This window comes from Dipodomys merriami, unplaced genomic scaffold, assembly GCF_024711535.1.
Source record: "Dipodomys merriami isolate MVZ:Mamm:240054 unplaced genomic scaffold, mDipMer1.0.p SCAF_3, whole genome shotgun sequence".
Lineage (NCBI taxonomy): Eukaryota > Metazoa > Chordata > Mammalia > Rodentia > Heteromyidae > Dipodomys > Dipodomys merriami.
The window spans coordinates 30,904,340-30,976,428 of NW_027204492.1; the positions used below are offsets into that span (position 1 = coordinate 30,904,340).

General features: G+C 35.4%; 2 protein-coding genes across 3 annotated transcripts; one reads left to right on the forward strand and one right to left on the reverse strand.

The window, feature by feature from the left end:
- The first annotated feature begins 24,101 nt into the window (after nucleotides 1-24,101).
- Nucleotides 24,102-25,512, forward strand: Ct83 (cancer/testis antigen 83). Its single transcript, XM_070039326.1, has 2 exons — nucleotides 24,102-24,312; nucleotides 25,228-25,512. The coding sequence occupies exons 1-2, from the start codon at nucleotides 24,238-24,240 to the stop codon at nucleotides 25,510-25,512; spliced, it is 360 nt and encodes a 119-aa protein (XP_069895427.1). The 5' UTR covers nucleotides 24,102-24,237.
- Nucleotides 25,513-25,540: 28 nt separating this feature from the next.
- On the reverse strand, nucleotides 25,541-58,052 carry Slc6a14 (solute carrier family 6 member 14). 2 transcript variants are annotated; one of them, XM_070039860.1, is made up of 14 exons: nucleotides 57,757-58,052; nucleotides 56,591-56,756; nucleotides 52,392-52,523; nucleotides 50,611-50,772; nucleotides 49,549-49,684; nucleotides 47,106-47,238; nucleotides 45,171-45,311; nucleotides 36,907-37,135; nucleotides 35,075-35,200; nucleotides 33,215-33,333; nucleotides 32,620-32,719; nucleotides 32,251-32,360; nucleotides 29,147-29,314; nucleotides 25,541-28,053 (listed from the first exon to the last, which is right to left on the reverse strand). In XM_070039860.1, exons 1-14 carry the CDS (start codon nucleotides 57,802-57,804, stop codon nucleotides 27,907-27,909), a joined length of 1,917 nt encoding a protein of 638 aa, XP_069895961.1. In that variant the 5' UTR covers nucleotides 57,805-58,052; the 3' UTR covers nucleotides 25,541-27,906. The 2 variants fall into 2 exon arrangements, with proteins under 2 accessions (XP_069895961.1, XP_069895960.1); XM_070039859.1 differs by lacking the exon at nucleotides 57,757-58,052 and adding an exon at nucleotides 56,843-56,986.
- Nucleotides 58,053-72,089: the final 14,037 nt, after the last annotated feature.

Below are 72,089 nucleotides of genomic sequence, written 5' to 3' on the forward strand. Positions count from 1 at the left end.
TTGTTGTTGTTCTTCAGTTTTCTAATCTTCAAATATCAATAGATATTCTCACAAATGAGTAAGTTCATTTGTAGTTTATAGTTACAAGATTGGTTTTTCTTATTCTGTGATAAAACCTGAATCCTGTCCTATAGAATGTTTTACAGAGTTTGATAAGCATGAAAATTCTTTGTTCTCTCCTTGGTAACATAACCATAAAATTTTCCAGACATATTGGTCACTAAGAATAAATGGAATATTTCTTAAGCTCACTTGCACCAAGCTTTGTCCATAGAACTACTTTCTGGTCAGTAAAATAAAAATAACTCCATGCAAAATTTTTAGAAGTATCTCTAAAAGAGTGAGAACTTATTTACTTCAACTTTTACCAGCTTGGTAGTTGAGGACAGTATAACAATCATCTTGGACCATGAGGTGAAAGATGCATGTTGAGAATGCTAAAAGCAACAAATGTAGATCCCCGAGGAACTTGTAACTTTCCCATCTCTATGCTGGAACACCTCCTTCTAATACACTATTTTTGGTTATTTGAATGTGTCATTTTTAATCTCTGCTAATTGTGCCCTCATAACTGGAAGACCACTAGCTTCCACCAACCCTACAGCTAAGAAACTTGAGAGAAAATATCTCAAATTTGTAGCATTTTCCTTGCTCTGCTACAACCTTCTTCCCTGATGCCCACACCAATGGATTTAGAAAATGCACTAATTTCTAACTTTCTATAATTGCTTGTGTGATCTCTTCCACAAAAGAACATAAAATTGAAGGCTTTCTTCTGGTTGTATGCCTATTTCCCTTATCTAATACATTCCTCAGTCTATATTGTATTGTATTCTTCATTTTTTAGCTTTGACTACTTCTATTAAATGTCACGTGTAATTACTAATGTAAGAAGCAAGGACGGAAAAGGAAAAACTCTGACCTAGAGCTTGATAATAATGTTAAATGACCCAGAGACTTCTCCCGTACTGGTTTCAACAATTATTTTTTTTCTCTTGTGGATTACCTTGCGTAGACTGCCTTGTGTTTATCAGATCCTAGAAATAAGCCTTCTTGTCATCACAGGACATAAAATAATCCTTAACATTCACACATAAAAAATCTATGCTTGGTCATCAGGAAAAACTGTGAACTAAATCATGTTCTCTGAGGAGGCCATACTTGTGTTGAAGATAATACATACCAGTTGATGAAAACTTTGTGGCTATAGTAAGATGGAATATTGCAGAATGAGAGCCAAAATTTGGAGGGGGGGTATTGTTAGTCTCCTTAATTTACTACATTTTATTTCTTTGTGACTAGGAGTTAACACTTTTGGAATGCATTGCTAATTTCAACAGATCACTAACTTCCACTAATCCCATAGCTAAGACTGTTATAACATAGCATCTAAAACTGATGAAAGAGATTCCTTGATGGTGCTGTAACCCATGAAACTGATGTCCTCATTAATGTATTTAAATTATTTATGACTTTCCTTTGTTTTGAAATATAAAAGATTATATAAGCTCATCTGCTGTGGACAATATCATTTAAGATGTCCAGGCAATGCTCACACATATTTGCCTCAAAATAAACTGTTTCTTATCCTCTTTGGAACAAGAGCCATGTTTCCAGCCACAGTTTTGATGCCCAAGAACAATATTCAGGCCCTGAGTTCAAGTCCCAGGACTGACACACAAAAATGTGTGTTCCTCATGCAAATAGTCCTCCAACTCAAAAATTAACTACACAAATCATTTAATATAATTCATCACATCAACAAAAGCAAGGATAAGAACCACAGGATTATCTAAATAGATGCAGAAAAAGCTTTTGACAAGATCCAAGATGCCTTTATGATGAAAGCTCTGTAAAAACTAGGAATCCATGGAACATTCTCAATATAATAAAGGCTATGTATGACAAACCTACTGCCAGCATTATACTTAATGGCGAAAAGTGAAAGGTATTTCCTCTAAATTCAGGAATTAGACAAGGATGTGCACTCTCTCCACTTCTCTTCAAACTAGTATTAGAATGTCTTGCTAGGGCAATAAGACAAGAAGAACACATAAAGGGGGTCCAAATTGGGAAAGATGAAGTAAAACCCTCCCTCTTTGCAGACATGATCTAGTTTTTAAAGAACTCCATGGATGTCACTCCCAAGTTACTCGAGCTGATCAGAAACTTTGGCAAAGTAGCAGGGTATTAAATTAACCTTCAGAAATCAATGGCTTTCCTGTATACCAATAAGAACAGCATGACTCAAACTAGGAAAGCAATCCCTTTTGAAATAGCCCTACAAAAAATAAAATGCACAGGAGTTAACAAAAGAGGTGAAGGAACCTGTATGATGAAAACTTTAAAAACCTAAAAAAGAAAATTAAAGTGGAACTAAAGAAGTGGAAAAACCTCCCATGCTCCTGGATGGGAAGTATTAACATCATGAAAATGGCAATGCCGCCAAAGGCTATCTACAAATTCAATGCAATACCTATCAATATCCCAAATTCATTCTTCAAGGAAATAGAAGAAGCACTCCAAAAATGCATATGGACCAATAAAAAAAATGGTTAACAAAAACAATCCTTAGTAGAAAGAACAGTGCTGGAAGAATATCAATACCAAATTTCAAACTCTACTACAAAGCCATAGTAATCAAAACAGCTTGGTACTGGCACAAGAAGAGACCTGAGGACCAATGGAATAGGACTGAAGACCCAGAAATGAACCCGCAATCCTATAGCCACTTAATCTTGAGAAGGGAGCCAAAAGAAGTAGAATGGAAGGACAACAGCTTCTTCAGCAAATGGTGATGGCAAAATTGGTTAAACACCTCTAGAAAATTAAAACCAGATCCTTATATATCACCCTGCACCAGAATCAACTCCAAATGGATCAAAGACCTTGAAATAAAAGCAGATTCCCTGAAAACATTAAAGGAAGGAATAGAAGAAACTCTAGGGCTCCTTGGCACAGGCAGAAATTTTATTAATAGATACCCAGAAGCACAATAAATCAAAAAAAGGTTGGATAAATGGGATTGCATGAAACTGCAGAACTTCTGCAAAGCAAAGGACATAGCTAGCAAGATCAATAGAAAGCCCATGGACTGGGAGAAGATCTTCACTAGCCATATAACAGATAAGGGTCTCATATCTAAAATATACCTGGAACTCAAAAAGTAAACCCCCAACAACAAATCCTGAAGGAAACAACTGCCCAATTAATAAGGGGGCTAAAGACTTAAAGAGAGACTTCTCTGAAGAGGAAATAAGAATGGTCAATAAACACATGAAGAAACGCTCGACTTCTCTGTACATAAAAGAAATGCAAATCAAAACAGCACTGACATTCCACCTCACCGCAGTTAGAATTACTATAACCAAGAACTCTAATAACAACAGATGCTGGAGGGGATGTGGACAAAAGGGAACCCTACTGCATTGTTGGTGGGACTGTAAACTTGTTCAACCACTTTGGAAAGCAGTATGTAGGTTCCTCAATATACAAGATGCAATATGGAGGTTCCTCAACATACAATAGATGCAGAAAAAGCATTTGACAAGATCCAACATCCCTTTATGAGGAAGGTCCTGGAAAAATTAGGAATCCATGGAACATTCCTCAATACAATAAAGGCTATATATGACAAACCTACAGGCAGTATTATACTTAACGGTGAAAAACTAAAGCCATTTCCTCTTAACTGAGGAACAAGACAAGGATGTCCACTCTCCCTGCTTCTCTTCAACTTAGTATTAGAATTCCAAGGTACAGCAATAAGACAAGATGCAAACATAAAAGGGATCCAAATAGGGAAAGATGAAGTAAAACTCTCCCTCTTTGTAGATGACATGATCTTTTACTTAAAGAATCCCATGGACTCCACTTCCAAATTACTCAAGCTGATTCAAAACTTTGGCAAAGCAGGGTATAAAATTAACCCTCAAAAATCAATGGCTTTTCTAGCCGGGCACCGGTGGCTCATGCCTATATCAGGAGGCTGAGATCTGAGGATCGTGGTTCAAAGCCAGCATGGGCAGAAAAGTCTCTGAGAAAGGGGAAACAATGGAGGGGGCTACATTGCTTGATAGGAAATGTACTCCTTATCTTGCCCATGTAAATGTAACCCCTCTGTACAGTATTTTCACAATAAAAAATAAATAAAAATTTTTTAAAAAGAAAAGTCTCTGAGACTCTTATCTCCGATAAGCCACTAGAAAACCAGAAGTGGTGCTGTGGCTCAAGCAGTAGAGCGCTTGCCTTGATCTGAAGAGCTGAGGGAAAGTGCCCAGGCCCAGAGTTCAAGCCCTAAAACCGACTGACTTTTCTGTATGCCAACAATGAGAAAAGAGTGGCTGAAATCAGGAAAGCAGCTTCATTTGTAATAGCCCCACAAAAAAAATACCTAGGAATTAACCAAAGAAGTGAAGGACCTTGAAAAAGGAAATCAAAACAGAATTTTGAGAGTGGAAAAACCTCCCATGCTCCTGGATTGGAAGGATCAACATTGTGAAAATGGCAATACTTCCCAAGGCTATCTACAAATCCAATGCAATACCTATCAATATTCCAACCTCATTCTTCAAGGAAATAGAAGAGACAATCCAAAAATTCATATGGAACAATAAAAGAACCTGAATAGCAAAAACGATCCTTAACAGAAAGAACAGTGCTGGAGGAATATCAATACCAAATTTCAAATTCTACTACAAAGCCATAGTAATCAAAACAGCTTGGTACTGGCACAAGAACAGACCTCAGGACCAATGGAATAGAATTGAAAACACAGAAATGAACCCACAGGCCTATAACCATCTAATCCTTGATAAGGTAGCTAAAAAATAGAATGGAAGAAAGACAGCCTCTTCAGTAAATGGCGCTGGCAAAATTGATTAATCACTTGTAGAAAACTAAAGCTAGATCCTTCTATATCACCTTGCACCAGAATCAACTCCAAATGGATCAAAGGCCTGGGAGTCAAAGCAGACACCCTGAAAACATTACAAGATGGAATAGGAGAAACCCTAGGTCTCCTTGGCACAGACAGAAATTTTCTTAATAGAGACCCATAAACACAACAAATCAAAGAAAGGTTGGACAAATGGGATTGCATGAAATTGCAGAGCTTCTGCAGAGCAAAGGACATAACTATTAAGATCAATGGAAAGCCCACGGATTGGGAGAAGATCTTTACTAGCCATAGAAAGGACAAGGGTCTCATATGTAATATATACCTGGATCTCAAAAAATTAAATCCCCCAACAACAAATCCTCAAAGAAACAACTGCCCAATAAGTAAGTGGGCTAAAGACTCACAGAGAAACTTCTCTGAAGAGGAAAGAAGGATGGCAAATGGACACATGAAGAAATGTTCAACCTCCCTAGCCATAAAAGAAATGCAAATCAAAACAACATTGAGATACCACCTCACCCCAGTTACAATGGCTAGAATCAAGAACTCTAGTAACAACAGATGCTGGAGGGGATGTGGACAGAAGGGAACCTTACTGCATTGTTGGTGGGAGTGTAAACTTGTTCAACCACTTTGGAAAGTAGTATGACGGTTCCTCAAAAGACTCCACATAAAGCTCCCCTATGATCCAGCAATCCCACTTTTGGGCACTTACCCAAACGATCACAAACAAGGTTATACTAAAACTACCAGCACAAATATGTTTATCTCAGCATTATTTCCCATAGCTAAGATATGGACCCAACCCAGATGCCCCTCAGTAGATAAATGGATCAAGAAAATGTGGTATATATACACAATGGAATTCTATGCCTCCATCAGAAAAAATGGCATTGCCCCATTTGTTAGGAAATGGAAAGACTTCAAAAATCTATATTAAGTGAAGTAAGCCAGGCCCAAAAAAACATAGGTCCCATGGTTTCCCTTGTTTGCATTGACTAGTACATGTCTAGGACAAGCAGAGAAGGTTATATTCATACAACCATTTGAGATAATGTTTAGCAAAATGTACCCGAAGACAGGGACACAAGAGGTTTGTTCTTTCTTGCTATTGTTTTTAATGTACTTACAATGCACTATATAATTCTTTTGTTTCTTTTGTATGTTCTTCCCCCACAGTATAACCCCTGTTTTCACTGAATTTGATGCAGGTGTTCTGCATCTTGTATATATATTTTTGTAATTTGGGGAGGGGAAAGGATATAGGAGAATGCTTAAATGGGAATGCAGGTTGGCCCATTGTTACAACGAGATGTATAGGACACTATGTTACAAACAAACTTTACAATGTGGGGGAGGGGGGCGGGAGGAATTAGGGATGTGGGGATGGAAGTGATGGTAGGGGGAAAACAAAGGAGGTAAAAATGCTCGCTTCGACATGTACTCATTACCCTACTCATGTAACTCTAACACCTTTGTACAATATTTTTACTATATATATATTTCTTTATCAAAGGAAAAGATTGTTATGATTTATTTTTAGAAAAATTCTCAAGGGAGAGGAGATCTTTATTCTCTATACTCCCCCGATTAAAAAAATATACTGAACTAAAAGCTTTGATTATAGAATATCTTGGTCTGTACCAGAACTCTGTAGGGTTGGTTTAAAAATATCTGATTGCCTTCTTGACATATGAACTACATTTTTTTACTTATATCAGTTAACTCAATTATTGTTTCAGAATATAAGGCAAATGAATTGTTTTGCTACCAGACTAGAGAAAGCCCCTTTAGGAGGTTGGAACTTGAATAAAAAATAAATTTCAATGCTAAACATGCTTAAGAGACTACTTCAGCATGTTACCAAAACATTTTCATGTTACTGATTGCACCAAACTACAGTGTAAATATCAGCAGGAGAAACTGTACCTGACTTCATTGTCACATTTCTTTAATGTTTGGACAATATTGAAATATGTTTAAACCACATAATATTTAAACAATACTCATTAATTCTGCATTTTCATATTTATGGAATCGTAGAAGAGGAATTAACCACTATGGTCAAAGGAAACACCACCATACAGGTCTCACTTTCCTCAGATGTCCTTGTCACCTTAGCATTCCTCCTTTCAGAAGCTATCAAAAAGCAAAAAGATATTTCTACCATCACTATGAACCTATAGTCATAACAACTAGGGTCTCAGACAAAGGGACTGATTTTTCCATCATCAGGAAAACAAGTTTATTTGTAACTATTGTCAAAGTGTATACATTTCAAGAGAGTATGAAAAATTCAAATGGATATTTTCTGAAAGTGGACAAAATATCCTCTGAGAGAAATTATTAGCAAAAAATCAAAGACAAGCTAGGGCTTCTCTGGGGTAATTGAGTGTGCTTGATTTTTTTTTAACAACTACCTTTAGAAGAATACAGGCTATTATAAAGCAATTTGAAACAAAGCTCCAAGAGATAAAGGTGCTACATATTCTATTTTGAACCCCATATCATGTTTATAAATTCCATTCTTCCAATAAAGGTAAAATTCAAGTAAAAATATCTAACCTATCTTTGAGAAAATCTTCATAAAATTTCAGTTAAGAAAAACTTTCAAGTGATAAACTTGCCCCTATATATTTATTAGGAAGCAATTTTTTTGAAGTAGAGAATTCTCTGATCTTTTCTCAAAAGGGAAGGATAATCTTGAATATAAGAGATTCTGAAAACCTCTAAATACCTGTCTTCTCTATGATTCTTACAAAGGAGGCAGAAAAGACCCTGACAGGGAGCAATTAAGAACCTTCTTTCACAAGTACCACATAAAGTGTGGACAAAATCCTCAACAATGCAGATAAGAACAGCCACTCAGCTGAGATGACAATAAACAAGACTCTTGCCAAATAGAAAACAAGAACCCTTTGCAGAAAAAAATGTTGCAGTGGAAATTAAGTTCATCCTGCAAGAATACCTGCAAAAGGTCTTATATCCCTTGCACTACTAGCCTTTGCAACTCTAATGTTACCCTTAAAGAAGTTAAATGAAAAATGATGATGTGTGCAAGAACTGTGAACCATAAATAGGACAGCTATTTCTCAGCATACCATGATGCTTAACCCCTACATATTGTTACATTCTATTCTCCCTAAATTCAGCATATTTTTCATTCTTGTTAATATTTGAGTTGCAACAAATAACTAGTGTTTCTTTGCCTTCATTTGGGAATGATTACAATATGATTGGATTGCAATGCCATAAGTATACACTGAAAATTTCACATATTTTCTCAAAAAATTCTAAAAAACTTAGAAGATTTATAACTTCTGTGAGTCTACCATAATATGTGGATAACCTACTCTTGTATGCTCCCTAATATAATTTTATTATTATAGAAACTAGCTAAGAGGGGCCATAAAATATCTAAAGATAAAATGTAATTTTGTTGTCAGGATGTTAAATACTAAGGTCATTATAATTACTCCTTAAGGATTACTTACAAATCCTGGCCGTACTTCTGTGATTAGAATTGCTCCCATCACTAAAACAAAACAAACATAAGTAAATAATAAAATAAGGGGATTCCGAGGTCCAATTGAGTATTATTGACATTGGACTCTCAAGGTGGTGTGATGGCTGCAGAATATAAATCACAACTACTTGGAAGACAGAGATAAATGAGGAAGATGTTGGCGGGGTAGCTGGGGGCTAACCAAGCTCTTGCAAAGAAACAAGTTTCAGTATTCCAGTGAAAAATCCAAGGCTAGAGATTCACACCAAGTGTGCCATCATAGTACAGAGAGTTTGGCCAGAGAGGGAAAATTCAATCAGCTTGTTTAAAGAGACAGATTCAAGCACTCACCCATGACTGTGGTGGCTGCGGTGGCAGCTACCGCTGCTGCCTTATCAACAGACAGACCCTGGGACAAAGGCACCAGAGACAGAGTGAGAGCAGCTTCTATTCAGCACCAGCACAAACTGACAAGGAGCAAAATCTTCATCCTGCTGACCACAGATGGACACAAAAACCATAAACCAAGGGAAAAGCATGAATAGCCCACAAGATATTCCCACTCTTCACAGAACAGCATTTAGAAGGTAGCCCATCCCCCACAACTGGAGAATGCCATCTTGGATATTGGCAAAGACTGGGCCAGAGCAGCTGGCAGATAACTCAGGCCTCAGAAGCAGACACTGATGAGCCCTTTTTGAACAGAATATAGGAACCTGACCAGTGAAGCTCAGCTCCACCCAGGGGAAAGTTGATTTTCCCAAACAGAGCAAGCTCCGCCCACAAGAGGGCCACTTTCTTCACTGGGGGTTGGAGGCAGCCCCACCCCTCTGAAGTTTGGGAAGCTCTCCCAGCTAACTGCAGGAGGTTAAAAGAAAAACAATTTGAAAGTGGATACAGCATAAATCCTTAGAGTGGCTCCAGGCTGGGCCACTAGCAAATTTTTAAAAATTTTTTCTACTTGTTTTACTATTTTTTTTAAATTTTTCCCCTTTTCCCTTTTGGTCCTTATTCCTTTTTCACTCTACATAATTGCTTTTCTGTTCGTCCCTAGATTCATACTAATCTTTGATATTTAGGCCTTATCCTTCATTGAGTGCATACATAATTCAGACATCAATTACATAAGTCACAGTTACTCAACTTTAGTTTCTTTAATTGTAGAATTATTTCTTTATACTTATGTAATTTTTAATTGTTTCATTTTAAATCTTTAATTTATATTTTTTTGTACTTTTTGTTACTTCTCCTTACTTTATTTTTCCTCTCTCTGAATTTAGGTCTTAGTTATTTTCCCTCTCTTCCTTTCCTTCCCTACATTCCCCAAATTTTATTTTCTCCTCACAATTCTCCCTGTACTTATTAATTTCTGGTCACCTGAGCCCTTCTTTGATTTTCTTAGTCCATTGATGTTTGTTGTTGAACTACATTGTATCTGAACTAATTTTGACTGTGTCAAAAAAATCGGTGCAACTACAGGGCTCTGGGTTGATGCTTGCCCTAAAATAGTGTTTTAGCATAGAATTGGTTTTGCTTTCATACCCAAATGGTCAGAACAAGACATAGAAACACAAGAAAAATGTCAAGTTGAGGTACCTTATGTCTAGCTCATGATAAACAGGAAACAAAGCAGTTAATGAATATTCCAGAGAAGAGGTCTCAAAATGCTTTACAAACACTATGGATAATCATGCTAAATGAAACATTGAAAGCCTCCAACAGGCACAATGTGAGTGCTATAGGGCAATGGGTGATTTTGATGAAGCTAACAAAAGATTAATAGAGGAATTGTGTGAGTGTGATGAGCCTAAACAAAAATTAGTAGAGGAGTAGGATGAGAATAACCAAAGATAAATAGAGGAATTCATAGAATCCACAAATAGAAAGCTGGAGGAATCCATGGAGTTCACAAATGCAAAGCTAAATGAATTCCAACAGATGGAATGGGAGTCCAGTGAAACTATAACCAGTCCACTAAGGGATTTGAGAGTGGACACTGAAAACCAAATCAAGGAGGTAACAAAGCTCCAACAAAGAAATTGAAGCCATCAAATCTGACCAATTAGAAGGAAAGGAAATAAAAACAAAGTACAAAGTCTTGAAAGTAGGTTAGACCTGTTTGTCCCCATTGGACCTGTCGCAACAATGAGAAGTACAAAATGTCATGTCAAAACCAACTTTACAATGTCGGTGTGGGGGGGGGAGGGGGGTATAATTGGGTGGGGGGAGGGGGGAGGCTGGGAAGGGAGGTGAAGGGTAAACAAAGGAGGAGGCTGCAATGCTTGGTAAGAAATGTATGCATTATCCTGCCCATGTAATTGTAGCCCCTCTGTACAGTATGTTCTCAAATAAAATAAAATAAAATTTAAAAAAAAAAAGAAAGTAGGTTAGACCATACAGAAGATTGAATCTCTGGGATTAAAGATGGCCAAGACATAACAGAAACAATAGACAATTATCCAAGACAAATTCAAGAAATATGATAGATCCATTCAGCAAAAAGAAGACGCCATCAGAAGGCCTAATTTAGGGCTAATGGTAGTAAAGGAGGGCCTACAGACAGAAGCTAAATGTCTAGGAAACTTATTTAACAGAATCTTAGCAGAGGACTTCCAAAACATGTAAAAAGATAGGCCCATTCAAATACAAGAAGCCTTTAGAACCCCAAATAGATCAGAACTGAACAGGACAACCACACAATCAATAGAGAAGAAAGAGAGGATCCTTAAAGCTGTCAGGGAAAAAAAGGTCAATCACCTATAAAGGGAAACCAATCAGAATAACTTCAGACTTCTCAGCAGGGACAATTAAAGCTAGAAGAGCCTCGAATAATGTATGCCATGCCCTAAACACAAACAAGACTGGACCCAGCTAAACTCTCCCTCATAGCAAGACAAATAAAAACCTTCCACAGCAAAGAAAAATTGAAACAATATATTTCTATAAAACCAGCCCTACAAAAAATACTTAAAGATGTCCTATACATAGAAAAACAAAAAGAGCACAATAAAGGCCACAAAACAGCCTCCAAACAGAGAATCCAAGAATCATAGGAAGAACCCACTTGGCATAGCCCCCAAGAAGGTAGATAACATGTCAGGAACTACCAAACACCTCTCAGTCCTAACTCTCAATATTAATGGACTGCTCTCCAATTAAGCTACACAGACTGTCTAGTTGGATCAAAAAGCAAGATCCTTCTATCTGCTGCCTTCAAGAGACACACCTTGCCCACAAAACAAACATATTCTGAAAGTGAAAGGCTGGAATAATATCTACAAAATTAATGGCCACCATGAACAAGCAGGAGTTGAAATCCTAATATGATAAAATAGACTTCAAATTAAAATTAACGAGAAGAGATAAAGAACATCATTACATTACTAATTGAGGGAACTCTCCTTCAGGAGGATATTACAATTCTAAACAGCTATTCACAAAATAACAGAGCACCCAAATTAATCAAAGAACTGTACTTTCCCTCAAATCACACATAGATCCAAAGACATTAATCGTTGGGGACTTTAACACACCACCATCCCCACTGGATAGATCAACCTGGAAAAAACTAAATGGAGAAACCTTGGACATAAATAACTGAATAGATCAATTAGATTTAACAGAGATCTATAGAATATTTCACTCAGCAGCATCAAAATACACATTCTTCTCAGCAGCACAAGGAATATTCTCCAAAATATACCATAGTTTAGGTCACAAAGCAAATTCATCCCAAATCAGAACCATTGAAATTATGCCCTGCATTCTGTCACACCTCAAGGGAATAAAATTAGAATTCAACATTAAAGCCACCAAAGAAAATCCTGTAACACATGGAGGCTGAACAAATACTGTTGGACCACCAGTGGGTCATAGAAGAGTTTAGGAAATAAATTCAAATTACATAATACTGAACAAAAATGAACACATAAAATACCAGCTCCTCTGGGACACAGCAGTTACTCAGGCAAGTTTATACCTCTGAGTTCCTACCTCAAAAAGTTGGAGAGGTCTGAAACCAGCAATTTGATGAGGCACTTGAAACTCCTTGAAAAAGAGCAGCAAGCTAAACCTCAATCCAGTAGACAGAAACAAATAATTGAATTTAAATAAGAATTAAATGAACTAGAGCCCAAAAATACCATAGGAAGAAACAACAAAACAAAGAGTTGGTTCTTCAAAAAACATTAACAAAATTGACAGAGCCTTAGCAAATCTTATCCGAAAAAGAAGAGAACACACCCAAGTAAACAAAGATGAGATGAGATGAGAATGGAAACATCACCACAGAAACAACCAAGATTCGGAACACTATAAGGGAATACTTCTCAAACCTTTATGCTAATAAGTTTGAGAATCTGAAATAAATAGATGAATTTCTAGAAAATATCGATATGCCAAAACTAAACAAAGATGATGTAAACCAACTTAACAGACCCATATCAAGCATCGAAATAGAAACAGCAATAAGAGACCTCCCACACAAGAAAAACCCAGGACCGGATGGATTTACAGCAGAATTCTACAAGGCTTTCAAAGCAGAACTCACACCAATACTCCTCCAACTCTTCAATGAAATTGAAAGTAAAAGTTCACTACCAAACTCTTTCTATGAAGTCATCATAGCCCTCATCCCAAAACCAGACAGGTACTCATCAAAGAAAGAGAACTGTAGCCCCATGTCTTTGATGAACATCAATGCAAAATTTCTCAGCAAATTTTTTCCCAATTTACTTCAACAACTCATCAAAAATATCATACATGATTAAACAGGATTAATTTCAGGAATGCAAAGCTAGATCAATACACATAAATCAATTGATATAATTCATCACATGATTATCTCAATAGATGCAGAAAAAGCATTTGACAAGATCCAATAGCCATTTATGATGAAAGCTCTGGAAAAAAGGAATACATGGAACACTCCTAAGTAAAACAAAGGTTGTGTATGACAAACCAACAGCCAGCATTATACTTAATGGCTAAAAGAAGCTAAAGCCATTTCCTCTAAATCAGAAATGGGACAAAGATGCCCACTCTCCTGATATCTCTTCAATTTAGTATTAGAATACCTAGATAGAGCAATAAGACAAGATGCAAACATAAAGGGGATCCAAATAAGGAAAGATGAAGCAAAACTTTCCCTCTTTGCAAATGACATGATCTTGTATTTAAAGAACCCCATGGACTTCACTCCCAGATTTCTCAAGCTGATCTGAAACTTTGGCAAGGCAACAGGTTATAAAATTAACCCTCAAAAATCAACAACTTTTCTGTATGCCAACAATGAGAAGAGCTCAGCTGAAATCAGGAAAGCAACTCCTTTTGTAAGAGCCCAGTAAAAAATGAAATAGCTAGGAGTTGAGCTAAGTAAAGAAGTGAAGGACCTCTATAATGAAAACTTCAAAAACCTATTAAAGCAGAATTAAGGAAGTGGAAAAACCTGCCATGCTCCTGGTTTGGAAGGATTTACATCGTAAAAATGGCAATACTGCCAAAGGCTATCTACAAATTCAATGTCATAGCTATCAATATTCAAACTTCATTCTTCAATGAAATAGAAGTAACCCAAAAACTCATGAAACCAAATAGTAAAAACAATCTTTAGCAGAAAGTATAGTGCTGGAAGAATATAATACCAAATTTCAAACTCTACTGCAAAGCCAAAGTAATCAAAACAGCTAGGTAATGGCTCATGAACAGACCTGAAGACCAATGGAATAGAAGTGAAGACCCAGAAATGAACCCGCAGTCCTATAGCCACCTAATCTTGATAAGGGAGCAAAAAAAAGTACAATGGATGGACGACAGCCTCTTCAGCAAATGGTGATGGAAAAATTTGTTAAACACCTGTAGAAAACTAAAGCAATATCCTTACATATCACCCTGTGCCAGAATCAACTTCAAATGGATCAAAGACCTCGAAGTCAAAGTAGACACCTTGAAAACATTACAGGAGGGAATCTAGGGTACCTTGGCACAGGCAGAAATTTTCCTAAAGAGACACAGAAGCACAATAAATCAAAGAAAGTTTGTACAAATGGGATTACTTGAAACTGCAGAGCTTCTGCAAGGCAGAAGGCAAAGGATATAGGTAGCAAGACTAGCCATACAATGGATAAAGGCCTCATATCTAAAATATACTTAGAAATCAAAACATTAAACCCCCCACTTCTGGATACTTACCCAAATGATCACAAACCAAGGCCAAACTAGTTACCAGCACAACTACATTCATCGCAGCAATATTTACCCTAGTTAAGATATAGAACCAATTCAGATGCCCCTGAGTAGATGACTGGATCAAGAAAATGTGATATGTGTGTGTGTGTGTATGTGTGTATATACATAGATATACATACATATATAATGGAATTCTATGCTTCCATCAATAGGAATTGTTAGGAAATTGAAATACTTGGAAAAAATCATATTAAGTGAAGTAAGCCAGACCCGAAGAAAAATTGATCCCATGGCTTCCTTTATTTGCAAAGATTAGTATACCTCTAGGATAAAATTATCAGATGAGCAGAAAAGGTCAATAGCTATGTACATATGACCATATAAGATGATGCTGAGGAAAATGAACCCCAAGATCTAGACACAAGAGGTTTTTCTTTGTTGTTGTTGTTTTTAATGTAGTATGTGATTTTTTTGGTTTCTTTAGTGTGTTCTTCCCCCAATTGTAAATCCCCTGTTGTCTTTGTGTTTGATTTTGTTACCCTGCATCTTGTATACACATTTATCTAATTTGGGGAGGAGAAGGAGAATAACAAAATGCTAAAAGAAGGACACAAAATGACACATTTAAGCAATGTTAATCATAAGACACTATGTTGGAAATGAACTTTACAATTTCAAGGGAGAGAGGAATGTGGGAGGTGGAGCATGGAAGGGATAGTGGGGAAAAAAAACGAAGGAGGAGGTAGCAATGTTTGACAAGAAATGTATTCATTACCTTATGTAACTTTAACCCCTCTGCACAGAAACTTTACAATAAAATGTTTTAAAAAAGGTAATTGCAGATGAGGGCAATGTAGACAAAATAAGTGAGACCGTATTTCATAAACTAGGCATGATGCTCTAGTGAAAGTTACACAATCTGGCAGGGCAGGGTGTCAGGAGGGAAAATCTGGGAGTAAATGAGGGAAAGGGTGACCCTGTTCAAAAAGAAATGTACTTATTACCCGAATTATGTAACTGTAACCCCTCTTGTGCATCACCTTTACAATAATATTTTTAAAATTAGTGAAATTCTATCTCATAAGCAAATAAGGACACATCAATAATACCAGGGATGCAGAAGACAGAAGCAAGAGAATTTTTGTCTGAGACCAAAACTTATTTCAAAATTCAAGTATTGTCTCCCCTCAAAAACAATGACATCATATTTCAAATTATTCTTCATTAACTGTCTAACTACTACATAAGAAACTAAACTACAATTTTGGTGCCGGTGTCTCTTGTCTGTAGTCCTAGTTATTTAAGGAGACTGAAATCTGAGAATTGCAGTTCAAATCCAGCTGGGTAGCAAAGTTGGTGAGACTCATTTTCATTTAATCACTAAGCCAGAAGTAGAGGTGTGGCCCAAGTGACAGAGCACTAACCTTAAGCACAAAAGATAGGGCCTGGCTCTGAATTCAAGCCTCAAGGCTGGCATCACCCCCACCAACACTGAAAGAAAGTAAAAATCACCACCTAGATTCCACACAATTAGGACTATAGGAAGATAATTAAGACCTTAAAGTTAGCAATAAACCATGTCTCTAAACAAAATTAAAAACTGTCTTTGGGTCTTTTGAGTCCATGAGGAAGAAGGAAATACATTTGGAATATTTACTCAAAATCATAGAGAAAGGCTCCTGAGTACTTCAGTTACTTCAGTTGGCAGTTAATCCCAATAGGCAGTGAATACCTTCCCTATATGAAGCCCATTTTTTCTTTCTTTCGTTCTCTTTCTTTCTTTCTTTCTTTCTTTCTTTCTTTCTTTCTTTCTTTCTTTCTTTCTTTCTTTCTTTCTTCTTCTTCCTCCTCCTCCTCCTCCTCCTCCTCCTCCTCCTCCTCCTCCTCCTCCTCCTCCTCCTCCTCCTCCTCCTCCTCCTCCTCTTCTTCTTCTTCTTCTTCTTCTTCTTCTTCTTCTTCTTCTTCTTCTTCTTCTTCTTCTTCTTCTTCTTCTTCTTCTTCCTCTTCTTCTTCCTCTTCTTCCTTCTTTTTTCTTCCTTCTTTTTCATCTTCTTTATGAAGGACAGTTGGTCACTCAAAAGTTTTTATATTCTACTCCATAGAAATTTATATATTCTATGCAACAGAAATTTTGGTAAATTTGAAGCATCTCTCTGTAACTTCTGACTTACTTTATTTTTCCACATCTCCAAATGTTTCCCTGGTGGGATGAAATACTCTTAGTCATTGACTTCTTTTAACAAATAAAATAGAAGAGCAAGAACATGACTAGTATTTTAAAAAGTAGATATCTGTGGCTCACCCCTGGAATCCTAGCTACTCAGGAGGCTGAGATCTAAGGATCTTGATTCAAAGCCAACTCAGACAGGAAAGTCCATGGGGCTTGTCTTCACATAACCATCCAAAAAAGCCAGGACTGGAGATGAGAATCAAGTGGTAGCTCACTAACCTTGAGCAAAGAAGCGATATGGACAGCACCCATGCTCTGATTTCAAGCCCTGAAACCTTCACAAAAAGTAAGAGAAAAAGAAAGAAAAATAGAAAGGAAGGAAGGAAGGAAGAGAGGGAGGGAGAGAAAGAAAGAAAAGAAGGAAAGAAAGAAAAACAAAGAAAGAAGAAAAGAAATGAGCAGGGACATTTTCATATAGGGCATACAGTTACATCCATTCAATATATTTGAAAATAGGCATCTGGGATTAAACATGTTTAAAAAACTGAAAACATATTGGAGAATTCCATTGAATAACATGAAAGAAAATAGAAGAAAAGAAAGAAGGAAGGAGGAAGAGGGAAGGAAAACAGGGAAACAAACAGAAGAAAGAATCAAGAGAGGGAAAGAGGTAGGAACAGGGTATGATGAAGAAAAAGGAATTATTTAAATGTTAGAATAATGAAGGAATTAGAGAATAAAAAGAAAGAGGGGAGAAAAGAAAGAAAGGAGGAAGGAAACAAGAAAGAAGAGGAACAAACAGCTAGGGAGAAGAAAAAAAGAGAAAGGTGAGAATAAAAAAGAAAAAGATGAAAGCAATGTACTAAAATAAATACAGGAAGAGAGATAGACAAAGTCTAAAAAGAAAGATTAAAGAAACCAACAAAAAAAGAAAAGAAGTAAGGAAGAAAGGCTGAAGGGAGGAAGAAATTAAGAAAAAGAAAAAAAAGAGAAAGGAGAATATAAAATAAAGACAATAAAGGAAGGAAGAAGGATGCATAGAGAAGAAAGAGGAAAGATAAAAGAAAGACAAAGAAAAGGCAGTCAGAGAAAAGGAAACAAAGGAAAAATCAAAAAAGAGTAGGGGGAGCCGGGCGCTGGTGGCTCACGCCTGTAATCCTAGCTACTCAGGAGGCTGAGATCTGAGGATCGCGGTTCAAAGCCAGCCCGGGCAGGAGAGACCATGAGACTCCTATCTCCAATAAACCACCAGAAAACCGGAAGTGGCGCTGTAGCTCAAGTGGTAGAGCGCTCGCCTTGAGCTGAAGAGCTGAGGGACAGCGCCCAGGCCTGGAGTTCAAGCCCCATGACCGACAAAAAAAAAAAAAAAAAAGAGTAGGGGGAAGAGGGAAGGAGAGAGAGGAATGCAGAAAGTAAGAAAGAAAAGAATAAATGGAGGGAAGGTAAAAAGGAAGAATATTAACGACAAGCAAAAAGCAAGAACTCAAGAGAAAAGAAAGGAAGGAAGAAAAGAAGGTAATGAGAGAGACAATGAGAAAGAGAAAGAAAAGAATGGAAGGAAAGGGAGGAAGGGAGAGACAAAGGGAAGGATGGAAATTAAGGAGAAACAGAGAAAGAAATAAGAAGTAAGGAAGGAAAAAGAAAACAACACTAGAAGAAAATAGGGAGGGAGAAAAAAATACAGGAAGGGAGAAGAGACAGAAAGAATAAAGATTGAAAGAAAATAATAAAGAGGAAGGAAGGTAAGGAAGGAAGAAAACAGGTAAGGAAGAATAGGAAAAAGAACAGAAGAAAGGAAGAAAAGAAAGGATAAACAGAAAAAGGGAGAAAGATGGAAGAATAAGGGAAGGAAAGAAATAAAGGAATGAAAGGAGAAAGACAGCAAGCAAACAAGAAAAAAGATATGGAGAGAGAGAAAGAATGGAAGAAAGGAGAGAAGGAAAAGAAAAAGGAAATGAAGGAAGAAAATAAAGGAAGAAACGAAAGAAAGACAAGAAAGGAAAAAGAAGGAAGAAAAGAAAGAAAGAGAAAGAAAAGAAAGTGTTGTATACAGACTCGGGACCCCCGAAAGACCACCAGAGACCACAACCAATGCAACAGCAAAAGACTCGTTTATTTGCAAGCTTGGTCCTCTGCACACTCGGTACACTAAAAGGCCCGAGCACAAAATCAGCACAGCTTTTATAGTATTGAGCAAACAAGTTTAGAAAATTTCCACACAAGCAGTTACATGATTGGTTAACATTTATAAAGATTGCATAGTCATTTTTTATTGGCCCATGTACTGAGGTTTGAGTCCACCCTAACCACACTGCCCTTTTTCTGAACTGTTGGTCCATGTTTGACGGTTGGATGGTTGCAAAACCGTTATGTTCTGTTCCTGGAACACTTGGGCAATTGTTCTGTTTCTTAAGGGTGGGCAGGGTTGGTGGCAACCTGCCGTTTTTCTGAGAACTGTTTTTCTCTCTCTTGGTTGCTCTGAGGGCAGCCTAGGACAAAGTGGTGGGGTTAATCTCAAAATGGAGTTACTTTGGCTCTTCAAAAGGAAGAAAAGGTGAAGAAGGAAGAACAGAAGGAAGGAAGGAGAGATACAATAAGCCAGAAAGGTGGGAAAAAACAAAATGAAAGAAGAAATGATAAAGAATGAGAGAGAAGAAAGAAGTAAGGAAGAAGAGGGGGAACGCAGAGGAAAAAAGAAGGAAGGAAAGAAAGGAAGGAGGGAGGGAGAGAAGGAGAAAGGATGAAGATAGTAAAAAGAACAAAGAAAAAAGGAGAAATAGAAGAAAGAAACATGGATAAGGAGAATAGAAACAAATAAAGGGAGAAATAAAAAAGAGGAGACAAGGAAGAAAGCAAAGGAAGAAATAAAAGAAGGGATGAAGATGAAAGGAGGAAACCAAGAGAAGGAGAAGAAGGATGGGAGGAAGAAAGAAGACAAGTAAAAGGAAAGTGGAAAGGTAGAAAACACAAGAAAAAAAAGTAAGAGGAAAGAAAGTGGAGGAAGACAAAAGAAGGAAATATAGAAGGAAAGAATATAGAAATAGAAAGGAACAGAAAAGACAGAAAGAAGGGAAGAAGGAAAGGAAGGAAAAGAGGAAGGAGACAGAAAGAAAGAAAGAAAGAAAGAAAGAAAGAAAGAAAGAAAGAAAGAAAGAAAGAAAGAAAGAAAGAAAGAAAGAAAGAAAGAAAGAAAGGAGAAGGAAGGAAATAAGGAAGAAGACAAGGAAGAAAGAAAGAATTGAAGGCATGTAGAAAAATAAGGAAGTAGAGAAAGTGAAATAAAATGAAAGAAGGAAGGGAAGGGAAGGAATAAGAGAAAGGAAAAAAAAGGAAGTAAGGAGACCGGAGGAAGCGTAGAGATAATAATAAGAAAAAAATAAATCATGCAATGGGGGGGACAAAAGAAAAGGAAAAAGAAGAATAAAAAATTTAAAAGAGGAAGAAAGGGGAGAAGGAGGGAGGGAAGAAGGAAAGAAAGAAAATGACAAAAACCAGAAAGGCAGAAAGAAAAGAAGGTAAAGAATAAAAAAGAAAGGAAGGAATGAAAGAAGGAAAAGAAAAAAGAAATGAAGAAAGAAAAATGGAGAACTAAGGAAGGATATAAGAAAAGGACTGTGAAAATAAAGGAAAAGAGGAAGGAAAAAGAAAAAAGGAAGGTCAAAGGAAGGAAGAGAGAAATGAGGATAGAGAAAAAGGGAGGAAGACATGGATGGATGCAAGAAAAGGAAATGAGAAAGTCAGAAAGCAAGAAAGAATAAAAAGAAGGAAAGAGAAAAAGAAGGATGGAAGGAAAGAAAAGAGGAACGAAGAAGAGAGAAAGAAAGAAAAACAGAGAAAGAAGGAAAGAATACTGACAGAAAAAATGTTTATAGGTCTCAAAAATAATAAATTGCTTAGAATATTATTTAATAAGAGATAAACCACTTGTACACTGAAAATGTCAAAACGTTCCTGAAAGATGAAACAAATAAATGGAAAGGCATTGGGGTGGATGATTTAACAGTTAACATGTCAGTCATATCCAAAGTGTTCTTTAGAGTTTATGTGATCCTATGAAAGTTCGAGGGAAGTTCTTGTCCAAATAGTAAAGTCCGTTTTCAATTAATTACTAAGATTGTTTTATAATGTCTAGAGGCTAGATAGCCAAAAACTATTCTGAGAATAACAACAAAGTCAGAGAACTTACATTTCCTTATTTCAAAACTTCAAAGTTAACTTCAAATCTATGGTCATCAAATAATGTAGTACTAACGTAAAGAAAGGCCAATAGAGTGGAAACATACAGAACAGAATGAACCCTTACATATATGCTTCAATCAAACCTCAAGGAGATTGCCAATCAATAAGAGAGTCTTTTTAGGAATAGTGCTGGAAAAACTAGGTATCTGTGTGGAATTAGACCCTTACCTCACACTTTGTATGAAAATTAACTCAACATGTTTCCACCTAACATAATTACAAAAGTATAACACTCTTAGAAGAAAAGCTATAGGAAAATATTTATGACCTTGAATTTGCCAATGATTTCTAGGATATAACACTAAAAGAAAGTCAGTCTTCATTAATAATTTAAAACAGTATATTAAATGACCATATCCAGAGAGAAAAGAGAACCTATATTCATGAAGAAAGTATCTTCAAATTATGTATCTGAGAGTGATTGATATCTTTAATATGTAAACAAACCTTACAACTCACTAACAAATGTCTCCAATGACTTTAATATTTGTACTTCCATGTTCACAGCTGATTACTTACAATAGCTAATATGCACATAACTCGTGTCAATAGATGAATGAGTGGATAAGCAAAATATGACATGAAGATATACACATTACTCATCCTTAAAAACACAGGAAATTCTGGCAAATGCTGCAACATGGAGCTATGGATTAACCTTGAACATATCATGCTTAATTGTATTAGCCTTCTGGATAGGACAAATATCTTTTAAAGTTGTACTTGTATGAGGAACCAATTGTAGTGAAACTGATAAAGTAAAATTAAGGTTGAGAGAGAGAGAGATAAGTTCTATTATTATAAAGATTACTGTGCTTTCCTCAACTTTATTTAGTAAAATGAGAAAATTTAGATATCAAGCCAGCCCCTAATATAGCAGTATAATTATCATCCCCTAGGTATTAAACATTGAAATCTGTCAAGATTTTATTCTAATTTCTCTTCTGTTTGTACATCCTACACTAATGTGAAAGAACTTCTTAGCTACAGTTTGGGATAGCATTCACAGGCAGAGAACTAATAAATTTATATGTTCAATTATCTCCCTATGATCTATTATTTCATGTTTGAAAGTCAATATGTTCAAGACCAAATTCATAATTAGCCAATTGAATGAACTATAAAGCCAGAGCTCCACTCTCTTTTGCATCCTATCCCTTAACATAAGATTTTGTGCCACTATGTTCATTGGCTCTCATTTACCTCCACAGTTTTACATTCATCTCTTGTGTGCATTTGACTAACATTTGTCTCTCAGAATACAGTACTCATTCCCTGTGGACTTTATTTTTGCACATAATCATATTCTCAGAATATAGTACAATGCCCAGTGTGTAAGTGTTGATTATTTGTTGGATGCATAAAACATTGAATTCATTGTTAGGCAATAGTATGATAAGAAAATATTAAAATCTGTTCCCCTATATGACCCAGCAATCCCACTTTGGGCATTTACCCAAAGGATCACAAACATGGCCATACTAAAGCTAGCAGCACAACTATGTTTATTGCAGCATTATTTACTGTAGCTAAGATACGGAACCAACCCAAATGCCCCTCAGTAGATGAGTGGATCAAGAAAGTAGTAAATATATACAATGCTTCCATTAGAAAGAATAATACCACCCAATTTGTTAGGAAATGGAAAGACTTGGAAAAAATCTTATTAAGTGAAGTTGCCCAGTCCCAAAGAAATTTAGGTCTCATGGTTTCCCTTATTTGCAGTAATTAATATCCATATAGGATAATCTTATCCGATGAGCTGAAAAGCTCAAAAACCATGTACAAATGACCATATAAATTGATGCTAAGTGAAATGAATCCCAAGCTTTGGAAACAAGAGGTCTGTCTTTATTGTTACTGTTTTAAATGTACCATGGGATTTTATTGTTTTTTGTTGTTGTTTCTTTTGTATGTTCTATCCCCTGCTGTCACTGTACTCGATTTTGATATACTGCATCTTGTATATACAAATGTCTAATCTGGGTAGAGGAAGAGGAATAACAAAATGCTGAAATAAGGACAGAGGATGACCCATTGCAACGAAGATACCTACTGGACAGTGTTTTGGAAATGAACTTTACAACTTCAGGTGGCAAGTGGGGAGGGAATAGGAGTGTGGGAGGTGGGGGAGGGAAGGGATAGTGGGACAACAATAAGGAAGGGAAAGGGTAAGAGTGATCAACAAGTAATGTACTCATTGCTTTACTCAAGTAACTGTAACCCCTCTGTACAATATCTTAACAATAAAATTTAAAAAATTAAATTAAATAAAATCTAACTGTTCCTATACATATGAATGTGAGAGTTGTTCCTCAGAGACAGTGGTTATAGTTTGAAATTCACTTTGAGTTACTTGAACATTTCTAACTTGTCCAGTGCAATGATTCCCATATTTCTTCCTTGGCTTTAATGCTAGTCCAAACACACTTCAGTTTCTTAGTTGTAAAATATTTAATATTTAATGCTCAAAAGGCAGATGATGGAGTTGGTATGGATGAGAGATTGAGACAGTTTTATCTTAGGGTTCAAATTCTATGCCTTTAACCTCTGATTTTCATATTAGTTTGAGTTTAACACCTGAATGTGTTTCTACATCACAAAAAATATGGATATTATTAAAAATATCAATTGTACAAGTTTGTGATAAGGATTATGAGGAAAGTTTGCAATATTACTTTTTAGAATGTGAAATTTCACAAATGTACATGATTAATCCTCAAATAGCAGTAGAACTGTGGTGGAAGTACTCTTTCTAGCAATAATTTATATTTTGTGGCTAACTACGCTGTATATTCTGTTTCTATTTTATATGTATCAAACATCGTTAAAGTGAGGAACAAGTTTGTAATCATGTATTTACAAGTCAATCTATTTAGAGTCTGTAATTCTAACATTTTAGCATCTTAAAAGTTCCAAATCTTATTCTCTATCCTAACGACCTAACATCACTACCAAGCTGGTGGTTACCAAGTGCTACTAGGCTTCTTGCAAGCCAGGTTTTACATCATCTGATTGTGACATAGAATCCTCAGATGCATCACCAATTATGACGTCTCACACCCTCTCCTGAAGCCGTGGGTACGGCACATTATCTCAGCTATACTAGGTGGTGAGAGACCGGTAGCGCACGCACTGGCCCTGGGCTCCCCAAGACAGGGCGAGTAATCGCCCCTGCTTTCCAAGTGCCAGCAGGGGTGCCTCTATCTCAAGAAGAGAAGAGGTCTAACACGAAACATGAGCATCTTTTTTCTCCTAATGACCTGCGTTGTGTTTACCCTGATGTATATCTTCTGGAAAAAGCAGTTCCAGGTAAAGGATATGAGAGGGGGAATGCGTGTGTTTGAAATATGTGGGTTGGGGAGTAAGGCAGAAAGTAAGGTAGAAAGACAGTAAAATAAGAACTGGTCTCCTGTAATGGTGTGTGTATGCATGTGATGGAAATTAGAAGAAACTGGATGAATATGTAGATTGGGAAGTAAGACAATAAAAGGAAAATAGAATTAACTTTTCAGGGACATACATGGGTATTTCCTGTGTGTGCACACAAAGATAAACACACACACACATGTTCATATATCCATTATTGGAATTAGATAAAGAAATGAAGCTAGATGTGTAAATAGATGGGGGTAGGGTTGGAAAAGAATAAATGGTAAAACAAGAATTAAAGGGAGATAACCTCATTCTTCTCAATCTAAAAAGAGCCAATCTGTACTTCCCCCTTTTCCACAAACCCTGGGTTTTGACCAGTGATTGGAGAGTTGTGGTCAGTTGTAAAATAATCCTGAGTTATCAAGAGAAATTGTAAACTTTTCATACACCTGGAGAAAAAAGGATTGATTCACCACATCTCATATTAAGAAGCTGTACCTTTTCTTCTCTCACTTTTACTTCTCCAAGTTCCTGTTGGCTTCTACCCTTTTGTCACCATCATTGTGGAGACTTTCCAGACATCCAAAATACCTCATGTCTAAATGTGCATATCCCAATATTTAAATTTGCAAAAAGGGTCAAAGATAGGGCCCATGTGTTGACTACTTCTCAAGAAATGTAAGAAAAATATGGCATTTGGTCTTATTAGGGTACTTTCATATTTTTTTCCTTAATCTGGGCAAAACATACTTTCAAATCAATGTTATTTCACCCGTTTCCAATCTCTAGCTTTTAAATGAGATAGCTCATTTTTTGTAAACTCAAACTATATGTGTATAATTTCCTCTACAGGGAAACACTGGTGAAATGGCAACTGATTTGGAATTCCCCAAATCTACATCATCACCTGAAAGCAGTACTGATACTCTGTCAGTCAACAGCCTCTCCCGGGATATCTTCAACAGTTTCCCACATTCAGTGGCTATACAGAAGCGTATACTGACAAACCTCAGGATGGTGGAATACAAACTAAATGAACTGGAACATTTCCTAAATGTCAAGGGTACAAATGGTACATTGACTCATCGGAAATCTTCAAAGATTTCCAACTGTAAGGAGAATAAAAACAATCATTAAATGCACTTTTGATTTTACATGCCTATGTGTTTATTCCAAATGAATTATTTAAAATGGAGAGGATGTAAAGTCAGATACCATTTTAAATATTTATGGGCTTGTTTATTTTAATGAATTGATTACAAATACTTGGTAATATATTTTAATGGTGAAGGAAAACAGTTTAAAAGGAAGCTTTTTCCTTTTTCTTGCAAGCTGCAGTAAAAGATAGTGATGATAATTTCTTTGAAATTTGATAAAACAGATTTCTTGAATTGTGTACAGTATAAAATCCCAGTCATTTTCAAGTTTGTATTAAGTTAGGTAAAGTTATCTGAAACTTCACAGAATATTGTTCTTTGCTATTGCTGAACCTGTGTAATGGGAATAGAGCTTACTAGACACCCTACAATATATCACACACTCTAACATATGCTGTTCACAATTTGAAGATAGTGACAATCCTTAACTATTCTTTGTGGTAAGCATTGGCATATTATTTCCTCTTTTTATCCCACTTTACTCAATCAGCTATTCTTTCATTAAACACATGCCCAAATCTTGGAATTGTAAGTCACAATAAGGAAAAACATGTTTGTTTTTTAATTTGGAGAAAATCTGACACTTAAAATAGCACCAAAATACAGTGATAGAATGAGTCTAACGTGTTTGAGTAAAATTAAAGTACTTGTGTGCCTGAACTGGGGCTTGAACTCAGGGCCTCACACTCTCCCTTGACATTTTAGCTCAGGACTGGCATTCTACCACTTGAGCCACATCTCCACTTGGATTAAAATTAAGAAAAAATTTCTACCCTGTACTCAGTCATAGAGGTCAATCAATAGTTTATAAAATCCAGTATGTCTATGGAATTATTCTCTTGAAGTTCACTAATAGCACTTGAAAACACTAAAACTATTAAATGAATTCCTAATATCTGTATATACATAACATCTGAGGTTGATCAAGAATACGTATTTACCATTCTTGACACCCTTGCCCCTCAAAATAAATTACAAGCATAAATTAAAGAAATACCTTAATTCCTTGCTCTAATATTCATTTACAAATAAGAGGAAATGGAATTGAAAGTGTTGCTGAAAAAATATTCTTGCTATTGTCATTGTTGTCACTTCTATTACCAAGTGCCAAAAGCTAAAGGTAGTTTATGTGATTGATTCTTACACTTTTGGAATCACAGATTCTTTTGCTATTTTGATTAAAACAATGGACTCTCCCTAAAAAAAATAATAAAAGGATATTCACCTGCACACAGGAAATATCACATATAATTATTCCAGAAGCCTTGCTGAAGAACCTAAAGAGTTGCTGAAATGTTCCTTATATATTTAGGTAATGTTTACTATCCCAAGCTGTGCTCTTTAAACCAATTTTCGATGACACATAATCAAGAAAATAAAACATAAAATCTTCATTCTTGACAAGTTTGACAACCTTACTTTCTATTAGTATGCAAATGTCATTCATATGCAATAACTTATTCACATGAGACAAAATCATTCTCCTTTATCTCTTAGGCATATATCACTATCATAAAATGCTAGATTTGATTAAAGTCATTTTATAATTAACATTTGAATCCACATCCTATGTGCAATTAAACCTTGTACTCTGAGAATACTCCTGAGAACTATTCATAATTTTCGTGAAACACAATAGAAATTATGAGCTATACTTTACTCCCAAATACAACCAAAGGATGAAAGGTAATATGCAAAAAAAAAGTATTCAAGCTTTGGTATTACATTTTCTAGGTTTAGCCCTTAGTAATCATAGGATAGTTACTTTTCTGTCTTATTTCACTATTTGTAAATTAAAAACATGGTGAGCAAGTTCACATAAAAAAGATTAGTCCTAATAAATTCACAAAGGTTTAAATATTTTTGCATTAAAACATTAGACTACAGTCTTCATACAGTATATTTCCACATATATTTCTAATTAAGTGAGGTCTTTAGTTTGAAACATTTTCTTTTTTACTGACTGATTTCCATCCCCATCTGATGAAAAGGTAAGTTTGTATATTAAGAAAGCAGAAGCAGGTACTATCCTTACATTTACAAAAATAGAAAATAATAGAACTTCTGTCAAATTGGTACAAAGTAAAGCTTTCAATGTATTACAAAAACATGGTGGTACTATTTACAAAACGTCATTGTAAAATAGTCTAGTAGGTATGTATTACACAGATAGGTAATCTTAAAACAAATATAAGCATATTGCTAAGCATTAATAGATTCACATTTTATATTACAGTCTTGTGTGAGAAAAATACACATCACTCTATTGTGAACATAGCACATATTTTTCTACTCAATTAACATACAAATAAATAAAAATTTCCCTCCTCTAAAAAAATCACATTATGCAACAATCACGTTTTAAAATGAGATCTCATTCTGGTTTTCTACTGCCACTAATAGTTGGTATTTCATGGTCAGTCTCTTTCTCAGGCTGTGCCATGTCTTTATATCTCTCTCCACGATGTTTTTCCAGGTATGGACCCCAGTTAGAAGCTGGTCTGCAGCAGCTTACAATACGCTGAAATTTAATAAAATTTTGAATGTAATTACTATCATCTGTATACAAATATTAAACTGAACTACTTTATGTTAAATAAGTTCATTGTTACCAACAATGAAATAGCAAGTCATAGAAAAGTAAAAAGTGAATCTTTATAATATACAATTTGCTAAGAAATTATAATCAAATAAGTTATTGTTAAGACTTATGTATATAAATTATGTAAAGTATGTAAATGATGTCAGGTAGAATGTGAGCCGTTAGAATAACTGTGTCATTACAGATATATTTGCTGAATTCTTTTTTATTTTCATAAATCTTTGATTATATCTTTTCTGTAGTTGTTCATCCTGGGGTTTGAACTCAGAGCCTTGGCCTGGTAGGCAAGCACTTGCCTACTTGAGAAATGACTCTACCCTACATTTACTGAATTATCATGCATTATCCATCCTGGCCTTAGACTGTGGATGAGGTGAACATCTAAGCTACTGTATACTATAATGTTCCAACAACAAGGAAAAGAAAGCTCCAAAGTCAACCCACTGATTGGATGACCTTGAGAATATAAATCTAAAATGCCTGAGTTCACCTTGTCATTGTTCTAGTAAAAAAAAGTAGTAACTCTATTTCCTAGACCTCTATGAAAGCATGTTTCAAGTTCTCCACAGGGTAGAAGAAGTTCTACTATGCTTAAACAGCATAAGCATACACATAATTCTTGTATTGTAACTGGATAGATCCTTAACAATTGAGACTAGAAAAGGCTAAGTAAGTAATTAAATAATTTGCTTTGTGAGATAATCTTCCAGTATAACTCTGGACAAGTACAGAGATCATAAATGTTAAAGTTGAGCACTATAATAGAGTCTGAGAATTCAGCAACAAAAATTAGACTCCCACCAGGATGCTATAGTCTAATACAGGGAAACACACAAATATATACAGAATATGATTCTATGGACCAGAAACATGATTGTTTCAGAGACAGAAGTGGAACAAATGATTCATTTGATATCATAAAAATCTTATATTAATGGCATGTAACTAAATTTTTCTTCCTTTTTCTCTTCATTTATACTTTACATAAAGTATAAAAACCCAATGTGCTTACTTGAAGGATGTTTCCTTTAGCCTGAACTACTTTGACAATAGCCACAATTGGAATCCAAATAATGCAGAAAATAATCATGCACCAGCCTAGAGCAACTCCCCAATCAGGGTAAGGAATTTGAGCGTATTCAGGTCTATGAAATTTCACCAGTGACCATATAAAAATTGCCTGTAAAAGTACAATATGGAAAGACAAAATAAAGATTAGACTTTATGGTAAAAATGATTAGTGTTTTGATTCCATTCCTTACTTATCAAAAATAATGAAAATAAAACTATAATTAAGGAACTAATACTCCAGTATATAAAATGAACCTAAATTCTTCCATAATTAATATTTCTATATATTTATCAATGATATGAATACTTGTTCAGCAAATATTGCAATAAAATGTTTTATTATCTGTGATACTCAAAGTAAAATAAATATAAAATTTATTACTGAAATTTTTAAAGTTTAAATTTATTTTAATTTTAATTGAAATATAGCATGAATATAGCATGTTATGTTTTGATACATATATAGGTTAAATAGTTATTTCCTCCAACATCATTTTATGGTGAAGAGTTTCAAAATCCTTTCTTCTTTTTCAAATGTACAGACATTATTTTATCTATTATATCTAACATAATTTATTGTCCAGTAACACATCAAACTTATTACTTGAACCTTACTATAACTAAGTACCCATTTATCAGTATGTCTTTGATCCCCAACACATATCCACATACTTCTAGCATTTGATAACTACCATTTTACTCCCAATTTTTACAACATCAACTTATTTAGATTGCTCATCTGAGTAAAATCATATGGTGCTTGTCTATCTGCACCGGAGTTAGTTCATTTAACCTCTCTAGTTCTCTCTATGTAGTCAAAAATGACAAAATATCACTATTCTTTAGGCCTAAGTAATATCCACGGTATGTATCACATTTTCTTTATCCATTCATCAGTTGATGGACATTTAGGTTATTTCCATTTCTCAACTATTCTGAATAGTGTTGCAATGACCATGGCAGTGTAGATGTTTCTTGAACATACCAATTTCCTTTTGTTTGGATGTGTACCCAAAAATGGGATTGTTGTTGAGGATGTGGAGATAGGAAATCTTTACACATTTAGTCAAATTGTACATCAGTGTAAATATTATGGAAAAGTGTGGAAGTGACTCACAACTTAAAAATAAAACTACCATATCATCCAGAAGTGCCAGTGCTAAGTATATACCCAAAGAAAATCAAATTATAGTAACATAGTTTGAGTTTGTCCTATCAGCTAGCCTGCATATATATTAATTCAATCACTGTGTAAAAGTACATTCTAGGCATACTTCTCTCCTTGATAAGCAATTGTTTCTGTTATTCTCCACTACACAGATTACCCTTTTATGCCTATCAAAACACATGTGAATTTAAATACACTCTACTGGTACATTTTTGCTAAAGTATATATCACTTGGAGACATTTACTGAAACAAAAAAGTTCAGCACAAATTCAGGGACTCTGGTAAAAATATGAACCCTAAAAGATAAAAATAATTCTTTTTTTAAACCAGTACAGGTGCTTAACCTTAGGGCCTCAAGTGTTTGCTCAACTTGCCTGCACCTCTTTCTTGATCGTAACATGATCTACCACTTAAGCCACATTTCCACTTTCAGCTTTTTGATGGTTCACTGGAGATGAGTTCCATGCACTTCTGTGTCTGTACTGATTTTGAACTGTGATCCTCAGATCTCACTTTCCTGAACAACTAAAAATACAAGTGTGAGTGACTAGGACCTGGATAGAGAATACAACTATTTTTTTGTCAGTTGTGGGATTTGAATTCAGGACCTGGATACTGTCTCTGAGTTCTTTTGCCCAAGACAAGGTTCTACCACTTTTATCCACAGCTCCATTTCTGGTTGTAGAGTGGTTAACTGGAAATAAGAATCTCACATGGAATTTTCTGCCCAGGCTGGCTTTGAATCAGGGTCCTCAGATCTCATCCTCCTGAGTAGCTAAGGTTACAGGCATGAGCCACCAGTGCCCAGCCATACAAATACTTTAATTCATCATATCGAGTCTCAAACTGCTCACTACTTGAAAGTGATAACACGATGTTAAAAATAAAACCTAACACCTTATAAAAGCAATCAAATATGGTACTTCAGATATAACACAAATCCTGAATCAAATTGCTTGATGTCTAATGAGAACTAAAACATATCTTCAACGTCTTTAGCACTGCTCCACTCCCATCATTAACTCAAGACTATAGAAGTTCTCCAGCTCATGAAATTAAAATTTCAGCACTCAGCTTTTTGCTTTCCTGGACTGTTATTTGACATTTTTAATGTTTTATGTATCACATCTCCTCAATCAGACATCATTTGTTTTCCTTCAGCTCCTAAATATTACCAATTGTTGGATTTATCAGCATAAAACTGCCTGCAGAAGTGTTGATGCACTGATGTCCTTAAAGTTTACCTGGCCTTTATTGTTTTTTTCTTCTCTACCTGGCAAAATTGTTAAGAACATTATTGATATATCAGCACCTCTCTGAGAAAATGAGAAAAATCATACATTTTGTGTGCGTGCCAGTCCTGTGGCTTGAACTGAAGGCCTGGGTGCCATCCTGAGATTCTTGTTTTCTCTCAAAGCTAATGCTCAACTTTCACTAATGAAGCCACAGCAACATTTCTGGCCTTTTTGATGGTTAAATTGAAGATAAGACTGTCAGGGATTTTGTTGCCTTATTAGCTTCATATCATGATCCTGAGCTCTCAGCATCCTGAATAGGTAGGGTTACAAGCATTTATTCTAATGATGTGTTTATCCTATTAATAGTATTAATAGTTTTGAGTTATTGATACCTTTTCAGTCAATAGGAAGCTCTTATTTTATCAAACGGTAGAGGTTTAAGCCCATGGCCTAAAAAATCATTAAATGGCAATGTAATTTAGGCAGTTGCAGGCATCACTCAGGAACAACATAAAACCCAAAAATCATTCATTTACAATAGTTATTTTCATTGTCTTTAATGTACATTATTCCCCAAGTTTCTCAGAAACAAAAGTATGGTTTTTAAAATATCAAGCCTATGCTCTATGAGTACTCACCGTCAACAGGATGGGCGTAATGACAAACCAGCAAGCTCTCCACCATAGCCAGAATATCCACCTCTTTGCTCCAAGCATCATTTCTATATCTTCAATGAATCTGTTCCCTCCTGAAGAAAACAATGTCAAAGAGTATATTGAGCCCTTACTCATTTCCTCAAATCATGTCACCTAAATTATCTTTCTATTATCTACAATTTTACTATATCACAGCAACAAATTCTATACCTTCAACTACATTTATAATACATTTTGATCAAGACATCATGCTTTACTAGTAATTATTAATAATATAATTACATAAACATAATGAAAATGAAAAATGAACTTTTAATGAAAGTCATAAATCATTTTAGAGTCTGTAGTTACCATAAATCCAGATGATTCCTATTATTTCCAGTATAGCTGCAATCAAAATGCCCCATCCAGCACAGAAGTGGTCAATTAGATGAACCCAGTAAATTCCAGCCTACCAAAAAACATCAATTACTTTCAGGTATATTTGAATTATTTTTACACTTGACATTTGAATTATTTTTACACATATATTTTACAAATAGAATCTATATTTTGTGCTTAATACTAATTACATGAGAACAAATCTTCCTTTCAAAAATACACAATTGTGTGTTTAACTAGTTCAAAAACCTTTCTACTTTTTTAAATTGGGAAAACATGAATATGTAGAATAGCTGATTTCCATTCTGTCTTTACATGCTCCAGACAGCCACCCAGAAATGAACATTGCATGCTTAAAGTCTCATTAATTTGTAAAATTGTCCTGATTAGCCTCTTCTTCTGCAAATATATACTCCCTAGTCAAGTTACAATAGAGGGAAATGGGCTAAAACTGGAAACACGCACACACTTGTCACTAAGCATCTCTAAGCCTCAGTATGTTTTATTTAGAATCTCAAGTTGCAACTAATATTTTGTCTATGAGAAGAGAAAAAGTGTACTTTACCTGAGTCACACAGACAAGACCCAGGAGAAACAAAACCAAGCAGCAACCCAAAGTTATTGGAACTCTCATTTTCTTCATTGCACTGGGAAATAGATCTTGAATTGTTGTTGTAATTGTTTCTTCAGAAGAAAAAAAAAACATGTTAAATTTGATCCAAAAGACTAATAAAAGAATTCAATTTGCATTAATCATATTTTCAAATATGTGTTGAGTGTATACTCTGAGCCCCACCTTAAAACAAAACACCATATGGTCTGTTGTTTTAGGAACCATCACTTGAGGATTCTGACCAAAAGAGAATGTGTTTCTTTCTTTATTCATGTGTGTGTGTGTGTCTGTGTGTGTGTGTGTGCATGTGTACGTGTGTGTACATGTGTGTGTGTGTATGTGTGTTTACTGGGTATGGAACTCAGGGTTACTTGCTCTTGCTCAGTGCTAGTGCTCTACCACTTGAGTCACACCTTCAATTTCAAACTTTTTGTTGATTAATTACATATAAGAATCTAAATCTTCTAAGGTTGGCTCTGAACTGTGATCCTCTTGAGTAGCTAATAGATATGAGCCACCAATGCCTCTTTTTTTATTAGTTTGTTTGTTTTTTATTTGTTTATGTGTTTTACAAGGTTTTTCATTGATATCAATCACAAAGTAACATATCTCTGGAGACTAAAGCAGTTTTTAAAAGAGTTAAAAGAAAAAAGGGGATTCAAATAGTATTTAAATCTAGGTAATATTTTAAAAGTATAGACACCGGCATGTCTTTAGATTTGAGAAATATATGTGTTTATTAAACAGAGAACTAGCTAAGAACACAAAGGTGCATGAAATCATTGTATGTTTGAGATGTTTTAGGGCTTCGGAACATAACCAGAGGAATCTAGACTTGCTCTTGAAAACAAAGTATCTAGAAAATTTTTGTGTAAGAGAATATGATGAAAACTATTGCATAGTTCCTAGCTGTGTACCTTAAGGGAAATTCCTATGTATACATAGAACAGTGTATAAGGATAGTTATTTCACCTGTGATTGTTACTTTTTAAAATAACGGTTTAACCAACTGAATACAAGAAACTGAAATTTATGGTGTGTTATGGGGATAGAAGGTCAAGGGGAGGATGGTAGAAAAATGGAGAGAGAAAAGGTAGATGAATACATCATAATATTCAATAATTATATGAAATAAAACTAGGAAAACTGGGACAGTGGGGTTGGGAGAGATGAGGGAGAATGACAAAAGTAGTGATGTTCATCAAGATGCATTGTATAATAAACTGACATATTGAATGGTAACCCCTTTCTAAAACTAAAGATAATTTTAAATTAAATAGGGAAATTTAAATTAAATAGGGCAACCCATAAGGCAATAGATTATTTGTTAAATAGCTCTATATGTCCATGTATTAATGTGGATTCATTTTATATGGCTTTGTATATCAAAATAGTATGTAAGCTATGAGACTTCACATTTATGTGAAGTATTGAATATTTGTGCTAATTATAGGTATATACAATGTATGCAGATATGGAATGAATATGGTAAAATCGAAGATGATGTTTCCTCTCAGGAAAAATGTGAACTGTGTAGTATGAGACTTCAAATTCACCTGTAACACCAAGCAATATTTGAAGAATATATGATAAATTATTAATGTTTATTTCTTCGGAGAGTCAGCTCCATGAATACTATTTATTTTTTCTATTTCTATTCTTTTAATTTACATTTTAGTTTGAAAATTAATTAAGAATGGTTATGCTTTGAATAACAGCTAGAGGGGGATGGTAGGAGTAAACAAAGGATACTTTTAGTAGAGAAAAAGTGAAGGAAATGTGGATTATGTTAGCACTGGGAGTATTCCTTACCAATTGTTGCAAACTGAGAATCGAGACCCAGAGTTAAAAGCATGAAGAAAAACAATATGGACCAAAATGGACCACCTGGAAGTTGGGCTAGAGCCTCTGGGTAGGCAATGAATGCCAAATCGAAGCCTAAGGGGAAAAATGTGTGATACTTTAAATTAGTCACCAAGAAAAACCAGATGTTTGGAAACTTTCAAAGATTTTACAGAAGTCTTATCTTAAATAGGCAATGCAACCTATGGCAATGTTTATCAACTATATGATTTCATCTCTTAAAATATGTGACGTAGTTGTTATAAAATATGCTAATGTGAACATATGACAAGAGTTAAGCTACTAGTGCAAATTTTACACTTGGAATATTTCTCATGTAAGAATATATATTCTTTATTTATTTTAAACACAGTCTCATTGTATAGCCCAGGCTGGCCTCAAATTCTAAATCCTCCTTCTCCTATTTCAAGCGCTGGGATTAACAAGCTTGTGATTTGGAAACAACTGTCTTTTTCTTTTTTTTTCTCCTTCTTCTTCTTTTCTCTTCTCCTTCTTTTTTTTTTTTGCCAGTCGTGGGGTTTGAACTCTAGGCCAGGGCACTATGCCTCAGCTCTTCAGCCCAAAGATAGTGCTCTACCACTTGAGCCACAGCACCACTTCCCTTTTTCTGAGTGGGTTATTGGAGATACGAGTCTCATGGACTTCCCTGCTCAGGCTGGCATTTAACCACGATCCTCAGAACTCAGCATCCTGAGTAGCTAGCATTAAAGGCCTGAGCTACCAGCATCTGGCTGGAAACAACTATCTTTAATGTTAAAAACCTAAATCAGTTCACTTTATCTTAGTCACAAATTCAAAAAGAGTACCATTATCTAGTAAGATACATATTAATATGGAACTACATTTTAACCTTCATTCCAAATGCTTACTCAGAATCCCTGAGCAATGCCATTTTAATTAGCTTATAGGTATCTGCAAAGTTGTATGTAGTAAACTATAAATTGAATCTTGTTTCCTATTTGATATTACCTTAATAGATGCTTTTAATTTTCTCCCAATTTAATTATGTGATCTTGCTTTAATTATTTTGTTTCTCTTACTTCCCAGAGGACTGACCTGGGATTCCTAAAAATCAACTTTGAGTATAAGCACTATCATTTCCTGGATGTCTGACCTTATGTAACACAAAGATAACATTTCTGTACATCAGTACACTATGAAGAACTCTACTTGAATCCCTTCTAGTCTTGACATTCTGTCATCATTCACCAATAATTCTATCAAATGACATAAAATAGAAGTAAGTTTAATAAGGAATTCCTGCTTTAAGAATCCTGGTGTTCACTTTCTAAGAATGTGTGTGTGTGTGTGTGTGTGTGTGTGTATGTGTGTGTGTGTGTGTGTGCAAGCGCTCACATGCACCAGTCCTGCGGCTTGAAGTCCAGGCCTGGTAACTGTTACTGAGCTTTTTTAATCAAGGCTTTGTACCACTTGAGCCAAAGTTTAACTTCTGCTTTTTGGTGATTAATTGGAGATAAGAGTCTTTCAGACATTTCCTGCCTGAGCTGGCTTCAAACAGTGATTTTCAGATCTCATCCTCTTGAGTAACTAGGATGACATGTGTGAGCCACCAGCACCTTGTGTCTTCTTAAACAGTGGTTTTCTACTAAACTATTGTCAACAAAGATCACCCATTATTACAATATTAAAGCTAACTATATAAAATGGAATCAGAAAATATACTCTAAATCACAAGCATTAATGAGTATATGCTGGATTAGAATTTCATAAGTTAGCTACATTGAATTAATCAAAGTTGATAAATGTATAATTTTATATACCTGATTTTACAACTTGAGAGACTTCTTGTCCAGATATATGAGCCATGTGTCCCAAAATAGAAAAAATAGCAAATCCAGCAAACACACTAGTGAGGCAATTTGTCAAACAAACTACAATGGCATCAGAATAGCAGTTGTTATTGAACTTATTGTATGATGACAGAGCAACTAAGCCACCCCAAGCCACTGATAGGGAATAAAATATCTGAGTTGCTGCATCTTTCCAAACCTGTAAGAGAAAATTTAGATTTTTTTAAAATGCATTTGTATTTGTTTATTTTGTCCCATTACTAGATACTATGTTAAATGAACTATACAACTTGGGGGAAAGAGAAATGGGAGGGAAAAAACTGGGAGAAAATGAGGGAGAGGAGACATTGTTCAAAAAGAAATGTACTCATTACTTGATTTATGTAATTGTAAGTCCTCCATACATCAATTGTACAGTAAAATTTTTTTAAAAACACATTTGTATAAAATGTTTTCAAACATAAAACAAAATAAGCAAACAAGAGTTCACTCCTCAGCTTAAGAAATACAATGCTATAGTCTTTCAAAGCCTCTTTGACCCCTCTAAGAAAAAAAATGCAAAGGCCAAACAAAGGAGGAGGCAACAATGCTTGAGAAGAAATGTACTCATTATCTTGCCCATGTAATTATAACCCCTTTGTATGGTATTTTCACAATAAAAAAAAGAAAAAATGCAAAATGTTGGAAGCCTAATCTTATAATATCAATTGCATAGTCATATTTATACTCATTTATAATTTCCAAACTACATTAATTCATTTTATCTTTTTAAATGATCTAACAGATAGAAGGTGATCAATTTGAACTTCAATTTTATTTCTATCTGTTTCCTCTAGAAATAGTCTTTGGATTGGAAAACTTGTCAAAGTTAGAAAGGGATAGACCTAAGGCAAATGAAGAAATATACTAATCTCACCTATAGACACATCAATGTAAATTAACCTCCAATACTAAAATAAGAAAGTCTTAAATAATTTAGACTTATTGTGGTTAATCATTGAATGAAAATTGTTGAGCACAATAATAAAAGGAACTCAAAACTAAAAATTTACATTTCAAGCTTTAAAATGTAAATGGCAGGTTTCCACAACTAAGATATGATCAATTTGAGAAAATTCCATAGAGAAATTCTACATCACATAATAAAATATTCAATTATAAATATTTAGAAAACACCACTGTGAATGCTGAGCCCCGAGGTCTGATAAAGAGAATTGGAATGCCATTCTTTGACTCTCATAAAGCTGGCAGCAACCTGAGAAAGATCAACCTGAGAAAGATCGATTGCTTCTAGCCTTACATATACCCAAGATTCTGCCCTAAATATGAGTTACTCAGAATCCAAACTTTCTTGGACCATGAAGTTAAAGGCTTATACAAATTGTGACGGTTTGCTACTTGCCTCCCCTTCCTAAGATAAGAAAGTGATTTATCCTTGGATTATTTCACATGCTGATGACTGTAATTTCACAAAGAGATTGAGATCTTAATTTCTGCATGTATTCCTCTGTCTGATAATCAATAAAGACCCTGTTAATGAGGGACCTTGGGAGAATAGATTAATTACCTATAAAGGGAAACCAATTAGAATCACCTCAGATTTCTCAGCAGAGACAATCAAAGCAAGAAGAGCATGGGATGATGTATGCCATGCCCTAAAAACAAACAACTATCAACCAAAATACTGTACCCAGCTAAACTCTCCTTCACAACTAAAGGTCAAAAAAAAAAACCATCCATAGCAAAGAAAAATTGAAACAATACATCTCCACCAAACCAGCCCTACAAAAGATTCTTAAAGATGTCCTACACATAGAAAACCAACAAGACCACAATAAAGGCCAAGAAACTGCAACCAAACTGAAAATCCAAGAACCATAGGAAGAAACCAGTTTTCGCAGCCCCAAGAAGGTGGAAAATATGGCAGGAACTCCCAAATACATCTCAGTCCTATCTCTCAACATTAACGGACTTAACTCTCCAATTAAGTGACATAGACTGTCTAGTTGGATTAAAAAACAAAATCCTTCTACCTGCTGCCTTCAGGAGTCACATCTTGCCCGTAAAAAAAAAAACAAAACAAAAAAAAACCACACATTTTCAATATTAAAGGCTGGAACAACTCTACCAAGCAAACGGCCCCCATAAACAGGCAGGAGTTGCAATCCTAATATCAGACAAAATAGACTTCAAATTAAAATTAGTGAGAAGAGATAAAGAAGGTCCCTACATACTAAGGGATCTCTTCTTCAGGAGGATATTACGATTCTAAATATCTATTCGTCAAACAAGAGAGCACCCAAATTTATCCAAGAAACACTACTTTCCCTCAAATCCCACATAGACCCAAAGACATTAATTGTAGGGGATTTTAACACACCACTCTCCCCACTACATAGATCAACTCGGCAAAAACTCAACAGAGAAACCGCAGATCTAAACAGCTGCATAGATCAACTAGATTTAACAGACATCTACCGAATATTTCACCCAGCAGCATCAGAATACACGTTTTTCTCAGCAGCACATGGAACATTTTCTAAAATAGACCACATTTTAGGCCACAAAGCAAACTTGTCCAAATTCAGAAACATTGAAGTTATACCTTACATTCTCTCTGACAACAAGGGAATAAAATTAGAACTCAACACCAAAAGCCACCAAAGAAAGTCCGGTAACAAATGGAGGCTGAACAACACACTGCTGAATCACAAGTGGGTCATGGAAGAGATTAGAAAGGAAATTCAAATGTTCATGCTATTCAACAAAAATGAGCACACAAATTACCAGCTCCTCTGGGACACAGCAAAGGCAGTACTCAGTGGCAAGTTTATAGCTCTGAGCTCCTACATCAACAAATTGGAGAGATCTGAAACCAACAATCTAATGATGCACCAAAACCTCCTGGAAAAAGAACAGCAAGATAAACCCCAATCCAGTAGACGGAAAGAAATAATTAAAATTAAATCAGAATTAAATGAATTAGAATCCAAAAAAACTATAGAAAGAATCAACAAAACAAAGAGTTGGTTCTTCGAAAAAATTAACAAAATTGACAGACCCTTAGCAAATCTTATCAGAAAAAGAGAACACACCTAAATAAATAAACTCAGAGATGAGAATGGAAACATCACCACAGAAACAACCAAGATTCAGAACACTATAAGGGAATACTTCTCAAAACTTAATGCTAATAAGTTTGAGAACTTGGCAGAAATGGAACTTTTCCTAGCAAATATTGACATGCCAAAACTAAACCAAGATGAGTGAAACCATCTTAACAGGCCCATATCAAGCACTGAAATCGAAACAGTAATAAGAGACCTCCCAGTTAAGAAAAGTCCAGGACCAGATGGTTTTACAGCGGAATTCTACAAGGCCTTCAAAGCAGAGCTCACACCAATACTCCTCCAACTCTTCAATGAAATTGAAAGAGAAAGTTCACTACCGAACACATTCTATGAAGCCATCATAACGCTCATCCCAAAACCAGGCAGGGACTCATCAAAGAAAGAGAACTATAGACCCATTTCTTTGATGAACATTGATGCAAAACTTCTCAACAAAATTTTAGCCAATCAACTTCAACAATTCATCCAAAAAATTATGTGCCACTATCAAACAGGATTCATTTCAGGGATGCAAAGCTGGTTCAATATATGCAAATCAATTAATATTATTCATCATATCAACAGGAGCAAGAATAAGAACCACATGGTTATCTCAATAGATGTAGAAAAAGCATTCGACAAGATCCAACACCCCTTTATGATGAAGGTTTTGGAAAAATTAGGAATCCATGGATCATTCCTCAATACAATAAGGGCTGTATACGACAAACCTACAGCCAGCATTAACAAGACAAGGATGTCCACTCTCTCCACTTCTCTTCAATCTAGTATTAGAATGCCTAGCTACAGCAATAAGACAAGATGCAAACATAAAGTGGATCCAAATAGGGAAGGAAGAAATAAAACTCTCCCTCTTTGAGGATGACATGATCTTGTATTTAAAGAATCCTATAGACTCCACTCCCAAATTATTCAAGATGATTCAAAACTTTGGCAAAGTAGCAGGGTATAAAATTAACCCCCCAAAATCAATGGTTTTTCTGTATGCCAACAATGAGAAAAGTGTGGTTGAAATTAGGAAAGCAACTCCATTTGTAATAGCCCCACAAAAAAATAAATAAAATACCTAGGAATTAACTTAACCAAAGAAGTGAAGGACCTCTATGATGAAAACTTTAAAAACTTGAAAAAGGAAATCAAAACAGAACTTAGAAAATGGCAAAACTTCCCATGCTCCTGGACTGAAAATGGCAATACTTCCCAAGGCTATCTACAAATTCAATGCATGGCAATCCAAAAATTCATATGGAACAATAAAAAACCCCGAATAGCAAAAACGCTCCTCAATGGAAAGAACACTGCTGGAGGAATATCAATACCAAATTTCAAACTCTACTATAAAGCCATAGTAATCAAAACAGCTTGGTACTGGCACAAGAACAGACCTCAGGACCAATGGAATAGAATTGAAAACCCAGAAATGAACGTACAGACCTATAGCCATCTAATCTTCAATAAGAGAGCTAAAAAAAAATAGAATGGAAGAAAGACAGCCTCTTCAGTAAATGGTACTGGCAAAATTGGTTAATTACTTGTAGAAAACTAACGCTAGGTCCTTCTATATCACCTTGCACCAGAATCAACTCCAAATGGATCAAAGACCTCAGAGTCATAGCAGACACTCTGAAAACATTACAGGATGGAATAGGAGAAACCCTAGGTCTCCTTGGCACAGGCCGAAATTTTCTTAATAGACCCGGAAACACAACAAATAAAAGAAAAGTTGGACAAATGGGATTGCATGACGTTGCAGAGCTTCTGCATGGCAAAGGACATAGCTAGCAAGACCAATAGAAAGCCTACGGATTGGGAGAAGATCTTCACTAGCCATACAACAGACAAGGGTCTCATATCTAAAATATACGTGGAACTCAAAAAATTAAATCCCCCAACAACAAATCCTCAAAGAAACAAGTGCCCAATAAATAAGAGGGATAAAGTCTTAAAGAGAAACTCTCTGAAGAAGAAAGAAGGACGGCCAATACACACATGAAGAAATGCTCAACCTCCCTACCATAAAAGAAATGCAAATCAAAACAACATTAAGATACCACCTCACCCCAGTTAGAATGGCAACCATCAAGAACTCTAATAACAACAGATGCTGGAGGAGATGTGGACAGAAGGGAACCTTACTGCATTGTTGGTGGGAGTGTAAACTTGTTCAACCACTTTGGAAAGCAGTATGAGGTTCCTCAAAAGACTCCACATAGAGCTGCCCTATGACCCAGCAATCTCACTTTTGGGCATTTACCCAAATGTTTACAAACAAGACCACACTAAAGCTACCAACACAACTATGTTTATTGCAGCATTATTTACTATAGCTAAGATATGGAACCAACCCAGATGCCCCTCAGTAGATGAATGGATTCAGAAAATGTGGTATATATACACAATGGAATTCTATGCCTCCATCAGAAAGAATGACATTGCCCCATTTGTTAGGAAATGGAAAGACTTGGAAAAAAATACATTAAGTGAAGTAAGCCAAGCCCAAAGGAATATAGGTCCCTTCGTTTCCCTCATTTGCAATAGTTAGTATATGTATGAGTCAAGTAGAAAAGGTCAGATAAGGTGATGTTAGGAAAATGAACCCTAACATATGTATTTAAATGTTTTTTGTCTTTCATGCATTTGTTTCTAACGCATTTATAAGATTATTTCTTTGTTGCTTTGTATGTCCCTCCCCCACAGTATAACCCCTGCTTTCACTGTATTTTATGTCGGTATAATTTGTGGAGGGGAAGGGGAAAAACATGTCATTTAAGTAAGGATACAGGTGGACCCGTTGCAACAATGAGAAGTACAAGTTGTCATGTGGAAAACGAACTTTACAAGTCTGGTGGAGGGGTGGGGGGAGTATTGGGTGGGGGGGAGTATTGGGTGCGGGGGTGGAGGCTTGGAAGTGATGGGAAGGGGAAACAAAGGAGGAGGCTACAATGCTTGATAAGAAATGTACTCATTATCTTGCCCATGTAATTGTAACCCCTCTGTACAGTTTTTTTTTTCACAATAAAAAAAAAAAGAGGGACCTTAGGGCATCTGTTGCTGGCAAGAGGCACAGGCCCCCTTGGTTCCCCAAAACCAGTTTCATGGTCCAGTTTCCATCGCTGCCTTGCTCTCTGTCATGTCAGGTTAAGGTGCTCGTGGTGGTTTACAACACCACTGGCTGGAAATTAACATGAATTCTATGTAGAACACTATATAGCTCTACTAGTTCTAGTTTGGCAGATAACATTATTGCTTGATTTTTTTTTTTTTTGGTCGGTCGTGGGGCTTGAAATCTGGGCCTGGGCACTATCCTTCAGCTCTTCAGCTCAAGGCGAGCGCTCTATCGCTTGAGTCACAGCTCCATTTCCTGTTTTCTAGTGGTTTATTGGAATGAGTTTCACAGCCTTTCTTGCCCGCGCTGGCTTTGTACTGCGATCCTCAGATCTCCTCCTGAGTAGCTAGGATTATAGGCGTGAGCCACAGGCGCCCGGCTTGCTTGATTTTAATATAAGAGTATGAGTTTCTAAATTACCAGAGGCTTAAAATGTACAGCTTGTAAATGTTGTCTACAAAAACAATGAAAACATTCTTAGCTTGTATCCATAGAATGTTAGTATCTACAGTACACTACTATTCTTGCTCTCTTCCTCCAAAAATTGTAAAATTATCATGTGCCATGACATAAGCCATTATCTACAGATATGCCAAAGTTAATACAGCTACCTGTCTCACATTCATTGCACATGTTTATGTAAAAATTTTACATATAGAATACTTAGTCTGTGTTAAATTTCTATTTTAGCTTTATAATACAGTAGACAAAAATTGATCTCACTTTTGTCATATTAATATTTGAAGATAATTAAATGTATAATAGGGGGCTGGGAAGGTGGCTAAGTGGTAGTGCTTGCCTTACATGCATGAGGCCCTGGGCTTGATTCCTCATCACCACATAAGCAGAAAAAGCCAGAAGTGGTGCTGTGGCTCTAGTGGTAGAGCACTAGCCTTGAGCTGAGGAGCTGAGGGACAGCACCCAGGCCAGAGCTCAGGCCCCACGACTGGCAAAAAAATAAGTAAAATAAAATGTATAATACGGCATGAAATTTTCAGCAAAGAAATATACTTTTGAAAATTAATAACCCTTCACTAGAGAATCAGTTATGTGAATAAAAGGACTTAATCTATTACTCAAAACTGAACATGAATATAATAAGGGAGAGTGAGGATACAAGTGGAGATAAAAGGAGAGAGTGATGGGGAGATACAAATTTTTTAAATGTTAGTATATATTTTTTATTTTAAAGATTATTATTATAAAGGGGTTACAGTTACATGAGTAAGGTAATGAGTACATATCCTATTGAGCAGTTACCTCCTCTTTTGTTTTTCCCATACCATCCCTTCCCTCCCGACCTCCCCAACTCATCCCCTACCCCCCTGCAAGTTGTAAAGTTTGTTTTCAAAATAGTGTCTTCTACATCTCATTGTTACAATGGGTCAACCTGTATCCTTTATTTCAGCAAATAACAAAATGCTGAAATAAAGATGCAATTTAAGTATACTGTAGACATATATGAAAACAGAGTAATGAAGCACATTCATATTATATTTTCAAATGGTGAGAAATGTTAAGAAAGAATAATGGGATGAATATGATCATATATGTCTATGTGTGGAACTATAACAATAAAACCCCTTTGTACAATTTTTACAATTAATAAATATTAAATTTGAATTTTTCTATTGATAAAAGTTATCTCATTCACAGGAGAGGACTACTGTCATATATACAGTAATATCAGACATCCTGGTGGTCAGAACTCTTAACATTCAACTACATGTTCTAAATATTTTAGAAGAATTGTTTAGGAGAAATCATTGTTATGTTTTATGATTTTAATTTTCAATGTTTATTTCATCACATTTTTTAAAAACAAGTTTAATTTATATTCATAACACAAATTAAATTTTATTTTCTAATCTTTAAAAAAAATAAACTGCATGTTCTTTTGCAAGCTACTGTATCATGGTATTTATATGAAACAAAAGGATTTCAATGTTTTCTATTAAGGTTTACATTCTCTGTTAATTTTAAATCCAAATTCTTACCTCAGCTTCCTTAAGTTTTGTGAAATTTGACTGTGTTCCAATATAGTATGAAATGCCTTTTGATGCACCCTCCAGAGTTGCACCTCGTATTAACAAGATAAGTAGGACAACATAAGGGAAAATGGCTGTAAAATATACCACCTAACAAATAAAAACAACCAAAAGTTAGTGTAATTCTAAAATCTTGGCACAGTTGAATGCAAGTTGAATGATTAGTCAATTGAGATTAGTAAAATAAAATACTGGAGATTTCATAAGGTTATTAATAAGTCTGATGATTCCTCTATCACAGTGAATAGAATTTCACATTTCTGTTCTCTCCACTCTCAGAGGATCTATTTGCAAAACACTGATGTATTAAGCAATATTTCTCAGGTTCATGCTGTAAACAGCAATACATCGGCAGTGATAACTTGAGATCTAGCTAAAATACTTACGTATGTCCTTGTAGAAACATTGAGGGGACAGAATGTCTTTCATCAAATTATTGCATTAAGATGAGAGAATTATTTAAAATCCTACAATAGTTAGTACAATGTCATGTCCCCCAAAGAAGGAAAATATCTGTGAGTGCATGTCCAAATTCCATGAAAGTTTTATTAAATAGTGAACAATTGTTACTTGAAGCTACTATTAAGAGCATTGATAGCACACATTCAAACATACTGCTGCGGTCCTACACCATACATAGTTCCAATTGAACAAACTGTCTTTGTAGCTGGCTTTTCATTAATGTAATTTCTTTGATCCATAGATGTCCTGTATTTGATAATATGCTCAGGGAGATTATTTAAACAAGTCATCCAATGGCCAATAAAAATTAATTGCCTGGGTAAATGGTATTTAATGGACTCTTCCAATGTTAATACCAAAAAAGAACCAAGAGTTTAAAAAAATGTGCAATTGAAACATGTTGGAAATTTCCACCTGGGTTGTGATACTCATGGTATTTTTACAATATAAGCATGTCTCATGAATTAAAGGTGCTAGATATCATAATAATAAAAAGATATTATCCTGCTATTACTGTTTACCTGCTTTCAATGAACTTTAATAGTAAAAAACACAATCATTTTCCTAAATACTGTATAACTCCTCAGAGGGAACTTTTCATATTGTTCTTTGAAATCATCATTACACTAATGAAAAGATTTGAGATATTTTACTTTTGACAATGTTGGAAGATTGAAATGAGGGCCTTGCACTTATTAGGCATGTGCTGTACCACTTAAGCCACTGTAAGTTCTGCAAAATAAAAATATCATACTGGGTGTATGGCTAAGTGGTAGAGTGCTAGCATTGAGCAGAAAGGCCAAGCAAGAAAGTGAAGCCCTGAGTTCAAGATCTAGTACTGGCACAAACCACAGACTAATACATGAACAAATAAAGAGGAAAAATATGACAGATTTTTTTAATTTAAAGAAGCCCTTTTGCTGAGAAAAGGTGAGTCCATTTGTAAAGGTTTAATTTAGGAAAATAAATACCAAGTTCTCTCTCTCTCTCTCTCTCTCTCTCTCTCTCTCTCTCTCTCTCTCTCTCTCTCTCTCTCTCTCTCTCTCTCTCTCTCTCTCTCTCTCTTATAAGAGTAGTCCCAATATTATTGCCCTATGCATAGTGAAATTCAATGTTTCACCTATGCATAGTGGAATTCAATGTTTCAAACCAAACACTAAAATACTATATAACATTCAAGATGCTTATTATTATAGTGGGACAAATTTTTTAATATAGTTAAGCTTCAATTCTGAAAAATTATACAACTCTTGCATTAGATTTTGCTTTCTTGTTAACAGTAGCAGTGATCTAATGTATTTACTTTAAATTAGAATGTCTACTTTAAAAGTTCTCATATATTTGAATGAAAACTATTATAGACAAAAATACAATGAAATTGGAAGGCCACAACATCATTATCTGAAGCACTTCCTATATTACCTTGCCAGAAGACTTAATTCCTTTAAATAGTGCTGCTCCAACTATGAGCCAAGCCAGAAGAAGACAAAGTGCTAGATACCACACAATTACTCCAGTTTCATCCATTCCACTAGACCGTTGAAGTGCCACTTTACTGAAACACAAAAGTCCTTTTATGTACACAGCATCATTTCTCTTTAAATTATTGAACTTTGGGGTTTGTTTCTTCTAAGGGAAAGTATCATGAGTAATGTATCTGATTAATACAGCAATGTCCTGGGACTCTTTCATTGATAGATTCTATTCCAGGAAGGCACAAAAATAATACCCTTAAAAAAATTAAGCTCTGAAGAGACCTGTATTCATCTATGGAATTGTCACTATCAAATCCTCTCATATTAATGTATGCTAATGTAAAAATAAAAAATAAATGTATTTATAAACTTAAAAGTCAGGCTAATCACAGCCAGTCTAAATTTCTAAAACCTATAATGAAAAAAATCTACTGGTTTCATGTATGATTTTTCCCTTAATATTTAAAAATTTTACTGTGAAGAAATTAATCATATATCCTCTGTCTTCAGTTGACTCATCATTATATTTTTTTCTCAGAATAATAAAGAAAACATGTTAAATTGTATTAGATAGTTCCTTCTTTCATACTTGTACATATTGCCAAATTCAAATCATCCCATTATTCATCTTTTTAAAAGGTTTCCTGATTTTTCCCTAACAATACACATGGATCTAGACCCTCAATTCTTGATGTTTATCATTTCAAGACTTAAGATTTTAGATTGACACTATAGAAGGTAGGATGAAGGTTCCTTAAACAATATAAATAGATCTACCATGTTCTAGCAATTTCTCTATTGGGTATATACTAAAAGGGAAGGGTTTTAGTGTATGGAAGAAACATCTGCATTCTGAAGCTTGGGAGCACCATTCACAACAGCCAAGAAATGGAAACAGCTTTGATGTCCATCATATGATTGGATAAAAAAGGTGGTACATATATACAATAGAATTCTATTCTGCCATATTCAATAATGAAATCATCTTCTTTGTACATCAATCTGGAAGTCACTGCATTACATGAAATGAGCCAGACAGAGAAGACAAGTACTTCATGATCTCACTCATTTATGGAATGTATAATGTTGATCTCATAGAAGATGAAAAAAGAACACTGCCACTAGAGGCCAATAGGTACTATGTTCACTAAGCTACAATTAGACAGGAACAAGACAATGTAGTATGCTGTGGCACAGCATGGTAACTATAACAATGCACCTCACATTCAAAAAGCTAAACAAAGAGATTTTGAGATTTTACCATAAAGAAATGGTGTTAGAGATGTTATTGAATATTTATTTAATCATCACACAGCATATTTATGTAGCAAAACATCACACAGTCTACCATTAATATGTATCTTTTAGGTTTAAATGTATCAGTTAAACATAAGGTTTAGGGTCTTAACATGAGGCTGAAGAGCTCATTAAACAATAGAGTCATGTATATTAACTAAGGGTAATTGATAGGTATAAAAGCAGTAAAAAGAGATGGTTCAAAGGGGAAGGAGTAGACAAATAAAGAGGAGAAAGGAGAAAAAAACAGTCAAAACCCAAGGTATATATTAAAAAATTTAAAAGAATGAGGGAAAGACTGGGTAGGTAAGGGATGGGAGTGAATTTTGAAAGGAGTGACATTGATCAAGATATATTGTATTCATAAACTTCTTTGACAAATTTGTACAACTACTTAAAGATAAAATGTTAAATTAAAAATAAACAAAAATAAGATTAATAAAAGTAAACATAACCCTAAGTATCTATTGTTACAGTGACAATTGTAAGTAAAATGGATAATGAAAAATTGCAACTTTAGAAGGAAAGTTGGGCCAGCTACCAGTGTTTCACAATGTAATCCTCATTACTCAAGAGTTTGAGAATGGAAGGATCATAGTTTGAGACCAGCTTAGGCAGAAAAGTTTATGAGACTATATAGAAAATAGCAAAAATCAAGGTTGGAAGCATGGCTCATGTGGTAGAGCATTTGCCTACCAAGAAAGAGGTCCTGAGTTCAAAACTTAGTAAAACAAAAAAAATGACTAGCAGTATTATCCACCAATTCATCATCAAAATTTCTTTATTATAGCCAAAAAAATTGGATATTTTTCCAAGTAATCTGTTAATTTTCTAGCTAGTAAGTACTAAATCATTACTTATAATACTGTACACGTTGAATAACTGATAAAATACATATTACTAATTATAAGCTGAAGTCTCAAGAAATAACTACTTTATGTAGGATAAGTAAATCTCTGAGTCAAATGAAGTCTAATCTGCTATGATTTCCTTTTTTTCTACTTATGACTTCTAGAAAAAGAACTGGTAAGGATTTTGTTTTTGTTTATAAAACCTTTCCATAACCTTTGTAATAAATCATCTAGTGTACTTACTCCCAATACTGTTCACTGGGAAGCTGTCCTGGCTGATAAATTTCACTGCCATTAATGCAAGTAAAGTTGTTGGCATCTACCCAGCTTATATTCACTTGGATGAACTCTCCTCCTGTACTCACATTACAGTGAGTTACTAAAAAGGATAAAAAAAAAAGTTCAGACATAGACATATTCTTAATTCTAAAAGAGTACTTTCCTATTGAAAAAGTTTTAATGATAAAATATATAAATTACTCTGTAAATTGTTATATGGTGATGGTAGAATTAAAAAAATTACAAAGCCAAGTGCTGGTGGCTTGTGCCTATAATCTTATCTACTCAGAGCTGAGGATTGCAGTTCGAAGCCAGCCCTGGCAGAAAAGTCCCCAGGAGACACTTATCTCCAATTAACCACTCAAAAATCAGAAGTGGCACTGTGGCTCAAGTGATAGAACACTAGCCTTGAGCACAAATAGGCTCAGGGACAGTGCCTAGGCCCTGAGTTCAAGCCCCACAACTGACAAAAATTAAAGAATAAACCATGTATAATCAACATGTGATTCTTCTCTAATACTATGTTGCAAAGAAGTATAATATCACCAGCCCTTTTAAACCATTTTAGTGTTTATGATAATTAACAACAATATTGTTTAAGTTGATATTTAGTACTTTAAGGAATTTTTAGGTGAACTTACTTATTTAACCTACATAGATAAACATGTCTTCCAATTAAAGATTAGCAACATATTGACAAAGACAATCCCTAGTGTTATCCAAAACCTACAGTACTACTATAGTGCAAAGCACTTTTCTCTTTATCACAGTCTCATTTCTATTCTGCTCAGTACATAGGCCTGCAAGAAATACTCCTAGGCATGATTTAGCATTCCTGGAAACATGTTACATTAATCATATTTTCAGGTGATTTGTGCTATATTCTGTTTTACCCAGTGACCCATGGAGCACATAAAATTTTACCTGAATTACTTAGAAAATATTTTAATCCTTTAAGTCTATTTTAGAAGATTTTTTAAAAGAAAAAGTTGATTATATCTTAAAAATTAAATCAATGAAATTTACCTATTGGGGATCTGCTACAGTTTCGGTCTGACCAAGAAGAACAATATTTCCATGGTAGTTCACTTTGAAAAGAAGCAAACATGTAGTAAAGACTATAGGCAATTATGACATTGTAATATATTGTCACAAAGATGGATATCAGGACCATTGTGATTCCCACACCTGGAAAAGAGAACAATTAAACTCATGAGACATTTGTCTTGTTAAATCACAAAAAGGCTTTCATCTCAACTTCTACAAAATCTATTTTAAATAAAAAGATTATTTCATATAACTCTGTCATCCTTTGAGAAGGGTTAGAGATGAAAAGGTGATACACTCAGAGTACCTTTTTTACAAGATTTAAAACTATTTTGATAATTAGCTTTTTTGGGCCATTCCTGGGGCTTGAACTCAGAGCCTGGACACTGTCCCTAAGCTTTTGTTCTCTGAGCTAGCATTCCACCGATTGTGCCACAGCTTCACGTCCACCTTTTTGCTCTTTAATTGGAAAGAATAGTCTCAGACTTTCTGGCCCAGGCTGGCTTTGAATCGTGATCCTCAGATCTCAGCCCCCAGAGTAGCTAAGATTATAGGCATGAGCTACCAACACTTGGATGATTGGGGTTTTGAGACAATTTTCTAGTTGTTTAGAAAATGTATTAAGTCAAACTCATAAAATTTACATAAACCCTGTGTTTATTACTTTTAATTTTTAAAATCCTTCTCACAATAGGCATATTTAACACTAAAAAATTTCAAAACTCAGGTTCTATTGACTCACTACAACTTATCTGTAAAGCAGCATTTGCCACACAAAAAAAGGAGGTCTCTGCATTAATGTCTTGAAAGGACCTAGTACTGAATTTTTAGAAGTATGTGTAAAGGAAATTCAGTGATTCAGTAACAATCTAAATTCAAATCTTGAAATTTTCTTCACCTCAAGTTTCAAAATGTATTTTAGCATACTGGATATAACTCCAATAATTGAGACTAGTTTTGAAATCAGCCCTTCAATCTTCCAACACAGTATTCTATTTACCTCACTAGGGATTTTTTTTTGTTAGTCGTGGGGTTTGAACTCTGGGCCTGGGCACTGTCTCTCAGATCTTCAGCTCAAGGCAAGCACTCTACCACTTGAGCCACAGCACCACTTCTGGTTTTCTGGTGGTTAATTGGAGATAAGATTCTCATGGACTTTCCTGCCTCGGCTGGCTTTGAACTGTGATCCTCAGATCTCAGCCTCCTGAGTAGTTAGAATTACAGGCATGAGCCACCAGCAACCAGCAGGATTTATTTTTGAAATTGCATTGAGCCTTTTACAAATAGTTTCCAGCAGCTAATACATACCAAAATGATATTTAATCTTCAGGAAGAAAGTCAGTTTGATGCTTAATAACAATCAAAGCATTTTTCCACTTTATTAGTGTTCTATTTTATTAGAAGCATACAAGAAATAGTACTGACTTGCTCTTCAACTTTTTTGAATGAGGCTTTGTAAAAGACATGCAAAGGCAGGAAGACAAGGACCTCATAAGAAGTATTAAGAAAAAGTCGTGAAGATAATACACAACAGGATTAAATAACAAAAGAATTCAAATAGTGAAAAAAATTAAATGCCATTCTAGTCACCTTCCTAATCATTCTCATGTCTGCATCAAGGTTAAACAAAAATAAAAATAAATATTTAATTTTCAAGGTTTATTGTAGAAAAATACACAGAAAACATGGTTTCTTTTCACAAAGTGAAGGGGGCACAATTAGACCAATAGTTATGATGATGAAAAGTCTTGAATACCAACCTTGGAATAATGGCAGAATCCTCCAAACTGAAACAGGACCTAAGCTAGCAAATTGCCCCAGTGAACACTCTAGGAAGAACAAAGGCAAACCAGCCAATGCTAGCATAATTGTATAAGGTATTAAGAAAGCACCTAGAAAAGACAAAAAAAGAACAGAAGTATCACTGCAGTTCAAAGACTTGATATTACTTTCACAACCAGTACAACATTTTTAAAGCCTCCTGTTACAGTGGAATCAATATACTAGATTTGGAATTCAAATTCACTACTTTCTATGAGAAAGGTGATTGATTCACTAAATATTGGGTTTCTCATCCAAGAAAATAGAATGTTACTATTAGTTAACAAAGTTGTTGCAATTATTAAAATGGATGGCCTATCAAAAGTAAGGCAGAGATGATATGTTCACAATCTGTGGAGCTAGATGGACTTGGATTAAATTGTTGGCTTTATAATTTACCACTTATGTCTACTAGGACAATATCCCTAACCTATAGACCTTTGTGTTCCTCATAAAAGAGGAGAACAAGGGCTGGGAATATGACTTAGTGGTACAGTGTTTGTCTAGCATGCATGAAGCCCTGGGTTTGATTCCTCAGTACCACATAAACAGAAAAGTCCAGAAGTAGTGTTGTTGCCCAAGTGGTTGAGTGCTAACCTTGAGCAAAAGAATTTCAGGGACAGTGCCCAGGCCCTGAGTTCAAGCCCCAGGATTGGCAAACAAAAGAAAAGAAAACAACACTAATTCATCAGTTTTTAGTAAGGGATTAAATACTAGGCCTATGTGAAAACACTTGACATGACAGGTGTATGTTCAATAATAGTTTCCCTCACCTCTTTTGTCCTTTAAAAATAAATGTCCTACTATAGCTAAGATATGGAACCAACCCAGATGCCCCTCAGTAGATGAATGGATCAAGAAAATGTGGTATATATATATATATACAATGGAATTCTATGCCTCCATCAGAAAGAATGACATTGCACCATTTGTTAGGAAATGGAAAGACTTGGAAAAAATTATATTAAGTGAAGTAAGCCAGGCCCAAAGAAACATAGGTCCCATGGTTTCCCTTAGTTACAATATCTAGTATATGTCTGAGTCAAGCAGAAAAGGTCAGATAAGGTGATGTTAGGGAAATGAACCCTAAGATATGTATTCAAATGTTTTTTTTTCTTTCATGCGATTGTTTCTAACACATTTATAAGATTATTTCTTTGTTGCTTTGTATGTCCCTCCTCCACAGTATAACCCCTGCTTTCACTGTATTTGATGTCGGTATAATTTGTGGAGAGGAAGGGGAAAAAAAAATCATTTAAATAGGGATACAGGTGGACCCATTGCAACAATGAGATGTACAAGTCGTTATGTCGAAAACAAACTTTACAATTTTGGTGGGGGGGAGGGGGAGCAGGGAGGATTGGGGGGCAGGGGGAGGATGGGAAGGGATGGGAAGGGATGGGAAGGGGAAACAAAGGAGGAGGCTACAATGCTTGATAAGAAATGTACTCATTATCTTGCCCATGTAATTGTAACCCCTCTGTACAGTATTTTCACAATAAAAATAAATAAATAAATAAAATAAACAATAAATGTCTTATTTATAAGACTTAGGGTAAAAATGCTAAATGTAGTTCACAGTGAAAATTACTGCAATTAAGTTTATTGCTCTCCAAATAGTCACAAGACTTTTTCAATGATAATAGGAAATGTATTGATTTAGTAGAAGAATTTCAACTTTTAAGATACTAATAGTTAACTTTCAATAATATATGAACTATTTTACCAGTGTTAGCTTATCCAGACCTACTCCTCTTTTTAAAGAAACTTTTATTATTTTATTTTTGTTTTATCCACTTTTGGGCATAATATGACCAATTAAAATCATTACCAAATTAAAATGTGAAGCAAAGATGGAACATTAAATTTATTGATCAAGCATTCTGGAAGTCTTGGTAAAGTGTGACAAAAGTAATATGGGTTCAGTGGATGCAAATAAGAAATTTCTTCTACTCATATTAAAGATTCACTCAAGTACTTTTCATCCTATGATATTATAACATCATACCTCAGAATTACATGTTTTACAACCTTAAAATAGATTATTTTCAAAATGAGACAATTATTTGTTCAAACTTATATTTAACTGGCTTTAATACTAGCCACAGAAGTCACCAGACCATAGGGAAAAATATGTTTGCATAGATGTTGCAATGTGGATACCATTACTACTATGACTAATTGAAGTCCAAACAGTACCAATGATAAATATGAAGAAAAAACAAACACAAAATAGGTTTACCTACTACAATGAACAAAGATATTGCCAGTCCATCACAGACAGACATTTTGGAAAAAAGGAAAAGATTCTTTCAGAGTTATATATGGCTTTTTACCCATTTTTTCATTATTAGTAGTAGGAATAATTAAGCAATTGTTTAGTATAGTGGCTACAAGATGTTCATATTGCTAATAGATAGCTTACATTAGGGTAACACTTCTATTTCATAAATTATTTAAAAACTCTGAAGATAAAACTATTTCCAGATTTAAACAGTTTATGTTAGCTTTGTTTTCCCATCCTGACAAAAAATTAAGCTATTAAGTTTAGATCTTTTAAAAATATATTTTAATAGATCACTTTTAACATTTGAGAAACTTGAATGTCATATGCATATTGAATTCTTAGTTAAAAAGAAACAGTTGAGCGAACCTAGATAATTACTCGAAATTATTTTTAAAAGTTGAGAGCTAAGCTTTAAATGCAGGTAGCTGATATCTGTAATCCTAGCTATACAGAAAGTTGAGATCTAAAGATCACAGTTTGAAGCCAACCTGGGCAGGTAAGTCCATGAGACTCTTATCTCCAATTAACCCATAGAAAACTGGAAGTGTTAGAGTGCCAGCCTTGAGCAAAAAAGTTCAGGAATGGTGCCCAGGTACTGAGTACAAGCCCCAAGACCAGCACAAAAACAAATAGAAATGTTAGAGCCCAAACAGTATATTAATTTTAGAGGAAATGGCAAAAAACAATAGTCTATAATAATATTATTTTCTTTAGACTGTATCTAAAAATTCTCTACTAAATCTAGTATGGTATAGTTCCTAGAAACTTACAGAAAATACTAGGGCATAGGTTATAATGTAAAATCACAGGGAATATCTTATACTCAACATAGCAAGGTCAAAAGGGTCCTTTTGACCCTAAATACTTGTCTTTACCACACTGAACTTATGGATGTTACAAAACATCATAATACCTGATTCATTTCCCAGCTAATAATATATCAAATCCACTATGGAGTGACCTAAGCCCTAGATAGGGAACACTTAAAGTGCTAAATGAACAGAACTCCTTTCTTAAATCTCTGAAAGCCAATGTAAATGTTTCTAATGAACTTAATTAACAAGACATAAGATTTAAATATTACCACACAAAATACTATTGTACTAAGAAAAAAATAATTATGATGGCACAGTTACACTGGTAGTCAGTTATGAAATGAAAAGACATGTCAGTTCTCTGATTCTAATAGAAACTGTAATTACTAGTAAATAAAATATACCCAAAGTGAAAAGTTGTTTCCACATTACTAAACAATTGTGCAATTCATTTTCTTTCCCTGTGTATGTCACCTCAGTTATTTTTTACTCCTGGTTCTAATTGAGCTTGCCTTAACGATCTACAATGTATAAACAGTATTATTTTGCAAGAATGAAAACACCTAGTCTTATGGTTGCTGATTTTAGAAGGCTCTTCTACATGGTCAGTCCAATTTGGAATACACATAACTGAATAATGCATCTTTCAAGTATTAAACTTTTAATTGCTTTTTAATCATTTCTTTTCACATTTAATACCAAATATAATGTCTTATTCTTCTTAAGCAAACAATTTATTTGCATATATAAGTAGAATTGTATTTCCCTGATTTTTTCTTAGATTTAGTTACAGATCAAAGCACAATTTGAGTCTTGATTATGACAGGAACACACAAAAAAATTTAAGGTGCTCATCTCAGAAGTGCTAAAACTTTTATCAAGTCTAGAATCCAGATTCCTAACTTCAACTAGTATACTTATTTCTCATCCCCCCAATTACCCTAAATATTGTGTACCTTTCTTTAGCTTTTAAAATATCCTCAGATCATGTAGCACCCCATTTACAAACAAAGCAGGAGAAAGTTAGGAAGAATACCTCCGCCATTTGTATAGGTGAGATATGGGAATCGCCACACATTTCCCAATCCCACTGCATATCCAATCATAGAGAGGAGATAATCTGATTTTTTGGACCAGTTTCCACGATCCTGATTCTCATCACCTTCATCAACATGGAAATTCTCAGATGACGCTGTTACTTTCTGAGGAAGGAAAGAAAATATGTATCAATAACTTGTTTTATTCTTACAAATTTCAGAGAAGCATAATTTCACCCATTTATACTTACAAGAAAGAGAAAGGTAGAAAGAGCAGACAGTCCCTGGATCCCAAAGGAGTTCTTACCAAAGTTGGGAGATCTCTGCAAATAGCTGCCTTCTCTTAACATTTTCTTCTTGAAACAATAAAAAGAAAACGTGCAGGTAGAAAATTTCACTAGACCATCCTAGGTTTGTTGAAAAGTTAAACACTATGCCAGCAGGAAAAGCAAACAAAAGTGGACAAATCAACTCTTAAAGATGAGTTAAGAAAAGTCAACACTCTAGATATTATAGTTGTCGATCTTTGGGAAGAAGAATCAAATTTAGTTTCTACTTAAATATGAAGGAATTTACGTACTCCTGTTCTTGTGTGCTGATAGTTTCAGATGTTTAGGGTTAAGTCAAATGTAGTTTCTCTCCAAGGCTTATCCCATAGAAACAGTGCTTTTCTAAAAGCCACATAAATAATGTGCTAGTATAAATTTTTCCTGTCCCACCACTTGGAGCAGCAATCTCTCCCATTGAAGGTAGGAGGAGAGAGGGAAGAGGGTTTCTCTCCCATCCTCTCAGCTGCTTTGCCGTAGGGAAGGCTCCCTGGGTCAGTTAAGGACATTATGCTTCTGCGTTTTCCTCCAGCACAGGGTACAATGGACAGTACAGAGAACAGGCGGAGTCCGTAGGTGCTACCAAGATACAGGCTGAAATGTTCCCAAGTTAAGATATAGTTCCTAACTAGGATATTTTCCCCTCCCTCAGGGGAGGGGTAGAAAGACTATTTTACCCCTCTATTCTGTGAGGAGATTACAGGCACACTTGAAGATAATTACACAGAAATGTGGAGAATAAAGGGCAGTAACAGAAAGTAAAAAATTGAAACTTGTCCTTTCTCTTAAATATTCCCATCCCGGGCCCTCCACACATCCAGCAGCTCCCAGACCCCTACCTCCTTCCCCTTGCACTTCAAGAAGCTGGGGCACTTCAATTTGTCCATGGTTTGCTCAATCCCTTGGCTGACTCCGCCTGGCCTCTTCTCACAGTCTGGCTGAGCTTGACTGGTGACAGACGCACCCTTCCCCGTTTCCACCTGCCAGAGTGAGCCACCTTGCCCAGGGGTGGGACCATTTATGAAGGGAAGCTCTCTCCTCCCACTCCCCCGGTGCCTAGTCGGACTCAATTACCGGAAAGGACCAAAGTGAGCCTCAGGTTTTTCCCCAGATAATCCTGCATGTAGCAATTCCTGGTCCCAGCCCCAAGAAAGGGCTGGGCTAGGAGCAAGTGAGCCGAGCAACCGGAGCCTAGATGACTGACAGCCTTTGACTCAGAGCGGTTCAGGTGCCTTAGCAATCTTGCCTTCTTTCCTGGATTCCCCCTGGCTTCCCATTAACCTTGCTTCTCAATTTGGTCTCTGTCCTGGGGCCAAGTGCTGATCTTTTGTGGTGTTAAAGACGGGAGGGGCACAGTCTGTGAGATTCATTCTGTTTACTAAGACTTCCCTTAATAGACCAGACCGACTTGGGCCCTTGGGTTTCTCAAAGTTTGCCCCCTCATTAGAAAGCTCTTCATCCCCTGAGGCATATGCTGCTCCCTGAGTGAAAACCCCTGATCCACATACCTAGAAATGTAGCAAGCTAAGATAAGATTACCCAGCTGGCTCTACCTGAAAAGAGCAACTTTGAGTCTGTGTCTCAAGCTCCTTTCTCAGCCTTCCGAACAGTTTTGCCTTTTACAAGGATTGCTTTGTGTAGTATTTCAAAGCAGCCAAATACAAACAAATTATTGAGCAGGTTTATGGGAAATTCTAACCCTAACAAAGGACTCCACACTGCAAGAAGGGTGAGGCCTAGAAAGTAAACTGAAAGGACACATCTCAGCTTGACCAGGGATGAAATACTCATTATAATACTGTTTACCTACTTAACACCTTTTCATCAAGAATTTAAAGAGTTTACATTCAATTTATCTGGTAGGGGATGCTGCAAGCTCAACAACATGCAACACAAATCCAAGAAACCAGAAGAACCAAGCAGAGAGCCAAATTACCCATGCTATGTGTAGTTCCTTTGTTCCCTACTGACTGACAAGAATTTCCCATCTGCAATCAAATTATGCTCTCAGGAATCCAGGCAGGTAGAGCTACAAAAATCCACAAGAAAAGTAAGGAGGTTATAAGGAAAAAGCACTGATAAATTCATGTAACTTGATGTAGTGAATGATATAAGCTGTGTGTGTGTGTGTGTGTGTGTGTGTGTGTGTGTGTGTGTGTGTAAGAGAGAAAGAGAGAGAGAGAAGGAAGAAGGGAGGGAGAGGGAGGGAGAGAGAGAGCAAGGGAGAGAGAGCGCTAAGATGAAATAGTTCTTAGCCTATCTTTGTCACAGAAGAGTGTAGCATGTAGGGTTTGTAAGCCTATTTGTAAAAGGATACGCTGAAAAGCACATGTAATTATTTCCAAGTTATCAGAGTCCCATAGGAAATAAAAGGACCCACTATGGACTGCTGCAAACAGTTGGTAACTGAGGGAATAGAAAGAGAATAGGAATCAGACATGTAGATTATGGAGATCACAATGAAGGGGCAAGTGATATGTGCAAGGAAAAACTAGTTATTTTCCTTGAGTGGTACATTTGGAATTACCTGAGGCACAAAATTTCAGATAAAAACTATTTTAGGGAATATACATTTTTGTTTGAAGCTGTTTCCGCACCCTGCACAGCTTTCAATGAAAATATAGATGCCTATGTGTTACTATCATTTCTTTCCATTTTTTTTGTGTGGAACTCTTAAGCTTGTGTGTACTGTCCTACACAGACTGTTTCTTACTCCTATGACTTTACTCATACAATTTCTATTTCTGGAAATTCCCATCTTCCTCTTTATTTGGTTAGCTACTTACTCATCCTTTAAGTTTCTGTGAAGGTGTCATCTTCTCTGGTCCTTTCACAGTGGTTCCTCCTGTACTACCACAGATAGACTAAGATGCTTCTCTTCTGTATTCCTATGTAACCTACATTCTTTTCACATTTCATGAAATTACTTTCCTCTATGGCTCTAGATTATGAGTTCTTAGGAGGCAAGAGAGATTGCCTTGATCTTTGTATTACAAGCATCTAGCACAGAACCTGATGCAAAGCAAACATTCAGTAAATGTGTATGGTAATGTTTCATTTGGACAGACCATTTAATGACTGCTGTCGAAAAAAAATAAAAAGAAATGATGACTGATCAAGAATTTACCTCCAAGATCTCTTCTTGGAAATCTGCTTATTAACTAATGAAGAAAGCATGTTGTGCATTTTAACCTATTTAGATGAGTAGGTGTGAGGGATCATAAGAATCTGCTGATACTTGGAGTAACAAGAAATAAGGTTGGGGAAAGAAAATGAAGCCACTCACGTACAGTCCAAGACTAAACTATGGTTTGAAGGCAATTAAAAAAAAGAGGGCTAACAAGGAAAGGACATATTAAAATAAGAATACAGGGTCTAAGTAACAATGTCTTGTCCTCACCACCATCCTGAAGCCTTGATGAGTGGTGTAGGGCTTTTCAGCTCATTCTGAAAAGATTAGAATTCTTTGAATTGCAGATGAATTACATTGTTTTGTCCCCAGGAGAACTCTGCTCCTGAGAATATGAAGAGGTGTCAGGCAGTTTAGCCCCAGGGAAGTTTTGACCCAGGGAATGCTGGCCCCAGATTGTTCCCCTAGATGGTTTGCTTTGCTCATGTATAATACTTTTGTTAGGTTTGCTCCCCAGCCCATCCGTTGTCTTTTGCGTTTATAAGCTACACTCTGGGCTACAAGTCTTTGGGACTGGGGTTGACCTGATCAGTCTCCCATATAACAATATGACAAGTTCTGCTTTAGTTGTGCAAAACTTCAAAATTAATATTAGTGATTCCTATTCACTGAGTTGTGCAATGCTGGACTTTCAACTCTGGACCTTTTCTTCCTTGATACACACACACCACAGCCATGAATCAGATTAGCTTTTTCTTAAAAAAAAAAAAAAAAAGCTAAATGTCACTAATACATTTAGTTAGGAATAAGTCACCAGTAACAAAGTAATCAGCTCATAACTGTGGTTTTGGTCAGAAAATAAAATAAAAATTGATCTTTTTCATACTAGTATCACCTTTATGTTATTAACCATGGAAAGTCCTTTACTTTAATTCTTAGTGACAAAACAATAAGAATTTTTTACCTAAAGCTTTTTTTTTCTAGCTATTTGGATGCGAAATGTCTGTTCAAATGAAAGAGTAATGAAACATGCTCACAAAAACCAGTGACATAATAAACATGAATGTATGTTGAAAATATGAATAAATCCCAGTGTTCTATAGTAAAATTAAATAGTATATTAAAATTCATATAACAAGGAATTTGCACACATAAAGGAAAGGTGAAATTGATGAAGACATTGTATTCATAAATTGATTTGTTAAATGGCAACTCCTTTGTACAACTACTTAAAGATAATAATAAGCGTGGTGGCTCACACCTGTAATCCTAGCTACTCAGGAGGCTGAGATCTGAGAATCTCGGTTTGAAGCCAGCCTTGACATAAAATTCTCCGGGAAACTCTTATCTCCAATAAACTATTCAAAAAAGCCAAAAGTGGCACTATGACTCAAGTGATAGAGCACTAGCCTTGGTCACAACGAGGCTCAGGGACAGTGCCAAGGCCCTGAGTTCAAGTCCCAGGACCAGCAAAAAAAGTGTTAATATAATACATGAAGCTGTTCATTAGACTATCAAACTCTACTTGTTTTCTAAATATTAGTGAATATTTCCAGAAATATTTGTTTCCAAGAAATAAAAATTTCTTTAGGAAATACTATCACAGGGCTGGAGGTATATCTCAGTGGTAGAGTATTTGCATAGAATGTAGAAGGCCCTAGATTCCATCCCCACACACACACACACACACACACACACACACACACACACACACACACAAACACACACTTGTCAAACAAGGTGCTGAATCTCTAGCTATATCAATTAGTGAATGTATCGAGAACTGCATACTATTTTCCTATGGAATATAAAGGATAACATGCCAGAGAATTTTGAAAACTAAGAGACAGCTTTCCTGATAGATAATTACTGGTGTTTTCCACATGGGAAAAGTTAATCTATTTCATGTCATGATCTTTTACATTGGCCATTAGCATCCCATAGAGCTGTTGTAAGGTATAAACTTTATATTGAAATATGACATGCAGGCCAAATACAATCAGATTTTTTCTCAAATTGCATACTTCTGTAGAACTAACATAAATTCAAGAAACATTACTAGAACCCACATATCCCTTATTAAATACTCAATTTACCACTATCTTGAGTCTTAATATCATCAATTATTCTTGCCAATTTCAAGCTTTGAATAAATGGAAATGACAATATATAGACTTTTCTTTCTGAATGCAATGGACTCAACATTATGTTTTAGAGATTCTATTGTAGCATGTACTTGTAATTAATCCATTATCATTTTGTATAGTATATACATATTCCAAATATAGTATATACATATTACAAGTAGTATACTACTAATCAAATATCAATATGACATTTACTTGGTCATTTTACTTATGAATATTTGAACGGTTCAAATTAATTGGACGCTGCCTGTTTATCCAATGCATGTTTCCACCATCACCACCACATAAAAATTTAAGGCCCTGTGAAATTAAATGGCCTGTGATATGAAAAGAAAGGGAATTGGAGGGAAAGAGATTCTTGATAGTAAAAGACAAAATGCATAGGTACTGAACCAAGGGCTATATGTCCTACATTTATTATAGAATTCCTTAAACTATTATAATCTTTATTTTACTAATGAAGTAACACGGGCCCAGAGAACTTAAATATCTTGCTCAAAATTAACAAAACTGGTGTCAAAAACTAGATCAGCTATTTGAGCTAAGACTTTCTGACTCTAAAGCTTATGCTCTGAAACCTCTAGATTATACTAAACTAAGGACAACATCTTTGAAAGTGCTTTATCTGTGCCATTCCTGATGCATACGGTTTGGCACTCCATCATTGTTAATAACAATAGAATCATTTGGCATCATTTAACCCTGCAAATCCAATAGAACACTACACATGAATGAAATTCTGTTTAACTTCATCCTTAGTTGGGCATAAAAATTTATCTCTATACCCTTCTTGAAAGAGATACAACTTACAAAAGTTGTGACTCCTTCCTTTTTTTTCACTTTGCCAGTTTACAAGGGCCACCTAAGTGTGTTGGCTTCAGTTGATCAATATGAGAATAATCAGGACTGGATGCTTTAGGTGAAAGCTACATTTTAGTACCTACAGCTCCTATACAAAAATATAAATAAAAATAAAAACTTACGTTTCTCTAAGGTATAACAATAAAATACATAGGATTTGGAGCCTAAAGTACATTTAAATGCTTCACTAACCACCAGATGCAATGCAACCTTTTTTTTCCCCTAAATCTCTTTAAGCAAACTAAATCCTTAATATCAAAAACCCAAATCAACTGGACAATGAAGCTAATGTAGTTACTGGGCTTTTTAATAAATCATTTTTCTCTCCCAGGACAGAGAGGTCCTTACTTCAAAACAGCAATTACTCAGTTTCTGTCACACTGAAACTCTGAATATATAGCTACTAGAGGTACTCTTTAAGTTGCTAGCAGCAATGAATAAACATATTACCTTGACCCAGTTACCTGACACTATTGTAATGATACATTCAAGTAGAGAAATATCAGCTTTCACCTTTGAGTCACTGGTATTTCACCTTTTAAGTGCATTTCTTTAAGGTATGATCATTGCTGGTTTGTATATACAAAATTTACTATGTACTACTGTAGCTTTTAAATATCAGGCCCTTTGAGAGATAGGTGCCTATTTTTTGCTTTCTCAACTAAGAAAATAATTCATAGCCACAGAATAATTGTCCCCATAAAGCATGAAATTATTATTCTGGGATCCATTTGCAATTCACCCAGTGGAGTCCTACAAGGAGATTAAGAATAGTTAATGCTAATTTTGTGTTCATGTACAGGCATTTTCATTCTTTTTCTCAGGGTTAAATTGCATTAATACCTACTCCAAAGAAAAGGTAGGGCTAAAAACATACACATAAGGTATAGCTTTATTTTTCTCTTGCCTAGTTCAAATCCTTTAATGAGATAATGATATGCAACCCAATGTCTAATATATAAATAATATGATTCATTTTATTTTTGTCATGTGCAGGGAAGTTCAAGCTTCCTTTGCTAAACTTCACATCTGGAGAACTGACAACCCTTCATTGATGCCCTATTGTTAATGCTGAGTGTCATGATAACTGATTTGTTTGTGTTGTCAAATGATATTATCCCTAACAAGGGTGTGCAACTGTCTGTAACAATAATAAGAGTAATAATCACGAAAAACCCACCCTTTTTGAGTACTTACCATGCCATGACCTTTATATGTGTCATTATCAATCATTATAAGAACTCTACCAAACCAAAACTGACAGTCCCGGTACATGGTTTAATAAATAGGCCCAGAGATGTAAAATCAGTTTTTCCAAAGTCATAAGGCTAGAAAATTTAGTGGTTGGTATGCAAACACAATTTGATCAATAAATTTGAGCTTTCCAGAGTAATCATATCATGGAATGTCTCCTACCTACCTCCGCCAGCTCTCAAGATTATTTTAATAGTTCTTTGCCTCCCCTGGGCATTCCTCCTCCCCCCTTGTTGTTTACTTCTATTTCTCCTTCCTTTACCAAGTGTCTTGCCTCACCCAGCCCTTCTAAATTATTTTCCCTTTCTTGGCAGACTTTCCTCCTTCTACGCCTCCCCTCTCAGACTCTTCTTAAAACTCAAAGGGTAATTAGCATTCATCACTAGACTGAACAGATTAGCATTTGTCAGATATGGCCCTGAAGCAATCTGGGGATCCTTCCCAGGAGACTGCTGAAGGAGGAAGGGTGATACAGTGTTTCTGCCATTTGGATCAGCTTCCTATGTTTTTCCTACCTACAGTCAGAGATTAGGTTGTGAAACCAGCACTGAGACTTCTGCCAGTGCCCATGACAACTTACAAATAGAGTCCAGCTCTATAATCAGTATTCTTACACTTATTAACAGTAAGGTGCAGCAATCACTAACTGATGGTCAGGCTGCCCCTGACCCTGTGTCATTGGAATAGTGTTGTTTTCAAGCTCTCAAGTGCTGCTATACCTGCCCTGTAATTATACAATACCAGCTAAAGATTCAGTGTAGATTACAGCCTGACTCATTTGTTTAGGTCTTTTGTGTCTAGAAATGAAGGAAGCTATGTGATTAAGGCTTACTGAAAAATATAATTTTAAAATGCAGAAACATTAAAAGACAGCCTCTTACATATTTTTCCTAATAGATATTTTTACCAGCTTGAGTTGCTCAACCCAGAGAAGTACACTCAGTGAAATAGATTCAGTATGTATTTGTTCATTTCTCTAAATAGTTTTAAAAAAACACTCAGGTTACTGTTATGTAACTTTTTGATAAAAGAATATCATGGTTCTATAAAATAGCAATTGTCTGGCATATGTACCAAATTTATTACTTATTCTAAATAGGATAACCATTAAAAAATAGAAATATGCCTGATATATATATATATATATATATATATATATATATATACATACTGAAGTATATACTAATACCCAATTCATTGACAAGTGGTAAGTACAAAAATAGATTGCTTTTCTGAATACTACATTATCTATGTTATGTTGAATCGCTATTTCCTAAAACATAAAAATACTTTGTCATCATATTTACATATTAAAATCTCTGAATTAACATTTTTTGTCAACCATCCCCTCATTCTCCTTCCCAGTCTGCAGTAATGGCTATCCTACTCTGTTCTATGAGAATGGAAATTCTAATTCTCTATAGCACAGTAGAGTAACTTCTGTCTACAAAATTCTATGCCAATTGTGAGTTTATAGTTATCTCTTGTATATTGATTTACTTTCCTTCTTTGGAATCTTGGCTGATTGCAGTTTGGCTGTTATGAACAGTGCTGCAATAAACATAAGTATGCAGGTATCTTGCTTGCATATTAATTTATTGTCATTTGGATATATGCCAGTGGTGGCATGGCAGGACCAAAAGGCTGATTTATTTTTAGTTCTTAATTTTCAGGAAATTCCATGCTGGTTTCCATAGTGATTATACTAGTTTGTGTTCCCACAAAGAGAGGATTCCTTTCATGTCCTGCTCCACATCTTAGTTAGCCATCATTTATTGTAGGCTTTCTGGAAGCCATTCTAACTGGGGTAAATCTTAATGTTGTTTTGGTTTGCATTTGGCTAAGGTTATTGTTTATTTTTTCATATATCTACCAGCAATTTGTATTTCTTCAGAGGACTTTCTGTTCAATTTGCTGGGCTATTTGTTCTTTTACTATTTAAATATTTGAGTTCTCTGTATACTCTGGATGCTATTCCTTTGTCTATTGAATGAAGATTTTCTTTCATTCTACATGATGTCTCTTGTTTCTAGTAATATTCTTTTACTGTGTGAAAAATGTTTAATTTGATGCAGTTTTATTTGTCTATTCTTGCTCTTTTTGAGCAACTAAGGTTCTATTCATAAAATAATTCCCTGTGCCTATATCTTCCAGGAGTTTTCATATGTTTTCTTCTAGTAATTTCAAACTTTCAGATCTTATATTATGTTCTTTGATTCATTTAGACTTGATTTTTGTACAGAGTTTAGTTTCAGTTTCATTATTGTCAAAGAGGCTGTTTGGCTCTATTGTCATTCTCATTGTAGCTATGGTCACAATAGCCAAACCGTAGAATCAACTGATGAATGAATAATCAAAACATAGACTTAGATAGAAAGAAAAGTAAAATTGTGTTATTTGCAGGAAAATGGATGGAAGTAATTGGAAATCCTTAAGTTGAGCAAATAAAACAGTCTTAAAAAGTAAAATATCAAGTTTTCACACACCTGTGGAATCTAGAAATAAAAGATATACAAATACATATATATGCATTGATATATACATAAATATGTATGTAGAACATGATTATCACTCTGGGACTCAGGGGGAAGGGAGAAGAAAAGAGAATGATGGAGGATGAATAATATTGTATGTAATACATTATATATGAAGACAGCATGAGGAAACTCATGAAATCTGTTAAACAATAGATCAGTGTATGGAGAATGATAGAGCAAAAGTAGAGGTTAAGCAGACTAAAATAAAATGTATGTAAAACACCATTGTGAGACTCCTTTGCACAATTAACATATGCTAAATATTTCACATTGTATAAATACTGTGCCCTATTGATGTGTGCAAATATTATGTGTCAAATAAAAAGTTGGGGGTTTTTTTGGGTCCAGTCGTGGGGCCTGAACTCTGGGCCTGGGTGATGTCCCTCAGCTCTTCAGCTCAAGGCTAGGGCTCTACCACTTGAGCCACAATACCACTTCCGGCTTTTTTGTTTTTGCTTATGTGGTGCTGAGGAATCGAACTCAGGGCCTCAGGCATGCAAGGCAAGCACTCTACCACTGAGCCACCTTCCCAGCCCATAAAAAGTATTTTTTAAAGCAAAACAAAGTCCAGTCTTATCTGATGCATTTAAAAACTGCAATGCATTACAATTCACTATTCATTTTTTCTCTAACCCCTAGGACTTCCATATTTCACTCAAGGAACTTGCTCTTTCATTTCTCACCTCCTTTTTTAGAATCCTTATCTCCTTTGCAAGGTTAGATTTGAGAATAGTTATTTGTACAATTTTCATTTGGCTGGAACTGGATTCACTTTCTATTAATGGCTAGTCATCAATACTCTCTTTCATGACAGACATCCAAATCTTTGGTGCATGGAAGGTATTTGGATGCTATATAAACAGATGGCTTGCTCTTTATTGTTCTCTAATATCATGTAACTTCTTGCAAGCTTCCTCCTCTGGTAGTACTCCTCATAGTCTCTGGCTTCTAGGAACATCCTTGTTAATTGGCAGCCCACTTGGGTAGTACTCTGGCAAGAATATTCATGCCTAAGTACCTTTGGTGAAATCCACTTGACCAATGGAAAATGCATATAGATTTCTATGCCAATTAGAAGTTCAAGCTGCTTTTGACATGTCTTCTCTTTACTCTGCAATCTCACTTCTAATATTTTCTCTTGTTCACTTACAAAGTAAGGATAAGAGTACACTTTTCAAAGTTCTCCTATGTGTCAGAGATGGGAGTAAATTAGTTTGCTTATTCTAGGCCCAGATTTGTTGCCTTCAGGGGTTCTATTTTATACTTGTATCTATAGTAACATGGAGACTTTCAGGGCCTCCCCTAATAAATAATAATAAACCTACTTGAACAGGCTTATTCAAGGCAGATCGGCCTTATACAGAATTCATCCTATTGTATTAAAGCAAGGTTCTGGTAAATAAAAACTAAGTAGATAGATAGATAGATAGATAGATAGATAGATAGATAGATAGATAGATAGATAGATAGATAGATAGATAGATAGAAAGATAGAAAGATAGAAAGATAGATAGATAGATAGATAGATTATTGTGTTTTCTGTGTGTGTATGTGTATTTCATACTAGGTGTTGTAGCCATTAGGAGATTGCAGACTTTCTCAAGAGGGTACTCAGGTGTTAAACAAGACAAGGAGTTATCAATAACAAAGATTTAAATGTTTAGATAAATAAAATAGAGATTTATAAGAGACTTAGAATAAACAGTAACTAAAAAGATTAGAGCTTGGGGCTGGGAAGGTGGCTCAGTGGTAGAGCGCTTGCCTTGCATGCCTGAGGCCCTGGGTTCGCTTCCTCGGCACCACATAAGCAAAAAGAAAAAAGCTGGAAGTGGCGCTGTGGCTCAAGTGGTAGAGCTCTAGCCTTGGGCTAAAGAGCTGAGGGACAGTGCCCAAGCCCAGAGTTCAGGCCCCACAACCGGACCCCCCCCCAAAAAAAAAAAGATTAGAGCTTATCAGACAAGAAAACAATAATCTGGGGCTGAGAAGGTGGCTCAGTGGTAGAGCGCTTGCCTTGTGTGTATGAGGCCCTGGGTTCGATTCCTCAGCACCACATAAACAAAAAGATAAAAGCTGGAAGTGCCACTGTGGCTCAAGTGGTAGAGTGCTAGCCTTGAGCTGAAGAGCTGAGGGACAGCGCCCAGGCCCAGAGTTCAGGCCCCATGACTGGACCCCCCCCCAAAAAAAAAAGAAAACAATAATCTGGCAAGAATTAAATAAAATAGTATAAGGCCAGTCATATCAGTTTTCTGGTGATGATGGAATTGGAAGAAATGGTTAACTCATTGCAATGGCAGTATCCAATAACAAGTTTCAAGGAGGTACCCTGTCTTATTCACCACTGTACCTCATCTCCTTGATGGAGGCCCAGCACATGGCAGGCTCAACAAATAACTGTTGTGTGCCAAGTTTAAGAATAGAGACACTTAGGCATAGTGCTGGTAGCTCACAACTGTAATCCTAGCTACTCAAGAGGCTGAGATCTGAGGTTAGTGGTTCAAAGTCAGCCTGGGCAGTGAAGTCCTTGAGACTCTTATTTCCAATTAACCACTTGAAAGCCAGAAGTGGCGCTGTGGCACAAATGGTAGAGCACTCATTTTTAGCTGAATTGCTGAGGGACAACACCCAGGCCCAGAGTTCAAGCCCCACAACCAACAAAAAAAAAAAAAAATAGAGACCCTTAAATCTGAATTTTACCTGTAGTTAGGAGAACGACTTTACAGTTATTATCAAGAAAAGAATCACTTGAGAATTTTCTAAGGTACTTATCTTAGTTTGTTTTGTGCTGACCAAAATAATAGCACAGACTGTGTAAACTACAAACCATGCATGTTTGTTTAGCTCCAATCAGAGGCTTGAGAAGTACAAGAACATAGCAATGGCATTTGCTGAGGGCTTTTGTTCCGCATAGCAGAAGGCTAAGTGAGCAGGCCAAAGATAAGAGAGGAAATCTGGCAGAACCAATCTTTTCAAACAGATTATCCACTCTCAATGAGAATGGAATCAATCTTATTCATGAGTACTAAACTCCTATGACAGATGGAACCTCCCAATACCATTATCATGGCAACAAATTTCAGTATGAGTTTTGGAAGGGGCAATCAAACCATAAGACTATCTTTAACAGTATTTCAAATTTTATTTTGTTTCCAGTCTTTATTATATAGCTTTACACCCTCTGAGGATATCTCAAAGCATTGATAAGAGGAAGTTATAGTCAAGATACTTGAAATGAGGTTTTAAAAAAATGAAAAAAGTAACACCCATTTCTGTTTTATTGCTGTCACCAAACTCAAATTTTGTCATAATATTTATTTCTTGTAATTTAAAAATCTAAATATACATACATTTGCATAGTTGAGGAGACTGTAAGTTGCTATACATTTCTAGAAGGTAATTTGTCAAAATGTTTGAAATCTCTGATCTTCCCTCAAAAATCACATTATATTCTGTACAAAGTGTATCCATTATTATTTTAATTATAATTTATGCAACACTTTTCATGAAAAGTTTTTTATGAAGTTTTTATTGTAAGGATAGTAAAATAATAAAGTTATTAAATTCTCACATTGCTTAAAAAAATCTTAATGATATTCATCCCTTTGATCAAAATCTTTTTTAATTCTAGAATTCACTCAAATGGAACTAAGATGTTATATATTAAATGAATGCCTGAACATTTTGTAAATGTTTAACTAAACTTTATATCATTCAAACCAAGAAAATGTCTAGTGTAAAAGAGTTAGCTATATCAAAAAATGTAAACATATACAGAAATATATTGAAAAAAGTTTAGATGATACCATGCCAAATTAGTAAAAAGGACACTTTCTGCAGATCATGAAATGATTAATACATACAGAACTATTTAAGTCAAAAAATTGTATAATTTCATTTGAATATATATTTGATCTTATCTTCTCATTTCTTATGGCAAGACAAAAATAAAAATTGACAGAGAAGTAAAAGTAATAATGAAGTCAATGCAGTGGTGGAGTACAAACTGTAACAATATCCTATACTCATTTTTCAATTAGTACTGTTAATAATGCTTTCCTTGTTTTGAATGTTATTAACCACCCCAACAAGGTTTTCCATGCAAATACCAAGAGAAAACAAAAGGCAGAGGTAAGAAAAAAAAGTCCAAATCATACAACTCTCCAATTTCTGATGTCCTAGGAAGAAATGATAGTGAAAGCATGGGAACCACCTAGAAATCTACTGCATTATTCTCTTTCTTGTCTTTAAATTTGTCTCAAATTTTAAAACAACAGTGAAGATGTACTACTTTAAAACTTTGAATATTTCCTTTATTTTCTCCCAACTTCTTGCTAATTATATTAGGAAATTCTTTTTTTTTGGGGGGGGGGGGTCCGGTTGTGGGGCCTGAACTCTGGGCCTGGGCGCTGTCCCTCAGCTCTTCAGCTCAAGGCTAACGCTCTACCACTTGAGCCACAGCGCCACTTCCAGCTTTTTGCTTATGTGGTGCTGAGGAATCGAACCCAGGGCCTCGTGCATGCAAGGCAAGCACTCTACCACTGGGCCACCTTCCCAGCCGAAGCAAGCAGTTTTTTGCTGGCTAAATTACTATTAACATCACTCAAGGTAATTGCTGCATACCACAGGGGAGGGAAGTTTTTTCTCCTGCACTCTTTCTTATTGCCATTGCTTTCCTCCATTTGCTGCTGCTTTTTTCCTATGTCAATTGGCTGCACATGCTCTGTCAGCCAGTTACAGCATGAAACTACTACAAAGTGTGGCAATTCATGGTACTAACTCTATGCAGATGAGGGAAGTTGCAGGCATGCAGGCCTATTATTTAAATTAGCTAGAAACAACTTACTTATTAATTAAACCCTTAAAGAAGCTGTTACCCCTAAATTTTTCTCCAAGGCAAGCCTTGGCTAACTCACATATTTGGCAATTTTCCTTCCAGCAGGCCCACTCCTCAACACTAAGGTAAAACTTCCCCTTCTTTAAGTATTCCAAAACTATATTACACATAGTAATATATGGCCTGTTATTATTCTCCCCTACTGCTCCCAAGCCCACCCCTTCCATCAATTTTCTTAAATTTTGTAGGATATGGATCAAATTTTATGACTTTATTTCTAACAGGAAAATGATTTCTTCAAATTTTAACCTATGCATGGTTATCAGTTAGGCTAGTATAATGGTAGAACTCAACACAGCTGCACAAAGAACCTTTATTTCAAATGCACCCAGAACTGGAGATCCCCAGCCAC

Coding starts and splice junctions, on each gene's coding strand:
- Ct83 (XM_070039326.1), top strand. CDS start 24,238: ATGAGCATCTTTTTTCTCCTAATGACCTGCGTTGTGTTTACCCTGATG. Junction 24,313..25,227: donor TCTGGAAAAAGCAGTTCCAG/GTAAAGGATATG, acceptor TTTCCTCTACAG/GGAAACACTGGTGAAATGGC.
- Slc6a14 (XM_070039859.1), bottom strand. CDS start 56,941: ATGTTAAGAGAAGGCAGCTATTTGCAGAGATCTCCCAACTTTGGTAAG. Junction 56,757..56,842: donor TTTCTACCTTTCTCTTTCTT/GTAAGTATAAAT, acceptor TTCCTTCCTCAG/AAAGTAACAGCGTCATCTGA. Junction 50,773..52,391: donor GATTCTGCCATTATTCCAAG/GTTGGTATTCAA, acceptor TCTCTTTTCCAG/GTGTGGGAATCACAATGGTC.